This window comes from Rhinoderma darwinii, chromosome 10 (genome assembly GCF_050947455.1).
Source record: "Rhinoderma darwinii isolate aRhiDar2 chromosome 10, aRhiDar2.hap1, whole genome shotgun sequence".
Taxonomy (NCBI): Eukaryota; Metazoa; Chordata; class Amphibia; order Anura; family Rhinodermatidae; genus Rhinoderma; species Rhinoderma darwinii.
The window spans coordinates 102,127,478-102,191,343 of NC_134696.1; the positions used below are offsets into that span (position 1 = coordinate 102,127,478).

Consider the following 63,866-nt stretch of genomic DNA (forward strand, 5'->3'; position numbering starts at 1 on the left):
GTACTAGACGGCATTATTACTGAGTAGTAGTACTAGACGGCATTATTACTGAGTAGTAGTACTAGAGGACATTATTACTGAGTAGTAGTACTAGAGGGCATTATTACTGAGTAGTAGTACTAGAGGGCATTATTACTGAGTAGTAGTACTAGAGGACATTATTACTGAGTAGTAGTACTAGAGGGCATTATTACTGAGTAGTAGTACTAGTGGGCATTATTACTGAGTAGTAGTACTAGAGGGCATTATTACTGAGTAGTAGTACTAGAGGGAATTATTACTGAGTAGTAGTACTAGAGGGCATTATTACTGAGTAGTAGTACCGAGGGCATTATTACTGAGTAGGAGTACTAGAGGGCATTATTACTGAGTAGTAGTACTAGACAGCATTATTACTGAGTGGTAGTACTAGAGGGCATTATTACTGAGTAGTAGTACTAGAGGATATTATTACTGAGTAGTAGTACTAGATGGCATTATTACTGAGTAGTAGTACTAGGGGGCATTACTACTGAGTAGTACTACTAGAGGGCATTATTACTGAGTAGTAGTACTAGAGGGCATTATTACTGAGTAGTAGTACTAGGGGCATTATTACTGAGTAGTAGTACTAGAGGGCATTATTACTGAGTAGTGGTACTAGAGGGCATTATTACTGAGTAGTAGTACTAGAGGGCATTATTACTGAGTAGTAGTACTAGAGGGCATTATTACTGAGTAGTAGTACTAGGGGGAATTATTACTGAGTAGTAGTACTAGAGGGCATTATTACTGAGTAGTGGTACTAGAGGGCATTATTACTGAGTAGTAGTACTAGAGGGCATTATTACTGAGTAGTAGTACCGAGGGCATTATTACTGAGTAGGAGTACTAGAGGGCATTATTACTGAGTAGTAGTACTAGACAGCATTATTACTGAGTGGTAGTACTAGAGGGCATTATTACTGAGTAGTAGTACTAGAGGATATTATTACTGAGTAGTAGTACTAGATGGCATTATTACTGAGTAGTAGTACTAGGGGGCATTACTACTGAGTAGTACTACTAGAGGGCATTATTACTGAGTAGTAGTACTAGAGGGCATTATTACTGAGTAGTAGTACTAGGGGCATTATTACTGAGTAGTAGTACTAGAGGGCATTATTACTGAGTAGTGGTACTAGAGGGCATTATTACTGAGTAGTAGTACTAGAGGGCATTATTACTGAGTAGTAGTACTAGGGGGCATTACTACTGAGTAGTAGTACTAGGGGGAATTATTACTGAGTAGTAGTACTAGAGGGCATTATTACTGAGTAGTGGTACTAGAGGGCATTATTACTGAGTAGTAGTACTAGAGGGCATTATTACTGAGTAGTAGTACTAGAGGGCATTATTACTGAGTAGTAGTACTAGAGGGCATTATTACTGAGTAGTAGTACTAGGGGCATTATTACTGAGTAGTAGTACTAGAGGGCATTATTACTGAGTAGTGGTACTAGAGGGCATTATTACTGAGTAGTAGTACTAGAGGGCATTATTACTGAGTAGTAGTACTAGGGGGCATTACTACTGAGTAGTAGTACTAGGGGGAATTATTACTGAGTAGTAGTACTAGAGGGCATTATTACTGAGTAGTGGTACTAGAGGGCATTATTACTGAGTAGTAGTACTAGAGGGCATTATTACTGAGTAGTAGTACTAGAGGGCATTATTACTGATTAGTGTTACTAGAGGGCATTATTACTGAGTAGTAGTACTAGAGGGCATTATTACTGAGTAGTAGTACTAGGAGGCATTATTACTGAGTAGTAGTACTAGGGGGCATTATTACTGAGTAGTAGTACTAGAGGGCATTATTACTGAGTAGTGGTACTAGAGGACATTATTACTGAGTAGTAGTACTAGGGGCATTATTACTGAGTAGTAGTACTAGAGGACATCATTACTGAGTAGTAGTACTAGAGGGCATTATTACTGAGTAGTAGTACTAGAGGGCATTATTACTGAGTAGTAGTACTAGGGAGCATTATTACTGAGTAGTAGTACTAGGGAGCATTATTACTGAGTAGTGGTACTAGAGGGCATTATTACTGAGTAGTAGTACTAGAGGACATTATTACTGAGTAGTAGTACTAGACGGCATTATTACTGAGTAGTAGTACTAGAGGGCATTATTACTGAGTAGTAGTACTAGAGGGCATTATTACTGAGTAGTAGTACTAGAGGACATCATTACTGAGTAGTAGTACTAGAGGGCATTATTACTGAGTAGTAGTACTAGAGGACATCATTACTGAGTAGTAGTACTATATGACATTATTACTGAGTAGTAGTACTAGAGGGCATCATTACTGAGTAGTAGTACTATATGACATTATTACTGAGTAGTAGTACTAGAGGGCATTATTACTGAGTAGTAGTACTAGAGGGCATTATTACTGAGTAGTAGTACTAGAGGGCATTATTACTGAGTAGTAGTACTAGAGGACATTATTACTGAGTAGTAGTACTAGAGGGCATTATTACTGAGTAGTAGTACTAGAGGGCATTATTACTGAGTAGTAGTACTAGAGGACATTATTACTGAGTAGTAGTACTAGAGGGCATTATTACTGAGTAGTAGTACTAGTGGGCATTATTACTGAGTAGTAGTACTAGAGGGCATTATTACTGAGTAGTAGTACTAGAGGGCATTATTACTGAGTAGTAGTACTAGAGGGCATTATTACTGAGTAGTAGTACTAGAGGGCATTATTACTGAGTAGTAGTACTAGAGGGCATTATTACTGAGTAGTAGTACTAGAGGGCATTATTACTGATTAGTGGTACTAGAGGGCATTATTACTGAGTAGTAGTACTAGAGGGCATTATTACTGAGTAGTAGTACTAGGAGGCATTATTACTGAGTAGTAGTACTAGGGGGCATTATTACTGAGTAGTAGTACTAGAGGGCATTATTACTGAGTAGTGGTACTAGAGGACATTATTACTGAGTAGTAGTACTAGGGGCATTATTACTGAGTAGTAGTACTAGAGGACATCATTACTGAGTAGTAGTACTAGAGGGCATTATTACTGAGTAGTAGTACTAGAGGGCATTATTACTGAGTAGTAGTACTAGGGAGCATTATTACTGAGTAGTAGTACTAGGGAGCATTATTACTGAGTAGTGGTACTAGAGGACATCATTACTGAGTAGTAGTACTAGGAGGCATTATTACTGAGTAGTAGTACTAGGGAGCATTATTACTGAGTAGTAGTACTAGGGAGCATTATTACTGAGTAGTGGTACTAGAGGGCATTATTACTGAGTAGTAGTACTAGAGGACATTATTACTGAGTAGTAGTACTAGACGGCATCATTACTGAGTAGTAGTACTAGAGGGCATTATTACTGAGTAGTAGTACTAGAGGACATCATTACTGAGTAGTAGTACTAGAGGGCATTATTACTGAGTAGTAGTACTAGAGGACATCATTACAGAGTAGTAGTACTAGAGGGCATTATTACTGAGGAGTAGTACTAGAGGGCATTATTACTGAGTAGTAGTACTAGAGGACATTATTACTGAGTAGTAGTACTAGAGGGCATTATTACTGAGTAGTAGTAGTACTAGAGGACATTATTACTGAGTAGTAGTACTAGAGGACATTATTACTGAGTAGTAGTACTAGAGGGCATTATTACTGAGTAGTAGTACTAGAGGGCATTATTACTGAGTAGTAGTACTAGACGGCATTATTACTGAGTAGTAGTACTAGACGGCATTATTACTGAGTAGTAGTACTAGAGGACATTATTACTGAGTAGTAGTACTAGAGGGCATTATTACTGAGTAGTAGTACTAGAGGGCATTATTACTGAGTAGTAGTACTAGAGGACATTATTACTGAGTAGTAGTACTAGAGGGCATTATTACTGAGTAGTAGTACTAGTGGGCATTATTACTGAGTAGTAGTACTAGAGGGCATTATTACTGAGTAGTAGTACTAGAGGGAATTATTACTGAGTAGTAGTACTAGAGGGCATTATTACTGAGTAGTAGTACCGAGGGCATTATTACTGAGTAGGAGTACTAGAGGGCATTATTACTGAGTAGTAGTACTAGACAGCATTATTACTGAGTGGTAGTACTAGAGGGCATTATTACTGAGTAGTAGTACTAGAGGATATTATTACTGAGTAGTAGTACTAGATGGCATTATTACTGAGAAGTAGTACTAGGGGGCATTACTACTGAGTAGTACTACTAGAGGGCATTATTACTGAGTAGTAGTACTAGAGGGCATTATTACTGAGTAGTAGTACTAGGGGCATTATTACTGAGTAGTAGTACTAGAGGGCATTATTACTGAGTAGTGGTACTAGAGGGCATTATTACTGAGTAGTAGTACTAGAGGGCATTATTACTGAGTAGTAGTACTAGAGGGCATTATTACTGAGTAGTAGTACTAGAGGGCATTATTACTGAGTAGTAGTACTAGAGGGCATTATTACTGATTAGTGGTACTAGAGGGCATTATTACTGAGTAGTAGTACTAGAGGGCATTATTACTGAGTAGTAGTACTAGGAGGCATTATTACTGAGTAGTAGTACTAGGGGGCATTATTACTGAGTAGTAGTACTAGAGGGCATTATTACTGAGTAGTGGTACTAGAGGACATTATTACTGAGTAGTAGTACTAGGGGCATTATTACTGAGTAGTAGTACTAGAGGGCATTATTACTGAGTAGTAGTACTAGGGAGCATTATTACTGAGTAGTAGTACTAGGGAGCATTATTACTGAGTAGTGGTACTAGAGGACATCATTACTGAGTAGTAGTACTAGGAGGCATTATTACTGAGTAGTAGTACTAGGGAGCATTATTACTGAGTAGTAGTACTAGGGAGCATTATTACTGAGTAGTGGTACTAGAGGGCATTATTACTGAGTAGTAGTACTAGAGGACATTATTACTGAGTAGTAGTACTAGACGGCATTATTACTGAGTAGTACTACTAGACGGCATCATTACTGAGTAGTAGTACTAGAGGGCATTATTACTGAGTAGTAGTACTAGAGGACATCATTACTGAGTAGTAGTACTAGAGGGCATTATTACTGAGTAGTAGTACTAGAGGACATCATTACTGAGTAGTAGTACTAGAGGACATTATTACTGAGTAGTAGTACTAGAGGACATTATTACTGAGTAGTAGTACTAGGGAGCATTATTACTGAGTAGTAGTACTATATGACATTATTACTGAGTAGTAGTACTAGAGGACATTATTACTGAGTAGTAGTACTAGAGGACATTATTACTGAGTAGTAGTACTAGAGGGCATTATTACTGAGTAGTAGTACTAGAAGGTATTTTTACTGAGTGACGCGCACTATGATGCATTATTATTGAGTGGGGGGCACTTGGCATTATTACTGAGTGAGGGCATTAGGGGGCATTATTACTGTGTGGGTGCACTATGTGGCATTATTACTGAGTGGGGGTACGAGGAGGCATTATTACTGAGTGGAGGGCACTAGGAGGCATTATTACTCAGTGGAGGGCCCTAGGAGGCATTATTACTCAGTGGAGGGCCCTAGGAGGTATTATTACTCAGTGGGGGGCACTCGAAAACATAGAGGCATTATTACTGAGGGGCACTTGGAGGCTTTATTTCAGAGCGGAGAGCACTAGCAGGCATTATGTTGTTGTTTTAGTTAGCATTTTGGCCCCGCCACAGTTTATTTTTTTGCATTCTGGTGCTCATGGTCACAGCTGTGAAGGGAACTGCAACCCAGATCATAAAATGGGGAAGGGGGGGGGGGGGTGCAGTGAACTTACCTGCTCCTGCCGCCGCGGCCCGTCCGCTCCCTTTGCTGCCGCTGTTCCATGTGCACTTGTCCGGAAGCCGCGACCGGAAGTAGTAATATTACTGTCCGGCCGCGACTTCCGGTCCACAGGAAAATGGCGCCGGACGGCGCCAATTTCGAATAGGACTGTGTGGGAGCGGCGCATGCGCAGTTCCCACACAGACGCCGTACACGGCAGTCAATGGGACGGGAGCCGTTCGCAGTCCCTATGGGACTGTGGCTGCCGTATTCCATGTCTGTGTGTGTCGTTAATCGACACACACAGAAATGGAACAAAAAATGGCAGCCCCCATAGGGAAGAAAAAGTGTGAAAAAAAGAAACAGTAAAACACAAACACACAAATGAAAATAAACGTTTATATTAAGGCACTAACATCTTTAACATATAAATAAAATATTTGTGATGACACTGTTCCTTTAATTCAGATGGGAAGGCGGCACCAGACAGAGTATTTGCCCCGGGTGAAGGAGAGTCCAGCTACGCCTTTGCTTATGGGTCTGAATGAATCCCTTATGCATGTCCTAATGGTTTTATGATATATGTCTATTGTACTTATCGTCTTATCCTTTTATGTATTATTATTTATGGGCTATTATGTATCATATCTAAATCTCTATTACAGGACCCATCAACACACATTCTCTGCATTATCTTACTATCAATACACAAGTACAACTACAAGTATACATAAATACCATTGGTTGCCTTATTATTATTATTATTATTATTATTATTATTATTATTATTATTATTATCACTATTATTATATTATTACTATTATTATTATTACTATTATTATTATTATTATTATTATTATTATTACTATTATTACTATTATTATTATTATTATTATTATTATTATTATTATTACTATTATTACTATTATTCTTATTATTATTCTTATTATTATTATCAGTATTATTATTACTATTATTATTACTATTATTATTATTATTATTACTATTATTATTACTATTATTATTATTATTATTACTATTATTACTATTATTATTATTCTTCTTATTATTATTATTACTATTATTATTATTATTATTATTATTATTATTATTATTATCAGTATTATTATTACTATTATTATTACTATTATTATTATTATTATTATTATTATTACTATTATTATTATTATTATTATTACTATTATTACTATTATTATTATTATTATTATTTTATTACTAATATGTTTAAAATGTAACTTTAACATTTTTAACTTTTATTGCTCTTTTTATGCTAATGTTTATATTCTGTCACTCTATATTAATCCCATATATCAACCTCATTATCTACTCCATATATCAACACCACATATTAACCTCATATACCAACCCCCTTTCCTGAATTCCTAGTGGCACTCGCTATCAAAACTGGAAAATGGACTAAACCATTGACATAACTATCTTGTTGACGTCATGTATCTACGAGAACCACTCACCTGTATAAGAACTAAACAGAAAACTAGCGGTGCAGGTCCACGCCATCAGCTCCTGGCGTCCAGTTATCCTAACAACCAAACCATGCTCCGGACTGCCCGCTCACCACACTAGATTCTTGACGCATGCTACGTCTTCATCCCGTCCCTTCATTGCGCAGACGCGGGGTTACCCCAACAATCAGGAGAACCCGCCCCACAAGCGTCCTCCGCACCATAAGAACCGATCATGACCGTCCAGTGCCGCAGCCTTATCGTATACTAAGTTACAGATTATTTCTTGACTTGATCGTGTCTTCAATGTTTTTTAATATCAATGTTTTAACCATTCTATCTTGTAATGGATTTTAACCCATCTTATGCTGCATTGTCCAGCCCGCCGCCAAAATATGTGAACCATTTACCACCAATACCGCTCGTGGCGTAATATGATATGCTGTGCTATTGGGCGCTCTGTATGTGCTTTTTATTTTTGGTGAATTGCATCCCCATAAAAGATAGTTCACCGTGTTTTTGGTACTGATTTTGACACGGAAACCGCGTTCGAATCAGCACGAAGAAACGCTCCAAATTTCCCTTCACTCATTTCAATAAGAGGTAGAGGCGTCTCTATTCCCGGGCGGCTTCTGGTCGCTCGCAGAAAAAATACCAGCATGCTCTTTCTTTGAGCAGTTTCCACCTCCTATTGAAATCAATGGGAGGCAAAAAGTAAAATAAAATCTCCCATAACAGTTTAATATCCACAGATGTCCCCATAACCAGTGGCGGAACCCTATAGTTCCATTATGGGCGGCCACCCGCTGAAGGCCCTGGACTAAATTCTATCTGCATCCTTTTGTGGGGGGTGGCGCTTCCTACAGGCGGCTGTGTGGCACTATCTAAAGGGGAAATGGTGCTACCTACAGGGAGGTGGCGTTATACTGTATATATATATAGGGGGCTGTGTGGCACTATTTACAGGACAGTGTGGTGCTATTTACAGGGGGGCTGTGTGGCACTATCTACAGGGGTAGTGGTGCTATCTACAGGGGGAGTGGTGCTATCTACAGGGGTAGTGGTGCTATCTATCGGGGTGTGTGGCACTATTTACAGGACAGTGTGGTGCTATTTACAGGGGGGCTGTGTGGCACTATCTACAGGGGTAGTGGTGCTATCTACAGGGGGAGTGGTGCTATCTACAGGGGTAGTGGTGCTATCTACAGGGGTAGTGGTGCTATCTATCGGGCTGTGTGGCACTATCTACAGGGGTAGTGGTGCTATCTACAGGGGGAGTGGTGCTATCTACAGGGCGGTAGCTTTATATATATATATATATATATATATATATATATATGGGGGCTGTGTGGCACTATTTACAGGGGGCTATATGGCGCTATTTATAGGGGTGTGTGTGTGGCACTATTTACAGGACAGTGTGGTACTATTTACAGGGGGGGGCTGTATGGCACAATCTCTAGGGGGTCTGTGTGGCGCTATCTACAGGGGGCAGTGTGTGTGTGTGTGTGTGTGTGTATGTGTGTGTGTGTGTGTGTATATATGTGTGTGTGTGTGTGTGTGTATATATATGTGTGTGTGTGTATATGTGTGTGTGTATATATGTGTGTGTGTGTGTGTGTGTGTGTGTGTGTGTGTATATATATGTGTGTGTGTGTGTGTGTGTGTGTGTGTGTGTGGTGCTCTACTTTTAAGTGCTTGACACAATTTTATTCAGGGGCGCAGTATATGGGGCTGTATATTCATAGTTGCCAAGATTTTAATTATTTTTCCAACGTTACTTAGGGTGTGGCGTCTTTGGTGGGTGTGTCTTATGGGGCGTGGTTTATCAGGTGGGTGTGGTCAGTGGGCAGTGGATTTCTTTCCAGAATCTGCATACAAATAAACAAACAAAAATGTCTGCACTAGTTTGGCTGACAAATACTATGGCGGCCGGTGTGTCTCTGATTATCCAGTTGTATACAGGCAGGTGATGTCTCACTTTATCACTAGGGCTATGCGATATGTGCTGACCACTACTGGTAGTGTTAAAGCCAAAGTAGATAGTGCCACACTCAGTGCCCCTTGTAGATGGCGCTCCACACTACACTGCTCCCCGAAGATATTGCCACATGACCCCTTGTAGATAGTATCACAGTGCCCTCCGTAGATAGTGCCACACATCCCATTTTTAGATAATGCCACACATTCCCTCTGTAGATAGTGCCACACTGCCCTCTGTAGATAGTGTCATAGTGCCACATTGCCCCCTCTGTAGCTGTTGCCACACAGCCCCCTCTGTAGCTAGTGCCACACAGCCTCCTCAGTAGCTGGTGCCATTCAGTCCCCTCTGTAGCTGGTGCCGCACACTCCCCTCCCTATAGATGGTTCCATACCCGCCCTCCCCTGTAGATGGTGCCCCCCGCCCCTGTAGAAAGAGCCATTGTGGCGCCCTCTAGGAGCGGAATCCCCAGCCAGAGTGTTGCCGATGCTCTGGCCGGGGATTCCGCTCCAGGACGAGTAAATGGCAGAGCAGGAAGCCGATAGTTTCCTGCTCTGCCATAGTAATCAATTGTATCTGCGTCCTGAGGACACTGTTGCAATTAAATGTGGAAGTTGCTGGGACACGTCCCAGGACAGTAATTTGCCAGGCCTGTCTCTGTAAATTCATGACAGTTCCGGCAAATTCGGGACTGTTTACAGCTAATCTAGGGGCATAAAGTGTGGCAGCATGAGAATTTTATCTGCGTTTATAGGTGTGGAAATGTTAGAAAAGTGAGGAGCCAAAGACATCTGAGTGGCAAATTCTGCAGAAATGGGTCATCCTGAGGTCTGGACCGGATAGAGAAGAAAAGAGGGGGAAAAAAACGACTAGAATCTGAGAAGACGTCACCTGTGAGTCACTGGATTTATAGAGAATTTGTCACCTCTCCTGACATGTTTATTATAGGAAATCCTTGTATTCCACATAAAGCCTCCGTGTAGCCCAGGCCTGATAGACAAATTGGTGATACCATTCCCCTTGTCAGGAGGATCTGTCCCTGCACAGTGTGATACTGTCAGCGATGGTTGGAGACTGTCAGTATGTAGGGACACAGCCCTTTGACAAGGGGAATGGTAACTCCCATTTGTTAATGCTCGCACAAAAAGGTAGTGTTAGCAATAGTTACGGCGTGGCAGGGCGGTGGTGGAGAAGGGGGGACCAAGTTTGGGTAACAGCTCAGGGCCTATGGTCTACCTAATCCGCCACTGCCCATAAAAGTGCATCATCCACAGATGTCCCCATAACAGTGTATCATCCACAGATGTCTCCATAACAGTGTATCCTCCACAGATGTCCCCATAACAGTGTATCCTCCACAGATGTTTTCAGATTTTGGTGATGAATTTCACGTAGCATTGAAGTTTATGACTATAGTGAAATTCCTCATCCATAATCCTCGCAGACATTTTTTGCATGGAAGTGTTGAGTTTTTTTTCCACCCATGGGAATTCAGGATGTAACAGGATCTCCTCGGCCCAGAAGACGAGAGCAGAGTCATAAAGGACGTGGAGACCTCACCAGTCACATCAATATTCACCAGCTCATATTAATCAGGGAGGATGTAGATATTGATGTGGACACACACAGATCTGAATGTTCATGTTACGGGGGAACTCCGGATCATTCATAGAAAATCTGTGACCAGAGTTAATGACAGGAGGAGACATCGGAGGCTCGTTTTGGATTATTTTCCTTCCGGCCTCATCTTGTGATCGGCTGTGACAAGACTCAGGACATTCCTGCCGGGCGGAATACAATCGCCCCCTGCCCCCCGGCCATAAAGGTGAGTAATGCGCATGGACCCGGAACCCAGGGGGGGTGGGCGAGAATAAACCAGTCCTGAGCAAATACATGATAACGCTGCATTGAATGGAGATGATTCCACTAATGAACTTTTTGTTTTTGTTGTAAATGTTTCTATTGTTTTTCTGCAGGATTCACCAGAGCTGACAATGGACCGGTGGGGGGGGGGGGGGGGTCAAAAATATATGAGCCCCGTACAGTCAAAGGTCTAGGAGCCCCCACATGTCTGCCCCGTCTTCTGATAATAGACATAATAGACCAATCTATAGTTCTGATAGTTTGTTACAATGTATCAGTGCAGGTAAAATGTATCAAGACTGGAAATAATTGTAACAAACCCTCAGCTGAAATGATTTCCTCATCTCCTATTGGTCAGAATCAATATTTGCGTTGCAGTTATCGGTCAATATCAGCCAATCGAGCGACATAATAGAATGTTTTACAGATTTACTTGTCGTAAAATTCACCGAAATGCGGCGCATGATGTCGCGTGAAGTTTTAGACCTATTTATAATGCAAATGCGCCAAAAAGAACAGAAGTTTGCGCCTCACTAGACGCAAGGGGGAGTGTCTTAAAATGCGCCAAACTGTTGTAAAAATGTATCATACAGCGTGCGCCATTGTAATAATTTTAGCGCAGTTTACGTTGTCATAGGCCCTGTCCGCACGGCGGGTGTACGCGCCGAAAGCGCTTCAAGAACGCATCATTTAAGCCTCCCATTGACATCAACGGGAATGATTGTTATGCATACGATGTGCTTTTTTAACGCGAGCGTGTAAAAAAAAGAAGCGTCAGGGCAATTCTTTGGCGCACTCGCCAAAAACGCGCCAAAGGAGTGCCTAATTCCTAATTACGCACCAAAAAATGTGCGCAAAACTACGAAAACACATAAAAGTCACCTGTATTTTAAAAAGCGCTTTACAAAAACGCTAGCGTTTTTGACTTGTTTATACGTTTTTTTTTTTTATTGCCATGTGAACAAGGTCTAAGGGTCCGTTCACAAGTTGCGCTTAGATAGAAAAACGTACAGTAATAGACCGTCACTGCATCGAAAAAATACCAAACCTCGGTAAAACCGCTTGCTTTTCTCGGATGCGGTTTTTCGATGCAGTTTTAACTGCAACGTGTGAATGGCCCCTAAATCTTACACCGCTACGTAAATCTGTTGACGCATCCTCAGACAGAACTGCTGTGAGATCCGGGGATGAGAGGGTTAAGCGGGCTGCAGCATCCTCACAGTGGGTGGGTGGGGGTGTCAGGCAGGCAGGGAGGGGGCGGTCTAGGGGCTTGTTCTCACCTGCACAGGGCGAGGGCTGATAGACTGGATGGGGCTGATCACTTCTCCTCCGCACTGATCGCAGCTCCTCGTTCCTCTCATCTCAGGTGAGTCCAGGCTCCTTCCCTCCTCCTGTTCCAGGCACTGCGGCTGCTTTCATATTAGATTGTTAGCTCCTGTGCCAAGGAGGATGCATTAGTTTTCATTGCTTTCTGGTGTCGTAACGTTTTGGGTTACGTTTCACTGAAGGTTTTTGGGGTGATGGATACTGGAGAACGAAGGGTTACGAAGTGAACGCCAAATGCGTTTCAATGTTATTTTTGTGGATGTTGCCGTCGTTTTTTTTGTAATTTTGTGGGGTAAAAAATAAGCGCAAACGCATTCGTAAGATTGTCGGAGGAAGCGGGCGGCTCTATATAGACGTGTCCGCGGGTTCGGAGCAGCGTTGTACTTTGTGTTCGGGAATTGATTCGATAACTATCCCCCCCCCCCTCCCATGTGATGTGTTTACCGGAAGATTTGTCGTAGGGTCTTCGTATTGTGCGGTCGCGTCCTGATCGCCAGGGCAGCCATTTATACATGTGATAGCTGGTGGCGGTTTAGAGGTTGTCAGAATGTCCACGCTGCGCTTAACGGTCAAACCGTGGTTTACTACCGCAAAACGCCATTGTTTTCAAAGTAACGGCAAACTGTGGCATTGGTCAAAGATTTAGTGGCAATAAATCGCGATATGACAGCAATGTGTGAACGCAGCCTTATCTGCAGCAATAACCGACCGCTGGACGACTGTTTACCTGAACCCACCGAGCGATAACGATGTCCTAGCATCGCCGCAAGGTCGCCATTTTTGAAAACTGTGCAAAGCGCTGCAACAAAACCACTGCGGAGCCATGTATCTAATCTGATCATGTGTGATACTGTCTGCTGAGCTGTGTATCTAATCTGATCATGTGTGATACTGTCTGAGCTGTGTATCTAACCCTATCATGTGTGATACTGTCTGCTGAGCTGTGTATCTAACCCTATCATGTGTGATACTGTCTGCTGAGCTGTGTATCTAACCCTATCATGTGTGATACTGTCTGCTGAGCTGTGTATCTAATCCTATCATGTGTGATACTGTCTGCTGAGCTGTGTATCTAACCCTATCATGTGTGATACTGTCTGCTGAGCTGCTGTATCGAATCCTATCACGTGTGATACTATATGCTGTATCTAATCCTATCATGTGTGATACTGTCTGCTGAGTCATGTATCTAATCCTATCATGTGTGATACTGTCTGAGCTGTGTATCTAACCCTTTTCATGTGTGATACTGTCTGCTGAGCCGTGCATCTAATCCTATCATGTGTGATACTGTCTGAGCTGTGTATCTAACCCTATCATGTGTGATACTGTCTGCTGAGTCATGTATCTAATCCTATCATGTGTGATACTGTCTGAGCTGTGTATCTAACCCTATCATGTGTGATACTGTCTGCTGAGCCGTGCATCTAATCCTATCATGTGTGATACTGTCTGCTGAACCGTGTATCTAATCCTATCATGTGTGATACTGTCTGCTGAGCTGCTGTATCTAATCCTACCATCTGTGATACTGTCTGCTGAGCTTGTGCATCTAATCCTATCATGTGTGATACTGTCTGCTGAGCTTGTGCATCTAATCCTATCATGTGTGATACTGTCTGCTGAGCCGTGTATCTAATCCTATCATGTGTGATACTGTCTGCTGAGCAGTGTATCTAATCCTATCATGTGTGATACTGTCTGCTGAGCTGATGTATCTAATCCTACCATCTGTGATACTGTCTGAGCTGTGTATCTAATCCTATCATGTGTGATACTGTCCGGTGATTCTAAGCTCATTGTGTGGGATACAGTCTCTGATGGCTCCGCAGCACTACACCCCCCATCATGTAATGTTTTTCTATGTCGCCTCTGGTCAGAACATCTGCAGGTCCCGGGGTTTGTTCTCCGGCTCTGTACAGATATAATAAACAAGCTGCTGTGATGTGAAGCCTCCTGCGCGGCGCGGGTTCACGTGCAGGGGCCTCCGGAGATCTGCCGGCCGGGGTCGCTCTCCCTCTCATGTTCTGCTGCTTTGGTCCGGGACGGTGATGATCGGGACAAGATGGTAAATGTGCAGGTTACGTATCACTGAGGTCTGCTGCGACGTGACTAAAAGGAGAGAAGCGGCACTACAACCTGCATCAGCCGACAACTCGGAGGAACCACTCACCTGTTATATGCCGCAAAACTAATCATTGCATGATGGGAGATGAAGTGTGAATCTGTATCACACGTGACGAGCTTAGATACACAGCTCAGCAGACCGTATGACACATGATAGGATTAGATACAACAGCTCAGCAGACCGTATCACACATGATAGGATTAGATACACAGCTCAGCAGACCGTATCACACATGATAGGATTAGATACACAGCTCAGCAGACCGTATCACACATGATAGGATTAGATACACTGGCTCTATCCCTGGTTTTTGGATACTTCCTCACTACGTGCCTGTTGTGTACCCGGCTGCCCCCGGTGGTTGTTCCTGGCACAGGAGACATAAACCCTTCCTCCCCTGCATTACCTGAGGCTGCAGAATTATTCCACTTCATATTGCGCAGTGTCGGGTGAATCGCGCTTGTTCCACACACCGGATGGCTCTGATGGGGCTGCTGTGGGGTGATCTTATTCCTGTCAGCAGACATGATGTTTCATGAGTTATGTAGTGATATCACACAAGTTGTGTAAGTGATATCTCCATTAAATCACCACTTGGGGCAGAGGTAAGACCCTTTTTTTTTTTTTGGGGGGGGGGTCTTTCAGTCTGTTGCTCCCCTGTACTTCCAATTCACCATGGGACTGAGAATCTAGTTTTTGGATCCTAGAATCAAGCACCCTAACCTGCCCCCCCCCCCCCCCCCCCCCATAATCCTCTGCTAGAATAATCTTTCTATCCTTCTTGTCTGCACTTGCTGGAGGGTGAGGTCTCTGGCCGCCCATCTCAGGCTTTGGAATGCAAATGTTCCCTTTTGTAAATCTATCTAGGGCACGATATGAAAATGCCAAGTGCTGTGCCAAAATCCTGCCCTGACTCTTCATGAAGGCGCCCCAGGCTAGTGAGCTGCAGAACTGAACATTTCTACAAACACTTGGCATCTGAGAAAGGGGTCACCCTGCCCATAGTGAAAGACTGCACACTGGCAGAGACCAACTCCTTCCTTATAAGTGTCCCTGGACTCCTTTCTGTGTTTCAATAGGATCTTTTCTCAGTGTCCCCATCTCTGCCCAGTTCCATATAATAATATTCTGGTGGAATCACTGTGTACATACATTACATTACTAATCCTGTACTGATCCTGAGTTACATCCTGCATTATACTCCAGAGCTGCACTCACTATTCTGCTGGTGGAGTCACTGTGTACATACATTACATTACTAATCATCCTGTACTGCTCCTGAGTTACATCCTGTATTATACTCCAGAGCTGCGCTCACTATTCTGCTCGTGGAGTCACTGTGTACATTCATTACATTACTTATCCTGTACTGATCCTGGGTTACATCCTGTATTGTACTCCAGAGCTGCACTCACTATTCTGCTGGTGGAGTCACTGTGTACATACATTACATTACTTATCCTGTACTGATCCTGAGTTATATCCTGTATTATACTCCAGAGCTGCACTCACTATTATGCTGGGGGAGTCACTGTGTATATACATTACATTACTTATCCTGTACTGATCCTGAGTTATATCCTGTATAATACTCCAGAGCTGCACTCACTATTCAGCTGGTGGAGTCACTGTGTACATACATTACATTACTTATCCTGTACTGATCCTGAGTTATATCCTGTATTATACTCCAGAGCTGCACTCACTATTATGCTGGGGGAGTCACTGTGTATATACATTACATTACTTATCCTGTACTGATACTGTATTATACTCCAGAGCTGCACTCACTATTCTGCTGGTGGAGTCAGTGTGTACATTTACTTATCCTGTACTGATCCTGAGTTATAACCTGTGTGTGTCCATAATCTTGCTGACAGTTTCCAATGACAACCAGCAGAATCATAAATGCAGCTCTGAAGTATAATACAGACGATCTCTGGATTATGTACAATGGGTTATATATACTTTATGGGCATATTGTTTCCAGTCCATACAATCCTCTGTGAGGTGGTAAACAGATCAGCAGCACAAACGTTTTTTCTGTCCTGAAAGTTTGTTACAATGTATCAGTGTAGGTAAAATGTATCTTTTGATTGGTTTATAACTGAGGTCTGCAATTTGTAGCCCTTCATGTATTGTCAAATTACAACTACCAGTATGTCCTGCTGGGGGTTGTAGTTTCACACCAATATTAGATCCCTTAGGTTAGGTGTTTCAGCGTGCCACATGTACCCATGTGCCACATCTGAGGTCTCTGTGCCATCCTTGTTGCTTGGTGAGATGTATCTGCAGTGAATAGAACTCTATTACAATGTAACTGTTCCAGTATTTAGACAACAGGTGTCCAGCTCCGAAACCTGCCGCATTTCATGTCTACGAGGCAGCCACACGGAACGCTCGTGTATTCGGTTACTACAGGGAGGTATTGTGTGTCCCATGCTGGAACACAGAGATCAGGACTGGAGGAAAGGGAAACCCGGACTGGGCGGCCGCCGTATATGTGGAGGTCAATTACTGGTAGTTTGGGTTTCTCTTCTAAAAACAGTGCTGATGAAGAAGGTTAAAAAAAAATCATAGGGGAATGTAAACGAGGGGAGGGATAAAAATGGGATCCTATCCATAAATCTGCGACCCCCCCCCCCCCCCCCCCATCTGGATCTAATACCGGGCACCTGCAGTGACTATATGGCTGTATATTTTTTAAATGCACCTGATATCAATATATTTTATGTAAAGCTCATACATTGGCCTTTAGGTAAACAACATGGTATAACATGGGGGAAATCATATAGCGCGCCCCCTAGTGATTACTTTCATTTGGGCTTTTCCTCCCTTGTTGTTGGTCAATCTCTCAGCTCCTGTTTTTGCATATTGTAGCGAAATAGTTTTAGGACTCCCCTATATTAGATACATCTACACATCTGACACAGGGGTGGACGTCACACACTGGTGGAAATAAAAAAAAAACAAAAGAAAACTCCCCAAAAAACGAAGTAAAATAAAGCATTTTAAAGCAACTCATGCCCTCACCATAATCATGCCCTCACCATAATCATGCCCTCACCATAATCATGCCCTCACCATAATCATGCCCTCGCCCTCACCCTACTTATACCATTTACCATACTCATGCCGTCACCCTACTTATACCATTACCATACTCATGCCATCACCCTACTTATATCATTACCATACTCATGTCCTCACACTACTTATACCATTACCATACTCATGCCATCACCCTACTTATACCATTACCATACTCATGCCATCACCCTACTTATATCATTACCATACTCATGCCATCACCCTACTTATATCATTACCATACTCATGTCCTCACACTACTTATACCATTACCATACTCATGCCATCACCCTACTTATACCATTACCATACTCATGCCATCACATTACTTATACCATTACCATACTCATGTCCTCACCCTGCTTATACCATTACCGTACTCATGCCATCACACTACTTATACCATTACCATACTCATGTCCTCACACTACTTATATCATTACCATACTCATGCCATCACCCTACTTATATCATTACCATACTCATGTCCTCACACTACTTATACCATTACCATACTCATGTCCTCACACTACTTATACCATTACCGTACTCATGCCATCACCCTACTTATACCATTACCATACTCATGCCGTCACCCTACTTATACCATTACCATACTCATGCCCTCACCCTACTTATATCATTACCATACTCATGTCCTCACACTACTTATACCATTACCGTACTCATGTCCTCACACTACTTATACCATTACCATACTCATGCCATCACCCTACTTATATCATTACCATACTCATGCCGTCACCCTACTTATACCATTACCATACTCATGTCCTCACACTACTTATACCATTACCGTACTCATGCCATCACCCTACTTATACCATTACCATACTCATGCCGTCACCCTACTTATACCATTACCATACTCATGCCCTCACCCTACTTATACCATTACCATACTCATGCCGTCACCCTACTTATACCATTACCATACTCATGCCATCACCCTACTTATACTGTTACCGTACTCATGCCCTCACCCTACTTATACCATTACCGTACTCATGCCATCACCCTACTTATATCATTACCATACTCATGTCCTCACACTACTTATACCATTACCATACTCACCAAACCAAAAAATTGGCGTCTGAGACCCCAAAATACAATTAAAACAATGTAATTTTATTAGATCAATATAAAATATCACACATTAAAAAGCAGAGATGATTTCCACAGTGCGGAAAGACAACCAGATTGTACAGAAAAAGTAGCTGTATACATAAAAATATATGGATGACACTGTAACTGCACAAGATAAAGATACAGCTCTTTGCATTTGTATAATAAATTTATTGTAAACACATGAAAAGGTAAGAGGACCTATTTAGCACTATATGCTCCATGTGGCATCACTCCATAGTGCACCCAGGAGACCGCCTGTGTAAACAGCAGAAAATTGCCTGTATCACTTTGTAGAAAAGAAGGGAACTAAGTGCCCTCTATGAAAGGTCTATAATAATAGGGGGACTCTTACCCATCATGAAAGTAACCGTCTCTGGTGTCCGCCCCGACGCGCGTTCGGCCGGAAGTCTTCATCTGGGGGTCACCCTGCTTATACCATTACCATACTCAGGAAATCACCCTACTTATACCATTACCGTACTCAGGAAATCACCCTACTTATACCGTTACCGTACTCAGGAAATCACCCTACTTATACCGTTACCGTACTCAGGAAATCACCCTACTTATACCGTTACCGTAGTCATGCCATCACCCTACTTATACCGTTACCGTAGTCATGCCATCACCCTACTTATACCGTTACCGTACTCAGGAAATCACCCTACTTATACCGTTACCGTAGTCATGCCATCACCCTACTTATACCGTTACCGTAGTCATGCCATCACCCTACTTATACCGTTACCGTAGTCATGCCATCACCCTACTTATACCGTTACCGTACTCATGCCATCACCCTACTTATACTGTTACCGTACTCATGCCATCACCCTACTTATACCGTTATCGTACTCATGCCGGCACCCTGCTTATGCCGGCACCCTGCTTATGCCATTACCGTACTCATGCCCTCACCCTGCTTATGCCATTACCGTACTCATGCCATCACCCTACTTATACCGTTACCGTACTCATGCCATCACCCTACTTATACCGTTACCGTACTCATGCCATCACCCTACTTATACCGTTACCGTACTCATGCCATCACCCTACTTATACTGTTACCGTACTCATGCCATCACCCTACTTATACTGTTATCGTACTCATGCCGGCACCCTGCTTATGCCGGCACCCTGCTTATGCCATTACCATACTCATGCCCTCACCCTACTTATACTATTACCATACTCATGCCCTCATCCTACTTATGCCATTACCATACTCATGCCCTCACCCTACTCACACGGCGCTTAGTCTGTATATTATTCAGGTTGACCTATTTTTTTTTTTTCACGTTTTCTGACCGTCTGCACATAAACCGACTGTTGGCATCTATGAAAACTATGATTAATAGGACAGTAAGAAATAAAGGAAATCCCGGGTGAAGCCCTACCAAGTCTTTGCCCATTCTCTGCCCTGGGTTTGGTGGTAGTTTTGCCTTTGGCTGAAGACCTGAGTCATCTTACACAGGCTACTAGGGACAGGCTTCCGGACAACCACATCTGAAAAACCTGTGGTTATCAGGCAGCGTATCCCTAACAACCGGACTGTCAGACAGGACTCTACGATCAGCTGGAGGGTGGACTGGCACTTTCAGTAGGGAGAAGATGTAGCCCATTTGCGGCCGTTGGGTCATACCATAAAATACAGTTTTAATGAATTGTTAAATATAGAAACATGATACACGGAGAAGGAATCTTAAAATCTTTAAGGTGACGCAGAAACTTTTCACAACTTCCTCTAATACTCAGAAAAACCTGTGAAATTTCTCAACCCAAGTAAACAATATCCTGGTAACGTTACCCCCAATATTAAGATCCCTACATGCGCGGTCCCAGATACCGGAGCTCCACCCTGGACCCATCTATGACCCAGACTGAGGCGCCTCTGCACAGGGCAGCCCCTATTCTACAGTAGGAATGGGGGCCATATGCTACTAAATGGCGCTGGCGATAACAGCTCATCATGGGTGAGGCGGGGGGGGGGGGGTAACATTAGGAGAATGGGTGTTGTCCAGATTGAGACCTGCTCTAGAGATAGTGGCCAAAGGGGTAAATTAACCATTCTTAGATTCGGATGGGCATCAACTTTTTTTATTTTTGGAAGACCCAAGAAACACCGACGTAGTTATTTGGACCTGCTGTTGGTACAGGGAGAAGTGGAGAGCGGTTACAAAGAGCGTCTCTCTCTGGAGGACCTGTCCTGTCCTTTATTACATAGACAACACATTGATATGAATGGACACTGTGTAATGCCTAATTTCTCCTGTGGTGGCGCTGCAGGAAAATCAAACACTTACTGACAATTTTCCCCACAGATTATAGGTGATAACTGGCAGTCCGTGCAGGGGGACACTTTATAACTGGCTTATTGCCAAGGGGCCCTTCTTACAAGTAGTGATTGTTCAGCAGACAAACCCTTTCAGCAGTTTGCCAAGATGACTGCTGGAGCCTTTGTAAGTATATTCACATTTTTAGCGGCCATCTGGATGGGGCAGTGGGGGGACTCTGCAGGGAACATTATGTCATCATTGGGGGTATTCTTTAAGATTATTTACTAATTATGGTTACATTAAGGCAACATGACGCCAGCAGCTACGGGACCGGCGTGCCGTATATAAGGGCATCATCATCCCATCAACATTGGGGGCACCGATTTGCTTTTTGCCTTTTCTAGAGTCCGTACAAAGTCTGTTGGTCCCAAACAAAAACATTTAGTGGGTTGTGTCCGGTTCTTGATCAATCATCCGAAAAGTCTTTCCAAATGTAGGAACATTGAGGGACAAATAAATATGTGATTTCTTTTGATGTCTTTTTAAGAAGAGCAGAGGAAATGGATTTCCAGAATGAAGAACTCTCTGCCGGATTGTACAATTAAGATCTCCGCTTTGGACAATCCCTACATGTTAGAAGGGTTTCTTGACAATAAGCTGTTCACATATTGTCCCCCTTGCTCGGTCCCCCAGCGATCAGCTATGATATTGAGGGGAGATCAGGCAGTAAAATTGTTTCACTTCCCTGCAGCACCACCGCAGGGGAAATTAAGTATTACAGCGTCCCATTCATATGACTGGCTTGTCTATGTAATACAGGAGCCGGAGCGAGAGACGCTCTTTGTAACCGCTCTCCACTCAAGATGAGGAACCTGAAAAGGGACCTTATTAACTCAGAAGTCTCTAAGAGGGTATATGCAAATGGACTTTCTAAACTGGACAATCCTTTTAAGTGTGTCCCTTATTAAAGATCGACAATCAATAATAAATGCAATATACATTTTAATTCCCTCCCCCCATGATCCTCTTGTATATATATTTTGATTGGGCTTATTCTTTAACTTAACTTTCTCACAGGTTACTAAAACATCTGACTAATGACAGTAACAGGGGGCGGGGCTGTGACAACCACTCATTCATTTTCATAAAAAAATAAAGTATTGTACAGTAATTATCCTTATTATAAATGCAGCAGCTGTTACTTAAAGAGGATCTGTCCCCTCTCCTGACACGTCTGTATAGTAAATGGTTGTATTCCCCATGAAATAACTCCACCTTCTACCGCTCCTCTGCTATTCCTCCAAGAAATGTATAAATTGATAGCTGGGTGTTATTAGTTGGGGGTGTGTCCCTACGCAGACTGACGCTGACCAATCAGTGCCGACAGTGAGACTGTGCAGGGACACGTCCCTTTGACACCCAGTTGTCAATTTATGCCTACGTTTCCAGGAGGAATAACAGAGGGACGGAACAATGCCAAGTTGTAATTAATTTAGTTCAAGAATTATTTAATGGGGAATACAAGTATTTACTATACAGACATGTCAGGAGAGGGACAGGTTATCTTTAAAGTGGCCAACCCCTTCTTAAAGGGAAACCGACGCCGAGTTATGTTTTCCTTGCCAGGTTGTGTTGTAATGTTTAATTTATCCATGTTCTTAAAAACATTGCCTCACACAAGACACAGGACCAGAAATAACCAGTCAGCGCCGGTCCCAAATAAATGGTAACAATGTTGCAATAAAGACCAGTTGACACAAGTCGGGGCCGTTGTCGGGGAGCTGAGGCCTCGTTCTAGCTGTAGGGATCCTGCTCCTCCGCTCCGGTGTCTTGTTTGTTTGTGGATTATTTAATCTAAGGACTAATCTACGAGGGCAATGTCTAGTCCAGTCACCGATCCACCTCAATCCTGGCAGAAACCATGAGGTATATGGAGGATCAGGCCTCTTTTTGGACACTAGAGCAATACCCGCTGTCAGTTTTTACTGCATCTTTTGCATTCTATTCCTGGGCCAGAATCGATCTCTGGTCCACTCTCAGATATATGGGGCCTTTTGAAGAGCCCTTAAAGGGTTTGTACAAGATTAGAGAAGCATGACTGTTTCGGGGACAGCGCCACACCTGCACATAGGTTGTTTCTGGTATTGCATGTCCTCTCAATTAAAGTGAATGAGACTGAGATGAAATAACCTGCACACACCTCCTGTGTTTCTTTCAAGCCATGTTTTTCTTCTGTACGACCCCTTTTTAAAGGGCTATTCAAATACATCTGAGTGTGGAGTATAGTTTTATTCTGGTCGAAGAATAGAATGCAAAATATGCAGTAAAAACTGACACTGCACAGTAAGTGAGAGGTAATAGTGACAGGCAGTAAAACTTGTCTATATCTGGCTACTTCTGCTTAGAGCTTGGCAGATCTCATTCTTTTGGAGAGCGGCCATATTTCACCATCGACTCTCCTCCCAATGTTCCTTCCGCTTTCCGTTTTTGTATACTAATCCCGTCCTTGTTTGTAGAACTTTTTCTCCTTCGTTTCTCTTTGTCCTCTCAATAAGTCGCCGGTTTCCTTTCTTCTTTGCCTTCCTCCCCGTGGATTCCTCGTTTTCTCCCAGTATTACCCCGGCAACTTGATGTCCGTCTCTGGTTACAGCTGTAACTATGGGGAGTCCTGATACTTGTCCAATTATTTTTTTTTTTTTTTTGGAACAGCGCCACTCTTGTCTATAGGCTGTGCCTGGTATTGCAGCTCAGCCCAATTCGCTTAAATGGGGAAAAAAGTGGTTTTCCTTAATCTGGGACAAATCTTTTTAAAGGGACGTTACACCTAAAGTGCAGCAGTCTATTAAAAAAAAGCTTCTAGTATCATCCCTGTTATCCTGGCACCCAATGGCCTGTAATTCCTGATAATCCGGAATGTGACTGCAATAATCCCGGTGCCAGATTAGCAGGAAATCTCTGGAGAGTCCGGTATCGGACGTCTCTGATCACTGGTGGTTCGTTGCGGACTCCGCCTGGAATTGTATAACTTAGTGAAATATCACGCAGAAATCTGCCGTGATTGGACAGTGGGATTTCCGTAGAGGTGGAGCAACATATCGACAGAAAATCGGGATTAATCGTGGTAAAATTTGTAACATGAACTAACGGTTCTGCCTGTGATTGGTCTCCACTGCGCAATCTTGATGCTGTTATAATGGACTGATAGTCTGCACCGTGCATGACCCTACACTACACCGCACAGCAGAGCTACCGTCACCGTCTCACTAGTTACACCTTTTATATCTCTGGCGATTCTGAAACCGTGAAGCTATTGCTCTCTGGACGGCGGCCATTGACTGATCCCTGTATGTTAGATAACCCGCCACACAATAGGCCTGATGAGTCTGTATCTGTCTGACCTGTCCCTGACCAGTGGTACAATCTGCTGCAGCGCGCGCACAGCTCTGCTTCATTAGTCGGTCGCACAAGTTTCTGCTGGGTCATATCTTGACTGTCCGCCAGGACTCTTCAAAAACAGAGAAAACGGCGCCAAGCCTTGAGGGGGTTTTGGGTTTCTCATTTTTACAGTCCCCTCATTTCTTCCACTCCTTAGTATGAAACGTACAATGGCGGCCGGACACATCAGCGATGCAGGACGCAGTTCTCTCCACTTGCAGCAAGGAAATGTAATCTTCATCCTCACCCTAATGTCAGGCGCCCCTTTAATTTCTCAGAATTTCATTTGAAGTGGGGTGTGGGCGGGGCTGTGACAATTCAGGTATTTTATGAGTGGGAGAATGGTTGTCAACGATCTCCTAGAATGTTGACTTTGAGGCCCGATCCTGCTGATTATGATGTCATGTTATGAGGCGGGGCCTATCTTTTATTGGGAAGCACCAGGTGGCGATTCTTCTTAAGAAACCAGTTTTTCGGTTATTTCCATAACGTCTCCAGAAGCAAAACAAACCGGTTCTGTGATGGGTGAGGGGCGGCGGGGCGGCTGAGGTTTTCTTCTGGAGATTTGGGGGATTTTCTGCTGATCTCTGCAGACGTTTGGCCGGAGTCCAGAGCAAGTTGTTGTGGGGTCGTTGTTTTTTTTGAATATATATATATTTCTGTTCTCCTTTAAAATGTCTCAAAAATTTCATTGCTGGAGGTCGATGAGCTGAATCCACCCGGTCACTACAACGAAGGGGTCTCTAATATTCCCCTGACAGCCGTGCGGAGCCCGAAAACCTCCACAACCCCAACTAATGATGACGGGGCGGCCACAACTGTGATGTCTATGGGAACATGTCAACGAAAACCAACAGGGGCAACGCTGTCAGGGGAATGCCGGGGTCCCCCCGCTATAGAGATCAGAGGTGGGGGAGGGGGCTGATCAGTGTATGGACCCCAGTAATGTAAACTGCTGATGACTGTTGCAACCAGCAGCGCCCTTTAAGCATTGCAACCCCCCCCCCCCCCAGATAAACAGGGGTGAAGGGCGGGGGTGTAAGGTGGGTGTCATATGGTCCCATTATGAGCCGTGTGAGATTATAATGTAAATACTTATCCCCCTAATAGAAACCAGTAGGATGGGCTTAGATACAGCAGCTCAGACAGTATCACACATGATAGGATTAGATACATCGGCTCAGCAGACAGTATCACACATGATTGGATTAGATACAGTGTATCAGCAGACAGTATCACACATGATGGGCTTAGATACAGCAGCTCAGCAGATGTCACACATAGGATTAGATACACAGCTCAGCAGACAGTATCACACATGATGGGATTAGATGCACAGCTCAGCAGACAGTATCACACATGATAGGATTAGATACACAGCTCAGCAGACAGTATCACACATGATAGGATTAGATACACAGCTCAGCAGACTATCACACATGATAGGATTAGATACATTGGCTCAGCAGACAGTATCACACATGATGGGATTAGATGCACAGCTCAGCAGACTATCACACGTGATAGGATCAGATACACCGCTCGGCAGACAGTATCACACATGACGGGCTTAGATACAGCAGCTCAGCAGACCATATCACACGATAGGATTAGATACACGGTTCAGCAGACAGTATCACACATAGGATTAGATACATGGCTCAGTGGACAGTATCACACATGATAGGATTAGATACATGGCTCAGTGGACAGTATCACACATGATAGGATTAGATACAGGGCTCAGTGGACAGTATCACACATGATAGGATTAGATACAGGGCTCAGCAGACAGTATCACACATGATAGGATTAGATACATGGCTCAGCAGACAGTATCACACATAGGATTAGATACATGGCTCAGCGGACAGTATCACACGATAGGATTAGATACATGGCTCAGTGGACAGTATCACACATGATAGGATTAGATACATGGCTCAGTGGACGGTATCACACATGATCGGATTAGATACATGGCTCAGTGGACGGTATCACACATGATCGGATTAGATACATGGCTCAGTGGACGGTATCACACATGATCGGATTAGATACATGGCTCAGTGGACGGTATCACACATGATAGACTGTGTTTGAGTGGAAAGTCCCGGTGGTTTCGGATCAGAACCCTCCGGTCTTGTTGGCTCTTCTTCCTCCTCCGTGTGTTTACTCTCGTCTTTCGCTCCCGGCAGGCGTGAATCATCGGATCTGAAGATGCAGGAAGTCTGTGTCGCTTTGTTTCTGTTGCTGACATGTAAGTAGGAAAAAAAACACAACCGGTAGAAAATGATGGCGATGGCAGAACATGATCAATAATGTGGAGAGCCGAATATCCGAGACAGAGACCTCTTCTTAAAGGGGAACTCTACTCATATCATGATTCCCCCACCAGTGATCAATGATGATCTGCCTCACAGATTGTAGAATGGAAATATATACGTAGATCCCTTATGTGTTTTATTTGAGTTATTTCCCATGATGCATCATTTCCATCTGCCATTTCTAACATGGGTGGAGCTTAGCTGTCACCTAAATAAGTGACCGCTGGTGCCTGTATTGAAAAAAGCACGAGGGGGTGGAGTCTGACCCCTATTGTCTGGCGTGAGAAAATGTGTCCTTGAGAACTGCTACAATGTGGCAACCATCCTGTAACACTGAATACATGAAGTGCCAACTGGGTGGAGCTGACTGGAGGTTTATCTATTGACCCTGATGGTTTGTAAACGGCCCATCCTCACACCCTGCCCCATCCCCACCGTCAAAAAGAAAAAAAATATGTTTTACGTTTTACCCAAATCCACAAGTTTCTCTTTAAATTTCAGCCGCCGGTCGTCTTATCCGGTTTTACTGGATTCCTTGTGATTTCTTAACATTGTGTTTGTCTCTTCTGTTTTAGCTGCGCCTCTTCTCCACGCCACCGCAGGAGGCCCGCCAGGTCAGTGCTTCTAAAGTCGTCGTCCGCCGAAGGGCATATGGGCCAAAACCATCCCCCAATAAAAGATCATCATCTGTCATCATTGATATTTAATTGTTACATTGTATAAATCCAATCCACGAGGAACGTTGGCCGTTACTGGCAGGAGGTCACGTGACTAAATCTGGGCCGCAGGCAAAATCCTTTCCATAAATGATCCAATATTTTTGGATTGACCTAAAAAGTTGCAAAAATAATCATCCCGTAAACTAGAGGACAGATTGTAACCCTATGGAGGATGTCCGATCTACTTGTGCCACAATGGTGGGAACTTTTTCTTTTGGCCCCATTCACACGACCGTGCCCGTAATCCCAGTCCGTGGACAGTCGCGGACAGTCATCCACGTTTGTGGGCCGTGTTCCCATTCTAAAGTATGGGAGCACGGTTCGTAAAATCAAGACCTAGGACATGTCCTGTTTTTTACAGAAGCTTTCTACGGCCCTGACACCTTCCCGTAAATATACAAGTAGGTGCCCGTGGGCCACAGAAATGAGTGGAACCGTATTTTGATCTGTAATTATGGTCCGTAAATGCGGACCAATATTACGGTCATGTGAAAGGGCCTAAAGAAGAGGTTTCTAGTGCCAGTGTCTGACTGAGATACCTTGGGCCCATGAGGGGTAATGAGACTCGGGGGTCACAATTCATCTATACAGTGAGGTTATTTGTGCATCCACCTAGATGCGTGATCCAATGTCCATATCTTATGCCGCTTTCATCTGCTGCATATTTGGGGCCTGGGTATAGTAGGGACCCGTTGTGTGAAAACCTGGGCCCACTGGAGGACCCTCTGGTACTGTGGTGGGCCGGTAACCCTAAATCATTCTAAGAGCGCATAGAAATGCTTCTATATAATCTATGTATGACTGACCACCGTGGGCTGAAAACCCACAAAACCAGAGCATGTGAGCAGGCCCAGGAGCTTAAGGGGGCTAAATAACCCCTCTGTCACATAGAGCACCAGTACATCTGATAGTTAAGTGTATGTGTGTGGGGGGATGTTACTGGCACAGATTTTGCATGGGGTCAAGGATGTCTAAAACTCTCCTTACTGGGAGTGGTGGTCTTCACCTTCCTCTGAATTTTTGCCCCCCCCCATGTGGCCTACTTCTATACTAAAAATACTCTATAGATGTAGTAAGTAATTCTACGCCAGTGATCCTTTTCTATTGTAACCATATAGACGCCTCAGTGCATTAATTTTCACCCCTTCCAGTTGGGTAAGGTCAAATTGGCCCATGAGAGGACCCTCCAGGGGGCCCAAATGCTGATACGTCACTTATTGGCCACTGAATGCAAATGCAATAATTTTAGTTGAAAAGCCGTAGATCAAGTTAGAGAATGTGTAAGACCTCCATATAGCGCCGGCCTTAGGGTCAAGTAGCCATGCCATACAGTGCCCAGATTGCCATAAGGTGCCCAGATTACACTGCCAGGCAGCCACCTAACGCTGAGGCATCTGTCAATAGTACAGCTGTCTTCCCATAGGCCCAGGCACTAAGCGTGGGAGGGGCCACCTGCTCAGGAGGCCAAGTGTCTAAGTTCCGTGGTGCCCATTTTGGTAGTGATGAAGGTTACACCCTCTGTGACTGCACAGGTCACATACCCCTAAGGCCGGCCCGTACCCGCGTGGTTCAGTATCTGGCCGTATCCGTTATGTAACACCATTTTAATTTATTTTATTTTTTTGATACTTTTTAATTAATTTACGTATTTTTTCTTTCTGTTTTAGAGCGAGATCCATTCACCTATGGTAAGTATTTATTCTTATTGACTATATGAAGACCCCCCCCCCCCCTACTTGTAGCGAGGGATACAAAGCAACTAGTCACTGGTGAATGGGCCGTATATCAATGGCTCCTAGTCTGATGGGGCAATTTAAGCTTCTAACCTTTGTGTTTTCCGCGGTTTAGATTACGAGTCTCTGAAGATCGCGGGGCTCATCGTGGCTGGAGTGCTGTGTGCAATGGGGATCATCATTTTAATAAGTGAGTCGTGTAACATCATTCTACTTCTTCCGGATAAACTCCTCCACCCAAAACCAAAAATTCTGTTTATTATATAGAAATATTTCCTGGATTCGGCATACCCTGATCTATGTAAATGTTGAGCCTTTAACACCATTTTTGTTTTTAATCTCAATAGTTACAACTTTCTGCGCTGATTTAATTTCTTAATCCATCTTTATGGGGGTCGGAGTTCCCTTTTTTCTTATCTACAGCTCCGGAGACTTAAGTGATCACATTCTTGATGCCTGTAGCCACCACTAGGTGGAGCTTACTGTATACAATGGCTCAATAATAAATCCGTATGTAGAGAGCTCCCTCTAGTGGTGGCTACAGGAATGCTCTTATGTAACGCTATGGCTATGCAGGGGATTTGGAGCTCTGTATCAGGAAAAGGGAGCCCTGACCCCAATAAAGATACATTAAGAAATTAATCGGCACAGAAGGTTGGACCCGAAAATGTGATGATGACAAATGGTGAAGATTGACATTCAGGTTCCTAGTTTAGGATCTGTGTACAAATTGTAGCTCGGAGCTTCATCCTATGGTGGACGCCTCACGTATGGAAGACGGGAGGATCTTGCATGTCCAACAATGACTACTGCGCTTCTTGGCATCACTATCGGAGATCATGTGTGGAGCCTCATACCGGGTCCGGCAGGTGGTGGTGCTTATTATCCGTGTAAACATTGCAGCCGCCCTCCTACCGAATGATCCGCAACCTCCAATTGTTGCCTCCATTCGTGTTCGTCGTCTTCTTAACGCCTTAAGGGCCGAGCCGATTTTGGTTTTTCAGACCAAAATTTGTTATTTTATTTATTTTGCATTTCGGCGCTTATTCTTTTTATTTGTTTTACTTCGCTGTATGAGGCTTTGTTTTTGTTGCAGGACAAGTTATACTTTCTGTAGGTGCCATTCTTTACATTATCGTTTCATTTAGATCATTTAAAATTTTTTGCTACACCGATCTTTAGATTGTTTGGATTTATGGCACAGGTTGTTACGATCACGAAGATACTAAATATGTGTTTAATGTGTGTTTTTGTTTTTTTACATTTCGGGAATTTTTTATTTTGATATTTATATTTAAGCTATAATGTACTGTCATTTATCTATATGCCTGTATACTGAGAGTACCTATGTATGTCCTATCAACAGGAAATATGGTCAGACAGCCCTAGGGTTCTTCAATGGACCCTGGTCTGTCCGCCCATATATGGTATGTCCCTCAATGGCATCAAAGGGATTCCCTATGATGCGATTTAAAGGGTTCCCCCCTCTCTTTCCCTTTGAATGCCGCAATTAGTGTTGACAGCATTCAAAAAGTTAATGAGTAGATCAGAGGTCTCTTCGATCTATGCCATTAGGGCAGGACTTCCTTCGGCTGTGTATTATGGTCAATGACCCGATCCTGATCACACGGGCACACTTGCCACTCATGTTCAGCCTACCGGTCCAGCTTTCTCAACCACTTTAAAGTTTTTAGGTTTCCTGTACAAATTCTTATAAATTGACTCTTTTAATTCATTTCTTCTGAAGGTGGGAAATGCAGATGTAAATTCAACCAAAAGAAAGAGTAAGTTTTATGATTTTTGTCTTGTACGTTTCGGGTGGGCTCTGCCTTTACATTGGGGCTAAACAGTGGAGACGAGCGAATTTCCCGAAATTTAATTTCGGGTTTGATTTGGGCAAATTTGCTGCAATTGCGCTAAAAACCTCATTATTTGACCCTCTGAGGTCTTCTAGGACTGTCAAGAACTCCTTCCAAGCTCTTGACACCAAACCAGCCTTAGTAATGTCAACGTGACTGCGACATATGGGTAGAGGGAAGGGCAACCGCAGAGCATTTTGGGAAGGCTGTCTAAGGTCTGTGATCCTTTTTCAAATCTGTAAAATGGCAGCTTTCTTGCCCGCGCCGCGAACCCCAAAAGTTTCAGAATACTCCAAAACTTTTTTAATATTTTGGACCAAATTTGATTCGATTAGAATTGATTTGCTCGTCTCTGAGCAGGTAGTTGAACTGATATATTGGGACAGACTCGAGACCTGGGCATTGTCAGACCCATTTGTAAATGCGCGATGACGCCATCTGTGACATTGCCACCAATGACCACGTGAAAGCTGCTGACCGTGCAACTTCAGCAATCAAAATGTAGGAAGTTTTAGGGAGCACCAAGATGGAGGGTGGTGTCTCACTTATCATGTACCCGAGCGGAACATGGAGACATTGTCTTCAGACCCATGGAGTTGGCATTGAACTATTTGTAAATGCCAGCCCAGATGAATGGTAACATTGCCATCAAGGGAAACCTAAAACTTACAACTACTACTGGGGTGGTGCCAATTCTGCCATAGGAAGTCTACAGGTAACTGAAGTTTACACTTGGCCATCCTGAGAACTTGACCTGGAGATATGAGACTTACTGTTGGCAACCCCAGAACCCAACTCTACCCATAGTCTTGGCATTGCAGCAATCCTGCCAGTAAATGGGTGCAAACAAATCGGGCGCTACAGTCCAATGTTGAAGCGTCATTCTTGGAACCAAAAAATCTTATCTGGGAGAAGTCCAAACAGGACCGAGCCTGGACCCTTTGGTGTAGGCATCCGTCTTATGGTTGGGTGCTCCTCATGTATTGGTTGGGCAGGTGACTCGTGACTTTGTATAAACGTCTTTTTTTTTTTTTTTTTTGCAGGCTCAGGAACAGATCCCAAGATCCACAGCTTATTACTCCAGGTAAGATGAGATTGTATTCTATGGATACGCATGATGTCATAAGTCAATGTCCGCCCATCAACACCATTATTTTTATATATTTTTTAAATAGGTTAATTCTGTGCTGATTCATTTCATAATGTATTTTTATAAGGTTTCCTTCACTCACGCGTTTTGTGCCATTTTTTTTTTGGACCCAAAAAGAAGGGACAAAAAAAAAAAAGACACTCTATATGTCCTTATCGACTTCAAGCCAACATCAGGCCTCAGTGTGTTTTTTTTTTTTTTTTCTTAAAAAAAAAAAAAAAGTAAAAAAACTTGTTTTTCCTAAAAAATGCTGCGTGTAAAGCCGCCCTAATGGTTAGATCATATAATATAAAGTAGCTCCATGCATTAAATTAGTTTTTTTTCCCCTGCAGCCGCCACTGGGGGATGTTACTGCATACTGGTAATACATGGAACTCTATAATAGAACTGTATACAGTGAGCTCCCCCTAGTGGTGACTGCAGGCAGGCAGAACTTATTTTAATGTCTAGTCAGGGAGTTTAGAGCTCTGTATCAGAAAAACTGAGCTCCGACTGCTATAAAGAAATAATAAGATATGAATCAGAACATCATTTTGGCCCTCACAACGACCTGATGATAAAAGATGGACTTTCCCTTTAAGTTAAAGCAAAGCTGCAGTGAAAAGCAACTTTAATGGAACTTTTTGTTACATTGTGTGACTTTCTAATAATATTACTGTTGGAATTCTCAAGTCATCATCTCCTTTTGAGTCTAATAATTCACAAAAACATGAAATCTAATAGATCTTTTTACGTATCTGTGCCGGTGATTTGTCTTTTTTTACCAATCTATTCCTGCTGCTACTTTTTATACATCTATATGTAAGAGTCTCGTTTACCTGCATCTCCTAATGATCTTTTTGGGATCTCATTCCTGTCCAGAGTTAATAGAGGTTGAACCTAGAGGACTTCCGTCTTTGTCCCCATTACAACACTTCCTGTCCTGTGCTCTAACCGTTAAATGTTGTCAGAGGAACCCTGAACTTTAGAACCAATGAGATCTCATCTTTCCTCTTCTCTGCTTTGCATGGAAAATGAAGCTAAATTCTGACTTGTTGCTATTTATCTCGATGTCCTGATGACACTGGGCCGGCAGAGTACAGAAGTGTTGTCATGGGGACACAAACTGAAATGCTGTTTTCATAGAGGAATATTTATTATCTGACTAAGTTGATTTAAATGTATAAAAAAAAAATTAAACAATGGAAAAAAATTGTACCCCAAATGCCCGTTCTAAAATGTTGGACCATAATGCTTTGCGGCTGAGCTCTGTAACCACGCCCTCCTATCTTGGGCGGGGCTTCTGTCTGGTTATCTGGTCCCTCCCCCTTCACTGTAATGTTTCCTATTGACTATATTTACTGTCTTGATATCTTATCATTGTCACATCTGTGTTTCAGGGAGCGCCAGTCGCTGCTGAACCCCCATCGTCCCTTCCCAACTGAGGCGGATTATTTTTTTTTTCTCCTAATTCCAGGCCGCAACATCTGTTTGCATCTCGCCAGTCGTCTTTTGACCTTTTTGTTATATAAACTATTTTCTCTAATATTTTTGGCTGCTAATCCAATAAAAAGGTTTTGTTTTCTCACAGTATGAAGCTTTCTTTTCATGTAGTCGGAGAAGCGGGGGTTGTGCTGAACGCCCCAAAATCCTGAGCAAGTAGAAATCAAAGGGGCAAACGAACCTACGGGACACTGAAATAAAATGCTGAATAATTACTAATAAAAAACGAAAATATATTTCCTTGAGTTTAATATCTTGAAATATGCGTTTTATTTAATACAAATAAAAAGTTACGTCCTTTTTACATTTTCTTGGCTTATTAGTATTACTATTTAGTATTGTATTATATTACTATTTTTTTTTTTTTTATTAAAACGTTTATTTTTTTTACCAAGTTCTGATCATTTTTGCGTTTTGTGCTAATTTGTTCTAAATGTCCAACTGGGCGTTTTTTGTTTTTTTTACATTTCACCAAGTGGACGTTGTAAAGAAAAGTGTATAGCGCTGACCAATCAGCATCATACACTTCTTCATTCATGCCCAGCTTGTTTCACTGCACAGCATGATCTCGCGAGATCACATTGTGACGGAACTTCATGGAAGACTGAACAGACATCGCCTCCAGCCGCTGCAGATTCGGATAAACGTCCTGGTACGGCTGGAGACCGTGTCTGTTCAGTCTTCCGTCGCTCCAGTGAATAACCTGTGGGAGGAAGTCCCGTCACAGCGTGATCTCGCGAGATCACGCTGTGCTGTGAAACAAGCTGGGCATGAATGAAGAAAAGTATATGACGCTGATTGGTCAGCGTCCTACACTTTTCTTTACAATTCCCACTTGGTGAAACGTTAAAAAAAAAACCCCAGTTGGGCATTTAGAACAAATTATCATAAAACGACAAATTATCAGAACTTGGTAAAAAATAAACGTTTTAAAAAAAATAAATAAATAAAAAATACAACCGTTCGCTACATTTAGAGCCTATTAGGTAGGAGATGGGGCACTTATAAACTGGTCACAGAGACTCTTTAAAGAAACATTTAAAAAAAACAATGACTTTTGATCATATTTGGTCTTGTATTACAATCAAAACGATGAGACCTAAATAAATCTTCTATATGTGTTTCCGATCAGTCCTTCTAATTCTAACAATCCTCTGTCAGGCAACTGGCTGCAGCAGGAGCCCTTCCCCAATGGTTTGTCTGCAATTAAAAACAAAAATATGAAGTCCCATCTCTGCGTCTTCAACCCCTGGATTTCTACGAGTCTGTGGGCAAGTTTCTCTTGTTACTTTTATCATTCATTTCTAGGTGTTCTGTCCCTTTAAGAGAGATCCTTCACCCACCCCTGCCCCCAAAACCCTGGAGGTCTTGTCTGTAAACAGAGACATTTATTATCAGATAAAGTAAATGACCCCTTCGAAATGGACTGAAATGGTTAACTGTTCCTTTAAGAACCATGTACATTGTTGCTTTGTTGGGATACAGATCTGCTAAAAAAAATAAATCCAGAAACTTCATGTAAAAATTCACAATAACAAACAGGATTTATCTCTCAATCTTCTGCCTCGGTGAATGCGATAGAAGAAAAGTCGTTGAACCGGTTGCGTCTCTTTAGCTGTTGCCAATATACATAGAACGGCGCCCGGCTGGACAATAGTCGTATTGTCCTCGATACTTTGTATCAATCTGAATCTTCTCTGTAATTCAGCCCGTCAGTGGCGGTTTTATGGTTGGTTAAGAGCCGACGGACGTCATGCGGCGCATTAACAAGACCACGTCATGAATAGTCTGCGTGGACGTGTCCTCGGATTGTCACACAACCAATATTGATCTCTTCGGGATGTTATTTCTGCAGTTCTCTGGTAAATAATCAGAAATGCCGGATGATATTGATCAGGGAGCCGGGAGCGTACAGATCGTTCATATTCTGCTCCTGTATTCTCCATCACGGGCTGTTTTATGGCATCCTGTGCCACCACAGGCAGAGTACAGGCTGCCACAAGTTATGCCTGGATTCTGCTGATGGATTTTAGGGAATGATCTGTATCCCCCGCCCTGTGAGCCGATCACCGGATCATTCCCACATGTGCAGGGAGCCATTTGTGAGATTTATATGTTGTAAGGGTGATAATGTCACTTCTCACGGACCATGATGCTTTGTGGAGCGATCAGTGGTATCAGGGGGTTAGCCGATCCTGGTGGCTGCTGGTATCTCCACGGGTTGGTTTGCTGCTCTGGTCTCTGTTCTGTCTTGTTCCGTCCTGTGTTCTGTTTGGAGTCAAAACAATGAAAACGTATAAATGGTCTAAGAACTGACGGAGCTCAGACCCTCATCCTGTGCGGACACCTGAAGAAGTCTCCACCATGTTCTTCAAGGTAAGAGAATCGCACAGGATAATGACACGCTGACACTTGGGGTAGAGGATAATGACACGCTGACACTTGGGGTAGAGGATAATGACACGCTGACACTTGGGGTATAGGATAATGACACGCTGACACTTGGGGTATAGGATAATGACACGCTGACACTTGGGGTAGAGGATAATGACACGCTGACACTTGGGGTAGAGGATAATGACACGCTGACACTTGGGGTATAGGATAATGACACGCTGACACTTGGGGTATAGGATAATGACACGCTGACACTTGGGGAACTGGATAATGACACGCTGACACTTGGGGTACAGCATAATGACACGGTGTGGCTGATAACAGGAAATAATAGATAACATACAGTCCATACCGCCCAACCGTCCCAGATTCAGCGGGACAGTCCCTCATTCTAGGCGGTGTATGGGCGGCCGGGCGTATGTCGTGCTGTTAACAGTATCTGTGTCCTCCAGACGCATATAAAGTTTAAGCCAATTCTGAAGCAGGGAACAATCAGCTCCCCGCTTCAGAATTAGTTCAGAGCAGAGCAGCTCCTCCGGACTTTCCGGGCACAGTGCTACTTTAAGCGCCGTGCTCGGGGGAAGCCCTTGAGGTCACTGTCCATATATGGACAGTGATGTCAGTCGCTATTCCTTGTGCGGAATCCCCTTTGCCGATCTGGCTGGGGATCCGCTCCTAGAGGGCAGCTATGGGGGTATTATGCTGTATGGGGCATCTGTCTGGGCATTATACTGTGTGGGAGGCACTATGGGAGTATGATGCTGTGTGGGCTGAACCGGGAGTGTATGGGTGGGGATTAAAAGGAAAGAAAAATTGCCGCTACGCAGGTCACATTGGTTGTCCCTCTTTGTGATACTTGAAGGTTGGGAGTTATGGACACCGGCACAGTAGAGTTGACTACGAGTCCCGTGCCCTTTTAAATATTTACTCCACCTACATTGATTAGAATATGTGATTAATACGGCCGTAAGAGGTGGAGAATCATGTGCGGTACGGAGTCCTGCCTGTCGCTCTAAACCAGTAGTCATTTTAAGCGGAGACCCCCTTTATGGCCTTGTTCACATCTGCGTTGGGGGTCTTTCGTCACAGATGCAGCTGATATTACTCGCTGCGCTATTGTTTTCTGTAAACCCATGGACACCGCGATGGAACCTGTTAAAGTCAATGGATTCTGTCGGCCGCCAGTGGTGTCCGTTTTTTCACTTGCTTCTCTGACGCACAAGAACTATAGAAAGACCCGACGCAGGTGTGATCGTCGCCTGAGACTCTAAATTCTGAAATACAGGTGAAATCCAAGTACTGGATGATGGGGGACGATTAATGTAGTAGTCCATGTCCAGCATTATATTCACCTCCCTGAGTGTGGAGGGAACTAGAATGATATAATATATTGTCTGTGGACGTCGCTGCCTCTAGTGGTAGAAGACGTGAAGTGCAGATCTGTAATGAAGACTCAGGTGTCGGATATTCATCAGATATCACGACGTCTCCATCTCCAGCGAGTCCTTGAGATGTCGCGTGATATTAACCCTTGTGGAACTTGCTGCAACTTTCCTAATGCCCCCAACCAGAAAATCGACGTTCTACTTTTATGTTCCTGCAGGGAGTGGTCTCCTTTAAGACATGGGCCTTGGGTGTTTTTGAGTCTTTGCCCCTTAATACTCGTCTTGCAGCTTCCTGTGGAGCGGAGATCCAGTTTTAACTGATACATCTTGTTTTGTGAGAGACCAAAGGAATTTCTCACCTCATTTGAAAGAAAAGGTGACAAAAAAAATTCTAGTATTTTTTCAAGGTTTTTTTTTTATTTTTTTGGGCAATTCACTGTGCGAATTAGAATATTTTTTTATTTTTACACAAACGGTGTTAACAATGTTAGTTTTTTTTATTTTCGTTTTTTTTTTTTACCTTTAGAGAAAGACTGGTAAAAAAAAATTGTATAAATTTTTTTTTTTTATTATTCGTTCCCCTAGGGGACTTGAACTAGCGATCGTTTGATCGCTGACCAGTGATCGTTTGATCTCTGGAACAATACATCTCCGATCCCGGCCGTTGCAGTGAGGTAACATAGAGCCGACACCTGCTGAGTATGGAGTGCGCACAGGCCATGAGCCCGCTCCATACCCCCCCCCCCCCCCCTTGGTGCCGGTGGCATACAGTTACATCACATGTTTCCAATGGGTTAAGAAACCCACAGAATAAAGGATTTAGAGCAATTACTTAAATAGATAAAGACCATCAATATTTAATTGCTGGGGGTGCGACTCCTGGCACCCCCTGCTGATCAGTTGCATGATTGCCCCTTCATTGTTTACCTGGGCACAGCGCCGTATGATTGGTTGTGGCTGTGCCTGGTATTGCAGATTTCAGTAGCTCCGTCCCATTCAAGAGAAGGGGACTGGGCTGCAGTACCAGGCACAGCCACAACCAAATGTAGGGCACTGTGCCGGACTAAAACAATAAAGGTCTCTTCATATAGATGATTAGCGGGGGTGCTGGGAGTGGGACCCCCACCGATAGGCTATCCATCTTAGTCCCAAAAAAAAAACTTTAATATACCTGACAAGGCTCCGGAGCTGCATTTCTTTAGTACACAACACTGTTCCTCTATCTACCACTAGGGGAGCAATCTGTATGTGACTCCTAATCAGATCAGTATAAAGCTGTATATAGATCGCCCCCTAGTGCCAAAAACAGGTAGTTACATTTTTACAAGTTTTCGTGTGTGATTGGCGCTCTGTACTAACGAAACGCAACTCTGGAGCCTTATCAAGTGTGTTAGAGAAATGCTCCAAATCATTTCTGCTGAAAGTTTCTTAGGAAATTTGGAAGAATCGGCAGGTTCCCTTTAATTCTGTGCCGGTACAGGTTGGGGAACTTGCATTTAGGGGCATATGACACAGTTTATGTGAATCGTGGCATAGGGGTAATATGGCATGAGGTGCGCAATGACTATGCCACCCTTGCTCCTGCACCAGTCACTCGTCCTGTGCCACCATAGCGCCCTGATGTCCCTTTATCAATCAGATCTGACCGATCAATACAATCTATATGTAAATAACTCTTCTCTGCTTTGTTTCAGGGTCTCCGGTGCTGTCTAGTGATTCTCTGTGCAGTTCTGGTTACAGGTAGGTGAATGCGGATTGAGATCAGGTGTGTAGTACAATAATGACCTTGTATAGTGCCACCTAGGAGTCAGTGGTGGAACTGCAGCTCTTTCATTTGATCAATGTTTGTCAATCGTTGGCTGATTTTGATGGCTTTGCCCTTTTAATAGACCTATAATGTGATGCCATGAACCGCAGGTTAATAATTAATGCCACTTTCTGCCTCAATACCTCCCCCTACAGGTTGTACAGTAGAACACGACCAATTTCACTATGGTGAGTAACATTGCCATTAAACAACTATAGTTTAACTACGTGTATTCCTGCTCCAATTGCATGTAAAGTTTGGGGTCTGCAGATTTGGAGGGGTTTTAGTCATTTCCGTGCCTGTGTATAACCACAATAAAGTAAATGACAGACGTCTTAAAAGACCCCGGTAAGGGTCTAGAGGTCTGAATGACCCAATTCCAGCTTCTACTGTGGCAGGACGTGGATCTCCAGTCATTCTATGACTACTTTACCCAGACGACTCCATTTACTGCTTTATTATTTAACTAACAACCAAGTTGTCAGAGCTCCGCCCCCTTTCCTAGCCTTGTCTAAATAGTTATAGGTGCTGGTTTATTAGGGTCTTGATCTTCAGCAATGTATGACTGATTATGAATGGCTTCTGGTCTCGTCTCAGATTATACGACTCTCCGGATGGGAGGTTTGATCTTTGCTGGGGTCATGTTGACCATGGGAATTATTGTCCTGCTGAGTAAGTATCATCATCCTCATCATCCTCATCATGGCAGACATGTCCCCGTTATGTCACGTTAATGTCCTATTTGTTTTGCAGCTGATTTTAACCTGTTCAAAAGGAAGAAAAAAGAAACACGTAAAGTAAGTGAACCCCCAGGCTCCAATTCCCCTTCAATTACCTCCCTTCCCCCTTTCCATTTTCCCAGAACCCTTTTATCTTCCTTTTCCCCCCTTCCCTAGACTGACAGCAAAATGTACTGACTATAAGGCCTCATTTACACGAGCGTGTGCGTTTTGCGCACGCAAAAAAACGCAGCGTTTTGCGCACGCAAAAAAACGCAGCGTTTTGCGTGCGCAAAAGGCACTTGACAGCTGCGTGTGTCATCCGTGTCTGATGCGCGGCTGCGTGATTTTCGCGCAGCCGCCATCATAGAGATGAGTCTAGTCGACATCAGTCACTGTCCAGGGTGCTGAAAGAGTTAACTGATCGGCAGTAACTCTTTCAGCACCCTCTACAGTGAATGCCGAACACAATATCGAGTAACCTGTTAAAAAAAAAAAAGAGGTTCGTACTTAACGAGAACTTCCCGGCCGTTGCCTTGGTGACGCGTCCTTGGTGACGTGCCTCTCTTGACATCGGGCCCCACCTCCCTGGATGACGCGCCAGTCCATGTGACCGCTGCAGCCTGTGATTGGCTGCAGCCTGTGCTTGGCCTGTGATTGGCTGGAGCTGTCACTTGGACTGAATTGTCATCCCGGGAGGTCAGACTGGAGGAAGAAGCCGGGAGTTATCGGTAAGTCAGAACTTTTTTTTTTTTTACACGTTCACGTATATTGGGATCGGAAGTCACTGTCGATGGTGCTGAAACAGTTTAACTCTTTCAGCACCCTGGACAGTGACTATCTCCTGACGTCGCGTACTGGAACATTTTTTGCCGGGTTCGGTCAAAACGAGTTCGGCCAAACCCGGTGAAGTTCGGTTCGCTCATCTCTAAGACACTCCGTTTGGATGTTAGTAAACAGAAAAGCACGTGGTGCTTTTCTGTTTACATTCAGAGTTTGACAGCTCTTGCGCGAATCACGCTGTTCGCACGGAAGTGCTTCCGTGCGACCTGCGTGGTTTTCACGCACCCATTGACTTCAATGGGTGCGTGATGCGCGAAAAACGCACGATTATAGAACATGTCGTGAGTTTTACGCAACGCACTCGCGCTGCGCAAAATTCACGCATTGTCTGCACTGCCCCATAGAGTAATATAGGTGCGTACGACACGCGTGAAAAGCACGCGCGTCGCACGCGCGTATATTACACTCGTCTAAATGAGGCCTAAGGGTGATCAGCAAAATTATCAATGCAGCGTTGGATGTGACTGGAGTATAAGCTATGACCTTAAAGTAGAATCTTCTCACAGATGTTCCCAGTATTTTTAGATCCTAAATCTCTTTCCTTGTTTTCCCTCACACTTGAAGACACATTAGATGTTGGACTTGGATCATTGGCGTCTTGGATTCCACCATTTTTTTGGCGTATGATACTCGGGACTTGGATATATGATCTGTACTGGGTATTTATGTGGCATGACGCGGGCGCACACATTTTAAATATTTGCATGGGGCGTGAAAACTTTTGCAAAAACGATTACAATGTGAGATTCATCAGTCTGAATACAGAGGAGGTCAAAATAAATAACCGTATTGCTGTCAAGGTCATGACATTGGTTGTTACCCAGCTTTCCCACACTCCTGAAGGGCAGATCTACCCAGTGATAAGGGTGTATTAATGCAATGCCATTCAGGAGCCTAGAAAAGATGAGTGAAAAATCTCTAGTGGAGCTAATATGGCAGCCATGGGGGGAGTAGTTACCCAGAGAGGCATAGACCCCAATGTAAACTCTGTAACAGCGCCCCCCAGACACCATGTAGTAATAATACCATTAATAATATTACCTCTACACCCCCCATTATCTATGCCCCTGGTTACCCAGATCTTCCAGAAACAAATCTAATAAGCCACAGAGTGATCATCAATGGCTACAAAATAAATTATAATAATGCCTGCAGTGCCACCTGGTGGTTATTAGAGGGACTGTTTTGTTTTTTTTGGTGTTTTTTTTTGCATGGCTGGAGTCACCCTCCTGTTTCGGTGATGTCATTTAATATGCAGAGCTTGAAAAGTTAACATATTCCCAATCAAAATTCCGCAAATATGACCGGTGACAATTGCTCTATGTCAGTGAGTTTATAAATGTGCCCATTCTCTTGTAAGATATGATGACACTGCCCTCTGGTGGACAACTGGTGGCTACTACAATACAGATCTAAATAAAAATATAAAAATAGTAATGACTACATGTCATGTGACTGTTATTGTTAATATGACCAATATAATAGAACGCACCCCAAGCAAAGCAACCCCCCCCCCCATTATAATATTGCTTAGACCATGTGACTGGATGGTTTATTTTATGATTGTGAGAGATAATTTTTTATCATTTACATATTACATTCACATCTGGTCATTATATTGGAATAATGGGTTAATCTTGGAGGCTGGATGATGGGATTTTACTTGTTCTGGTCTCCGCTTGTTACCACAGTGCTTAAAGAAACCCCCGTAATCCCCTAATCTTACATTAAATCCCCTTTTTGGGCGGAGCTTAATTGTCACTTGACTATGCACAGGCTATAGCAAAGTGGGTGGAGCCTGACACCTATATGCAGGTGTGGGAAAACATGTGTCAAGGTGATAATTACAAGTTGCTACAATGTAGAAACCATACTGTGACTACGGGGGGGGGGGGGGGGTGGGGGCACAAAGTTTGTAACGTGGAGGTGAGGCGCTCATACAGACGCTATAAGAGGGACGATTCTTCACTTTTGACTGGGGGTTTCTGATCACGGACTCCAGTCCCGTCGTCCTATATGATCCATACAGAGTGACATCATCAGTCTTCTCTTAACTTGGGGCGTTTATACAGTTTTACCCTCTAAAACCCAAAAATATTTTTCAAAAATAGTTTATCCACCGATCACCATTTGAGGTCTTTGGTCTTGGTTTGTCTTTTCCATAACATTTGTCCTTCCTTATCCAGCGTGCTCCTTCTCCACGTACTCCAATACCACGGTATTTCCTCCAAAACTCGCCACGAAAATAAATTGGCGTCCCTGCACCTGGACGGTGGTGAAAGCTCGCGCCTCCAGGATTTTCAGCTCTTGCAATGGCATCAAAGGTCCTATCGGCCCCTCCTTATCGTTGGTCTCCTCAATCTCCCAATGTTTCCATTTCTCCAGCTGGTAGACCCACGTGTAGCCAAAGTCATTTCCCAGAAGGGCGTGCCATCGTTGGCCAAGTAGCAGGGGCTGGAAGACGTGGGACCCTCTGGACGGTAACTGCTGGAGTTGCCGAAACATGGACCCATCCCAACGGACAAGGGACGAGTCGCCCATATAGCGGACCAAGCAGGCGAAGATGCCGTCCTCTGCGTCCGCGAAGTGCTTGACCGCGTAGACATCCCACGCTTCTGGAATATCCGTCAGGCGTTCTAGACGCTTGTTCTCGAATCGGTAAACGAGGGGCCGCTGGGAACCGCTGCTTATGATGAGATGTGGAGAACCCGAGAGAAGAAGAGGTTCGGCGTCGGTGTCCCGGTGCCATCGTGGCAGCTGCTGTTGAGGGTAGAACCCGCGGCCGTCCCACCGATACAAGGTGCTGGCTCCGGACTTGGCGCTGTCTGCAATGATGAAGTAGTGGTCGCCTTCTGCCGAGGTGAAGCTTTCTACGTCATTGGGTTTTCGGATATCCGGGAAGTGCTGGAAACGGTGGAAGGCGGATGGGCTCCCTGGCGATGGGTCCCGGCGGTAGACCGAGGTGCCGCCGTACAGCTGAGCCACCACCACAAAGAGCTGCTTTCCGATAACCAGCGGCAGGCAGGCGACCACAGCGATACCTGAGGGTTCAGAAACAGAATTCAGTGGTTGCCTGGAGTGAGACTTACTAGCCACTGTTCTCCAGATTCCCCATCATCCTCTTCTAGATCTAACCTGAAGCCTGCACTGGACTACAACCCCCAGCAGTGTTGTTCTAAAAAGCCCTAGAGCCTGTATAGGAAAACTCCCTGCGATATGACCACAACGTATGATGAGACTCTTATTGCATTTAGGCCCTGTTCACACTGAGTTTTTTTTAGCAGGCAGAAAATTCTGCCTCAAAATTCCGTCTGCCAAAAATGCAGCGAAATACGCTTTCTCTGCCTCCCATTGATGTCAATGGGAGGATAGAGACGAAAAACGCCCGAAGAAAGGACATGACGCTTCTTTTTCCCGCGAGACTGTTTTTCCGCTCGTGGGGAAAAAAAACCGCCTCTGCCTCCCATTGAAATCAATGGGAGGCATTTTCGGACGTTTTTTTGGCACGTTTTCCGATGCAGTTTCCACGTCAAAAAACGTGTAAAAAAAAACAAAACTCAGTGTGAACAGGGCCTTAGTTTCCTGCAGGAATTGACACGAAACTGTCACGTTTCGTTTTTTTCCTCGATTTTCCAAAAAAGCAGGTTACAGCAGGTGGTTCACTCTATACCGATCTGTCCACAGGGATCACGATAACCTTGTATTGTGTCAGTGAATGGAAGCATTCTTGTTTACATATAAAAGGTTAAAAAAAACCTGACCTAATGCCTCTCACAGCTGATGATTTGTTACAATTGTATCCAGTCTGAGCTGAACACCGCCGCTGCACAAATCTCCTGTACTGAGAATTTGTTACATTTTCCCCGCATTGATACATTGTATCAGCCTGGAGTTCAGATTGTTTAGATCAGAGTATTGTCTAGACTGAATACATTGTAACACACCCTCCGCTGTGAGAAGTATAAATGCTACCGAGGATATTCCCATGAACTGACAGCAAGCAGAGATCTTTAAAATGGTAAAAAAATGAGAACACAAATGGTATAAACTCCTTTAATGTGTGGATTACTCTCTGGATCTTTGGAGATTTTTTATTTACAAATTTTGGGGGTCTATAAACTGTTTCCTTGAGGACAATAATTCTATATAAAGACCCCCGGACCCCCGGACCGATGCGCTCACCTTTGATACTGTCGTAATGCCGGAATTCATACGCCACATGATCCCACTCCAGGAAGGTGCACCGGCCCTCAAACGGGTGAGTGATCGCCACATATTGCTCCGCGTTATACTCAAAAGCCTTGACGGTCAAGGAGGGAAACTTGAAGGTCCATCGTTGTACAATATCTGGGGAGGAACACATAACACCCATCTATCCCTGCAAAGAGTGGCCTCCGAGGGGAGCAAATCTATGAAAAATCCCCAAAATAGTCCTTAAGATATCTCTGCCCAATTATCTGTATCTGGGAAAGCTGGGTGGCACTCCATATGTCCCCCAGCTTTCACAAATCAACCGAGTGAAGCCTATGGGATTAGATCCCAAAGTAAAAAGTTTCCTTACTGCCCCCTACTGGGATCTATTTTTATTTTACATCTATGTGAATTAGCCCCAACTAGGACAACCTGCCATTCAGGGGTCTGGGAAAGCTGAATGATGGAACCCATTATTATGGTCCTAAAGATTATGACACAGCTTTCCCAGAAACCTATCACTTGCAGGTGTGACCCCAGCGGTCTCCCCCTCAGCCCCATTTGTAAGAGAGTTGCACTCACTGCTGCTCACGCAGTTGAAGTCTTTGTCGGCGAGCTCGTGTAATCCTTTCCCTTTCAACTTCGCCGGTTCCTGACACGGTAATGGAGGCCACATCGCCACGTTCCTCCCCGGTCCATGTGCCCACTGCACCAGCCACCTAATCTGACAATCACAGTGGAGCGGGTTCCCACGCAGATCTCTGCCGCAAGAGCAAAACAATTACAAACCCCTCAACCTCTATAAAGCCCCCGGGATTGTCCAATCTTCTCTTAATCTTCATGTAATGAAACATTCTACAACTTTCTAATAGACTTTTTGTTTCAATTCCTCACCATTTCCGAGATCTCTGAGAATATTTCCATTCACTGACAGCAAGCAGAGGTGGACTACTGATCAGACCCAATACTGCTCAGAGCTGAGGGATTGTTACCATTGTATCCAGTCTAGACAATCGTCTGTGAGATAAACATACTGGACTCCAGACTGATACAAATTACCCGCACTGATACATTGTAACAAACTCTCCGGACAGGAGAGAGAATTGTGCTGTTGATGTGTTCAGCTCAAAGAGGGATGTCTAGACTGGATACAATTGTAACAAACCTTCCGCTGTGAAAAACATCCGTACGGGCGTTCATTTGGTAAACCAGACTGTTTCCATTTAGGGAAAGCAAGCAGAGATCTTGTAAACAATAAGGAATTGAAATACAAAGTATTTAAAAAAAAGTTGAAGAAATTTTCTTTACAGTAATGTGGTATGGGGCAGTTATGTACAGCAGCCTGGGGCAGCTGAATACAGGACTCCATAAACAGCGCCCTTATCTCGCCCCCTCGCTGGGTCACACGGCCGTTTTTGATAATTCCCATTAAATTTACATAGCGAACATTTCCAATAATATCATTGTGTTAGAGGATTGTCAATCAAGAAATTTCCACCATGTCCCTTCAATGTGCAGTGTTTATCATGCCCCTGTGTATTACTTGCCACCACCACCTGGGGGCACCGCCTCCACTTCACCTTAGGCAGGAGATGACCTCTATGGTGATTGACGTGGCAGAAAATGGCCCATAACGCCCCGCGTACAATACATGTATACATTGTAGTCAGCATGGCTGTTGGTTAGGGATGTAGCATTCCTCATGTTCCTATGACAGTTCTACTGGGACAGTGGTCTCCAAACCTCAGCTTTCCAGCTGTTGTAAAACTACAACTCCCACCATGGCATGACAGCCTGCGGCTGAAAGGAGTTGAAGTTGTTTTGCATTAGTCGGAGAGCCACAGATTGGAGAACGCTACTCTAAGGCAATGTCACACGTTGGGGATGGTGCTGGTCCAATATGAGGGTCCCATTGGGGAAATCCAAGACCTGAGTTCACCTCTTACATGTGTTTGATGGCCGTGAGTGTCCGAAATAATCCGCTGGGAAGAGATTCCAAATGATTATTCGCCAGACTCCTGTACGGGAAAGAAAAAAAGAAATGATCCATCAGACCGTCCGGCGGTCATGTGACCCAACGGAACGTTCTGCAATGTGACGAAAACCAGATTCATCATCTCATGCTCTTCATATGAACCTCAACTACCTGCTCATCATCCATCATTTCATTCATCATCATCCTTTCATTCATCCATCATCATCATCATCATCAATTCATTCATTCACTCATACATCCATTTCATTCATCCATCATCATCAATTCATTTATCCATCATCATCAATTCATTCATTCATTCATCATCATCATTTCATTCATTCACCCATCATCATTTCATTCTTTCATTCATTAACATCATTAATTCATTCATTATCATCAATTCATTCATTCATTCATCATCATTTCATTAATTCTTTCATTCATCATCATAATCATCATTTCATTCATTCACCCATCACTTCATTCATTCATTCATTATCATCAATTCATTCACCATCATTTCATTCATTAATTATCATCATCAATTCATTCATCCATCATCATTTCATTCATTCATTCTTCATCATTTCATTCATCCATCCATCATCATTTCATTCATTCATTCATTCATCACAACCTTATACTTACAGGTGAATCAGTGACCTCAGACCTCTCAACGCGTTTCCGGAAATTTTCTTCATATTGTTGTTTTCAATGAACCTGAGGAAGGTAAAGAGACTTATTTCTACATTGTATGTGGCTGTGTATGGGCAGGAGATAGCCCAATGAAAGGACCTGGATTTCGGAAACAGATGACCAGGGCTGGATGGCGACCTTAGACATGGGTTCCCCGCCACAACTCGCGTCACTTGGATGTGTCTCGAATCGAATGTTCTCAGACGACTGAGAGGCATCTGACAAACTAGGTCTTTCTATGGATCCAACTGCGATAATCTAGAGTCTTTGTCTAGTCTTGCCCAATGTCTTTATTTGTGGTTTCAAGACCCTCTTCAGTAAGTTTGTGGTGGTCAACCTACATTGCATAAGGGATTGTTGAAACTGAAGACCCCCTATTGTATGTAGGATCCAAAGGGTCTTCTCCTGGTACTATTTTCGCTCATGCGTAGTCCTACTCTGTTGGCCAAAAACCTCATCTCTCCGACTTCAAAATCCTTGAATATCCATGAATTCCCCCCCCCCCCCCATGTGCAACCTCTAGAACGAGGGGCAAGACGCCAGGTCATGATATGTGGGTCTGTATGAAGGGTTTGTGCGAGGACCGTAGAATTCTTGCCAAAATTGGGATTCCATCACAAGTAAATCCTTCTTCTGATAATATCTAATCCCAGGTTTGCCAGGAAACATCTGGTCCTCACATGGACCTCCATACATGGTTCTTTTCATACAGAACTTACAAGTACTCCAGGTGTTTCAGCTTGAGAAACGCGTCATCGGAAACCTCCTCAAAGGAACAAGACGTGAACAGCCTAAAAAGATAGAAGGCCCGTTTAGTGAATTCACCAAGAAGATAGAAGTGAAGACCATTCAATGCCAAACGTCAACCAAGACCCTTATGTTATGTGTTAAATTGGCCATACACAGATAAACTGTAGGGGTAACATAGAAGTCCCCTACCCAAGGTGGCAACAGTGGAAAGTTAGACCAATGGCAGCCCTTAGATACATTCTTTGTAGGTGCGTTATTCCTGCTCCACCCCTACATCCCATATGCATTTATGAATGTACCCACAAAAGTATAGGGTTTGACCTCCTTTAGTGGGTCCAGGTGATGTGATAATGGAGGTCCAGCAGAAGACAACTCACTGTGATGATGACTTTGGTTGTGACTTACGCTGAAGATAACCTGGGGTGGGACAAGCTGTCTTAGTGCCCAATGAAGGGGTTTCAGAATGCACCCCACCACTCTTAGTCCCTAAGGTTCAGCATCATATCTGTCCGATGGAAATGTAGTCCTTTTTTCTAATTTGTACATTGTGTCCCCCTCCTCAATGGGGCCCTAGACAGCTGCCTACTCTGCTTACCCCTTGTCCTGGGGCTGAAGTCAAGTGTTCATCACCAAGTGGGTCTTCATTAGTATGTTACCACACTATGTGGCAATTGGGTTAGTTAAGCAGGGGCGGGGCACACCATATGTGCAACCTGTGCAGCTGCATAGGGGCCCAGCATCTAAAGGGGCACCATACCACCTAAAGAGCAGTTTCCTACTATCTGAGACTGCATGTAAGGGATTGAGTTAATGACTTTCATAGCTAACAATTACTGGTGGCTTGTAAGAGAAACATAAGGGGGGCCCTATATGGGATATTGGAGAGCATGGGGCCCATATACTGTCCTTCCGCAGGGGCCCTCTGCTGCCTGTGTCTGAACGAAAACAATAAGACTTCAAGGAACAGTTTAGTTTTATCACAAGCGATTACAAGGGAACGACTTACAGGATCTGCATCGTCTGGGACTGGGCGAAGCTGTCGGAGGGGATACTCTGGAACCCACATCTGAGGAACGAGCTGTTAAATAATGATGGCAGCGATCAGTCGTACAACAAATACAAGCCCAAGTCTCGGACAGACATCACCTCCAAAAATATTCAGTGCAGTAAAAAATACAGGAGGGGATTCAGAATAATTTCTTACAAGAACAAGGATGTTTAAAAGGGATTTTCCTGGACTCCTGTATTAGAAAAACATGTCTGCTCTCGTCCAAAAACAGCGCCACACTTGTCCACAGGTTGTGTCTGGTATTGCAGCTCTATTGAAGGAAATAGGGTTGAGCTGCAATACCACACACAACCTGGGGTCAGGTGTGGTGCTGTTTTTGGAAGAAAGCAGCGATGTTCTATTCTGTACAACCCCTTTAAGCTGCCCATAGACCTTACAATATACACTAATAAGATGGATAAATATTCTCGAATATATTGTTCTTCTCAGAATTCCTTCCTATACAAGCTGAAGTTTCCTGGGGATAGAGCTGAAGTGTCCCGGGGATAGAGCTGAAGTGTCCCGGGGATAGAGCTGAGGTCTATTTGTTATGCAGTTCTCTAAGATATCAGCGTTGGGTCACAATGTCAAACTCAGCAAAGTCTACAGTGACCTTCTTAGACCTTCTCAGATAAACGATCATTCCCTAGGACAGGACCATATCTGGAAAAAATATCCTGGCCAGGTGGCAATTTTTGGTGGTGGCCAACGATAAACCACTGGGGGCACTTTGGGTGAACTTTTTGAGAGATACTTTGAGTGAGCTGTCAAATGTTGGGCAGACAAGGTCAACCTCAAAGAACCCTACAGTCCTGTAGACCTCGAGTTTGGTGGAGTTTGACTTACACGGAGATGATATCCAAGGAATATGTGCTGGGGATGTGGCTGGAGCCATCACACAGGACATTGTCAATTGTGCAGTTACAGGACGCTGGACACTTCCATCTCGGTGGTCTCTTTGCTCTCATCAGACACGAGGGAACAATTCCCAAGAAGATTATGACCCCGACTGACAGACCGAGTGACGGTCTCATGGTTTGTTGGGTCTTCAGTGAAGTTCCTCTATCATGTCAATGGTTATATTGTATCTTCTCATTTTACTTGATACATCGTCTTTCGTAGCTGCCACATCTGTCCCACCTTCCACCGTGTCCCTTCCATTAACTCCTCCTATTTACATTCACGTTTCATAGTCTTTGATTGATCTTCAGGCTCTTCCCGGGTCACGTCTCTGTCTTTTTGGAAAACAAAAATTTCCAATCTGAAATTAAAAATAAGGAATGATATTTAGGCTTAAGCAGACCCCGTACATGTAATAAGAATCAGACGGATGTTGGTCGGTATAATGAAAATGCACACAACATAAAAGCTGGCAGTCCCACCCGGGCCCTGGTGCCTGAGAGGGGCCCAAAGACCCCCCCTGCCACATAGAAAGTCACCAGTCTTATACTTGTCACATGGTAGGTGGGGACCTGATACAGATTTTGCATTGGGGTCCATGTTCCCTCTGATACAACCCCTTGTAATTTGTCCTGTTAAGGCACATTTTGGTAACAAAAGTGTCCAGTAGGGCACTGGAGGGCCACAGGAGTCTTTTTGTATACAATGGGTATGATAGACACCCATTAGTATTGTAGTATATCATGCAAGCGATCCAACGATTGCCGGTTCAAATCCCCTAGAGGGAATAATAAGAAAAGTAAAAAACATTTTTTTTATGTTCCAAAAAAATATTAAAAGTAAAAAAAAAACTTTTAGCATTTTTTTTCCCTTAAATCAATGTTAAAAAAAATAAAAGTTAACACAACTGGTGTTGCCGCTTCCGTAAAAGTCTGAACTATCACAATATATCGTAGATAACAGCAGGACCTTCTCTCCCTCATGACCTCAATGACCTCTAAAATATAAGGAGACAATGTACTTTGTAAAAGTAGACTAGAATAATGTTTTTGGATATATTTTATATATTTTTTTTTTTTTTAAAAGGTCCAAAAATATTTTGTCCAAAAAGATCAGTTACATAAAGCAGGATTATAATGGGGGACGGAGTAACCTGCGGGTCAGAATGGACCAGACTCGGTGCCGTAGGTTGTCCCAGAAATTAAGTTGGGCTCTTGAGATGAAGTCTCTCATACAAAACTTCTGATCTTGGCTTAGAAATAATGATTCTTCCTCTTTCTTGCGAATGTGGGGGATCAATCGCAATATTCCTGGCTGAAATATTTGAGAAGTATTTTTGGAAATAATGCGGAAGAACTTCAGAAAAGGTAAAAGCTGCTGATGACCTACAAAATGATATCCTACTACCAGACCCCAGAAGAACTTCATACAAAAGAGCTTTGGGGTTTACAAAAACATGTTTATGTATCTCCTCGCTGCTCCCCTCATCATAGTCTGCGGGCTCCGGTACTTCTGTTGCCTAACAACCACTTTACTTCTTGTGTGTTTGACTTGCATTTGAGTAAATTTTTCTCAAACAGGAAGTTCCAACTGCTACACAATAGACGGCCTCTATGTTATACTGGATTGCTATACAGTAGACTGCCTCTATGTTATACTGGCTTACTATAAACTAGACTGCCTTTCATGTTATAGTGGATTGCTATACAGTAGACTTCCTCTCTATGTTATACTGGCTTGCTATACAGTAGACTGCCTCTATGTTATACTGGATTGCTATACAGTAGACTGCCTCTCTATGTTATACTGGATTGCTATACAGTAGATTACCTCTATGTTATACTGGATTGCTATACAGTAGACTGTCTATGTTATTCTGGATTGCTATACTGTAGACTGCCTCTTTGTTATACTGGATTGCTGTACAGTAGACTGCCTCTTTGTTATAGTGGATTGCAATACAGTAGACTGTCTCTGTTATACTGGATTGCTATACTGTAGACTGCCTCTATGTTATACTGGCTTGCTATACAGCAGACTGCCTCTATGGTATACTGGTTTGCTATACAGTAGACTACCTCTACATGCTATACTGGCTTTCTATACAGTAGACTGCCCCTCCATGCTATACAGTAGACTGCTAATTCATGCTTTACTGGCTTTTTATACAGTAGACTTCCTCTCTATGTTATACTAGTTTGCTATACAGATAAAAACAAGGGGCCATATATACACAAAAACACAAAAAAAGGCCATGCTTACAAAAGGACACAGATAGGTCAGAAACGCTGATGAAGGAGAGTGAACAGGTGCATTAAATAATAATAGCCACTCCCACTAGTCTTGAGGGGCGTGGCGTGTGGTGCATTATTATTTAACTCCTTAACGCCGAAGGACGGATATATCCGTCCTCAGCAGCTGCTAGTTCACGCAGGAGGACGGATATATCCGTCCTGTGATCGCGCGGGTACTGACAGCGTACCTATGCGATCAGCGGCAGGAGCACGGCTGTTATACACAGCCTGGCTCCTGCTGCAACTGCCGGAATCGAAGCGCGCTCCGATTCCGGCAGTTTAACCCATTAAATGCCGCTGTCAATAGTGACAGCGGCATCTAATGTGTTTGACAGAGGGAGGGAGCTCCCTCTGTCACCCGATCGGCGCCCCCGCAAACAAATCGCGGGTCGCCGTCGGGTTTCCATGACAGCCGGGGGTCTAACAAAGACCCCCAGGTCTGTCTTCAGCATCTGCCTGTTAGGCGATGCCAGAGGCATGACCTAATAGGTTGCCTGTCAGTTTTACACTGACAGGCAATAATGCTTTGGTATACCAAGTATACCAAAGCATTATATATGCGATCAGCACATCGCATAGTGAAGTGTCCTGATGGGACTTAAATAAAAAATGACAATCAGTTAAATAAAGTTTGTGAAAAAAAAAAAATTACATTCAAAGTCAAATAAAACTACTTTTTTGGTCCAAAAAGTGGTTTTATTTAGTAAAACTGTCAAAACAAAATCACACATACACATATATGGTATCCCCGCGATCGTAACAACTTGAACAATAAAATGAACACATTAATTAAACCGCCGGATGAACGGCGTCCAAAGAAAACGCAAAAAACAACGGCAAAATTCTCTCTTTTCTCCCATTCCCCCCATAAAAAATAAAATAAAAGTTAATCTATAAGTCCTATGTACCCCAAAATAGTACTAATAAAAACTACACATTGTCCCGCAAAAATCAAGCCCACATACGGCCACATAGACGGAAAAATAAAAACGTTACGGCTCTTGGAATGCGGCGATGCAAAAACAAGTAATTCTTTTCTAAAAGGCTTTTTATTGTGCAAACGTAGGAAAAACATATAAAACCTCTACATATTTGGTATCCCTGTAATCGTGCCGACCCATAGAATAAAGTTAGCATGTTATTTACGCTGCATAGTAAACGGCGCAAATTTATAACGTGAAAATCAATGTTGGAATAGCTGCTTATTTTCAATTCTCTCCTAAAATAAAGCTAATAAAAGTTAATCAATATATTATAAGCATCTAAAAATGGTACAATTACAAAATACAACTCGTCCCGCAAAAAACAAGCCCTTATACGGCTATGTCGACGGAATAAAAAAAAAGTTACGACTCTTGGAATGCGACCGTGAAAAAACAAAAAATAATCCTTGGTCATTAACGTGCAAAATGGCCCGGTCATTAAGGGGTTAAAGCACCTGCTCACTCTCCATCAGCGTTTCTGACCTGTCTGTGTCCATTTGTAAGCATGGCCTTTTTTTGTGTTTTTGTGTATATGTGTCCCCTTGTTTTTATCTGTATGGTTTGTATATCAGGAACAATAAGTTCTAGTTAGGGACTCGCAAGTCTGGGGATCCTTGTCGTGGATTGCGAGCTTGCGTCCTTTTGGCCAAAATGACTACTAATACCGCAGGTATTGCTTACTTGCATTATATTTGCTTCTTTTGGACACAGCCGGGTCTTTGATGCTGGGAGAGCATGGTGTGCTGTTGTTATCTGGCATAGCAAGCAGGGTAGCCCACTCTATGAACTATCAAGGCATCACAAATAGGCATTTACCTGGCTATACACATTGCGCCTCATGACTTACACACTATCCCTCCATGTTTCACACACCTGCACCCCATTATTCTTTTATTTAGGCACTCCACTCATTACTGCCCCCTATATTTCACTTATATTATTACACTTGCACATACACTATTCATTTATTATTATGTTTTAAACACATCCCATGCACCACACGCCACTCCCCTCAAGACTAGTGGGAGTGGCTATTATTATTTAAATGCAACTGTTCACTCTCCTTCATCAGCGTTTCTGACCTGTCTGTGTCCTTTTGTAAGTATGGCCTTTTTTTGTGTTTTAGTTTTCTATACAGTAGACTGCCACTCTGTTTTACTGGCTTGCTATACACTAAATTGTCTCTCTGTTATACAGACTTGCTATGCAGTAGATTGCCTTTCCATTCTGTACTGGCTTACTATACAGTCGGCTGCCGCTCTATGTTATACTGGCTTGCTATATAGTAGACTGCCTCTCTATGCTATACTGGCTTGTTATACAGTAGACTGGCTCTCCATGTTATACTGGATTGCTATATAGTAGACTGCCTCTCCATGTTTTACTGGCTTGCTATACAGTAGACTGGCTCTCCATGATATGCTGGATTGCTATATAGTAGACTGCCTCTCTATGTTATACTGGCTTGCTATACAGTAGACTGCCTCTCCATGTTTTACTGTCTTGCTATACAGTTACACTAAAAAGGGGGAAGCATGGAAACCCCAACTGCACACGTGATGCCTTTACTCTATTGAAGTCAATGGAGATATCAGATTACTATACAGTGATTGGTGTCGACCTGTGTCCATCTCTTACTGAACTGGACAACCCCTTTAAGATTCATGTTACCATGTCCTTCAATATGTTTCCTCATCTGACTACAGTAATTCGCCATCCCTCATCCCAAATTTCAATGTCCCTATTCATACAGGGACAAAAAAATGTAATCTCATAATGAAAGAGGAAACAAATTTGATTACGTTTCCTTCAGGGCACAAAGTTATTAGGAGGATTTTTATCACAGACGGAATGAGAGCGTTCAGTTCTGCACAATCAGGGCGGCACCATCACAAATCTCTCACCCGCCTGGGGCAGAGAGCAACACTGTAATTTACCATGAAGAAGAGACAATTATGCTGCTAAATTTAACCACAACGTACGATGCCCGGCTGCTATTGGGCAAATCGTGGGAACACAAACCGTCCGGTATTCTGCCTCATCCGGTCTGCAGCATCTCTACAATCTAAGCTCATCTGAAGAGGGATTACAAAATAAAAACATTTAGTCAAAAGGATTTCAGTGAAAGATACAAAGTTTCTTTTTAATATAAGAATTTCAAGGGTTGTCTGGTTTACAAAACCTATTTCCATATACTCTATTATAGGTTTCTGAGTTACTAGAGGGGTCCCCAATCAGGACCCTCGTCTATTAGTCAGAGCAGAGAGTGGCTACAAAGAGATACCCTACTCTGGAGGACCCAACATGTCTGTTCATTACACGATTGCTTAAATTAAGAACTATGTAATGCTTCATTTCTCCTGTGGTGGCGCTGCAGGATAATTGAACAGTTACTGCTGGAGATCACAGCTGATCACTAAGGATCTCCGCAGCAGGATATCCTGTGAACATATTATTTTTGGTCCAAACTTCTTATAAAAAGAGTTTGGCCAAAGCAGAGAACCCCTTTAAAGTGTCTTTTCGGGCATCTGATAAAGATGTCATAATATTTTCTTTGTTGCGGCTTTTTGTCATGTGATCATGTGATGTAATAAGGTTTCTAAGATGCAGGTGTATATATAAATAGTGGTGTGAAGTAAAACTATCCGTCTGATACTAAGGCCGCGTTCAGATGTGGCGGATACACTGACATCAGTCAATTTTGACACATTTTATACATGTTATAGCCTGCGCCAGACAATAACTTCCGTCTCAGGACAGAGAGCACCATGGGAATAGATAGTCACACTTTATGCACGGTGTATGGCTAGCAGGAAGTACACTGGTAATGCTGATGCATTGCAAGGGTTAATGAAAGAGACCGAAAAATGTTCCTCGATATTTTAGTACAACAAAAAATTTCAAAAAGAAAAAAAAAAAAGTTTCACATTTTTTACATGAAGTTGAATCAGTCAGACTTTTTCAGGAGTCACCTGACAGAGGGCGGAGGTCACACGTTGTTAAAAAGAAAAAAGGATGAAAACTCTGAACGCCCCCGATGGGCCATTATTGTTCAGATTGTAGGAGATTATTTGACTGCTCGTATGTTGAGTCTATTGCTATAAATCCTATAGAGATCAAGACGAGACAAGGGGGGAAACTGCTTATTTTTCCCCGTTAGATTACAAACTCATCGGGACAAAGGCTCTCCAAGCTCATTGTATTGTCTTAAGGCCATTTTTGTATTTGCAGTTTATAATTTTTTTTTGCCTGGTTTGGATTGTGTGGTTAAGGCTCTAAATAAGTTAGAATAATACAAAGGGATAGATTGAGTTAAGGAGCAAAAATTTATTTGATGGCAAAAAATTTCAAAACAAAAACATCAACAAAAACTCTAAAGATAATCACATACAAGACTTGGATTGCTCCAAGAATTTTCTAAGTGTAGCAATAACCATTGATGGAAATTTTCCAACGTGTCCATGAACTTCTCCGACATCTTCCTAACCATCAGAACAACAGTAAAGAATCCAAAAATTTCCTTCCATGATAAAAATATCACTTACCACAAATGGCGTGCTCGGGGTCCAGTCCGGTCTTAAACTTTCTCCATCTTTCTTGGCTTCTCCATCGTGTCTTTCGTTCCCTTTCTCAGAGTTCTTGAGAAGTCTTCTAGTCCCAGTCTTCTTCTTCTTCTCCTCCTCCTCGCCTCCTTTCCCCCCCCATATGTCCCCTGCCCCCCCTCTTTCTGGCCGTGCCCTTCCCTCCTTTATCTGTGCTATTTTTGCACTTTCCCCCCCTTGTCTATAGTGTTGGTGTCTTGCATCCTCGGACACAATGTGTTGTTTGACTGACTTCTTGGGACGGCTCAGAGGGAAGGGCCGGATGATGTGTCTTTGGAACATGCCGGTGCCAATTTGCTTCTTGTTTGTCATAGCTTGTGGTTACAGTATATTCTTGTTGTTAAGAACTGTTGAGCGTGTGGACTTGTCAGACTTTTGGAATCATGGTGGGTTTGCTACAAAACCAAAAACAACAAAAAATACGTTTTTTGAGCCTTTTTGTGTGTTTTTAGCTATAAGTATTATCTCTATACAATATAAAACACCAATAAACATAAAAAAAGAGGATAATACAGGACAGGAGGGAAGGGGGTCACAGGCCATACCACTCCATGACTCAAAATAACAGGGTCCTTGACACAACAAGCCTTGAGGAGTAGCAGCGGACCACCCTCTTATCCAGAGATGATTACTTTCCTCTCGAATTTTGACTCCTAGTTGGCCTGAGGGTTAGCTTGGGGGCATCTAAGGAGTTTTCCGGTACTGATTGTGTCCCGTCGCCTTATTGAAGGACTCTGTGGTCTATGATAAATATCTACTACCATGCCATAAAGCAGTCATGGACAAGGTGGTGTCTTCTCAACATAAATGGTCTAGTCAAACTTCTACCTCATCCTCCTAAATCCCCCCATCAAATTCCACCAACACATAAGGGGTCCAAATCTATACAATTTTATGAGAAAAAAAAGTTGCACTTGGATAGTTCAACATCCCGGGAAATCACATTTAATGATCTACCTTAAATTATGGGTGATGTTCCCCTTCTTGGCCATCGGAGTTACGTAAAAGTCCCATGACCACTTGTCAAGGTCAACACCTCCAACGATATTCTACAGGAGTCTGTAGAGCAATGTTCACCAACCTGTGGCTTTCCAGCTGCTGCAAAGTCATGACTCCCAGCATGCAGCCTTGTGAGCCTGGGAGTTGTAGTTTTGCAACTGCTGGAGAGACATGGGTATTAAAAGATCACCGACTACAGGACTAAATTGGACAAATCTGTAGCAATTTTTTGGCCTTAAAAAGTTTCCGATACACATTGGATGAAAGTTGGCCGAACCTGCCGATTTCGGTGGGACCAGCCAACTATTTCATGTGTATGGGAGTCTCCGACTCTCCCCCGATGACGGGAAAGAGAAGAATTAGACATGTTGGATTACAACATGCCTGATCCTCTGAACCCATGGGATATAAACCACTACCAGGGGAGTCTTTAGGGGCCAATAAAGTCTGGCAGCGGCTTCTTCCCCTTCGGATAGACATGCACGATCACACAAGCCGAGTGCGCATGTGTTTGGGGGAGTGGGGAGGAATTTTTGAAAGCTTGTTCCGCCGACATCTATCTAGAGTGTATCTTTACCCCAAGTATAAAATCGGAACTGAGCAGTAGGACATAAGAAGCTCTAAATTTTTGAAAGTAATGAAAAAAACAAAAACATTTTCCCATTGAATCTTTTTAGGTCCTGCTCAGAAGCAGAAGATACGGCCCATAGGTGGCCATGCCGGATCTGTACATTCTTGGGCAGATCAAGTTTGGTCCATCACATGCAGATGAAATAGGTCTTCATATGGACCTGCACCACTTTCAGAGGAAGGGACTGACTGGGGACCTCCATGTTTTTTTTCTGTTTTTTTCTTTAAGCCTAAAAACATTCTGGTCATAAATGAAGCTATTGGAAAATTCTTGATCAAAACGGGACCATGACCGCAGGAGACGAGGAAGGGGAGGTAAAAGACAATATCCGACAAACAAGAAGGAACCTGGAACATCGAACCCTCCAGAGTGGGAGTAAAAACATCTGGATGTTTAGAAGCCTCGTATAAGGGGAGACCACAGGAGAAGACGACCAGGTGAAGACAATGAGAAGACACAAGAAGGTCACATGGAAAGGAAATAAGTAAAAAATAGAATTTCATCCAGATCGGGGACTAAAAGTACAATTGCAGCAGAACAGAAAGTCCTTAAAGTCAATGCCCAAAAAGTTTTACATTCAAAAACAATACGGCTTCGGACAAAAATGATTAAAAAAAAAATGGATTAAACGGATAAAGAGTAAAGAAAATCGGAAAAACAAAAAGTATTTTTATTTTTTTAAAGTCCTAAATATCTAAAACAAAAATACACCTCCTTGGGTTGTCATAGGGTTAACCAAGCGTTTTGAGGCTCCGCCCCTTCCATTTCTCTCTATTCTTTAATTGCATAAAGTGCGTCTTTGTTTCCGGCCCATCTCTGCTCTGATAGGGTCAACCATGGCCCGGAGCCAAGCTACGCTCAATGTAACGGCCTTTTCTTGTGCCCAAAACAAGTCGTCAGTGGAGGGAAAACATACACTGGTCTTTGTGTACTGCAGGCTCTTACAGCGAAGGAGTTAAAGGTGCCAAGAGGGCATGATGAGAGGGGGGGAGGGGAAAGGGTGATGAGAGGCTGGGTGAAGGATGGCAACGCTGAAACCACTTTGTAGCCGGGACATTGGGCCATCTGAGTTTATCATGGGGGTGGGGAATGAGGTGAATTCTCATATGGGATGTTTGAGCATCAAGCAAGAATTATAAGAAGTAAAATTCTCATAACATTTTTTGGGTGATTTCGAGGGTTTGTACAGAAAGGTTTTCTCCTGGACATTGCGCTGAACATTCTCCACCCTGAATATCAGTTATTATTAGTGTAAGATTATGGGAATCAGTGGCAGGAGAGGAGTGGTCAGATCGTATGAGGTGAAAGTGACACAGAGTATTTCAGGAGAGAAATGGGGCAGATCTTATGAGGTGAAAGTGACACAGAGTATTTCAGGAGACTAGTGGTCGGATCTTATGAGGTGAAAGTGACACAGAGTATTTCAGGAGAGTAGTGGTCGGATCTTATGAGGTGAAAGTGACACAGAGTATTTCAGGAGAGAAATGGGGCAGATCTTATGAGGTGAAAGTGACACAGAGTATTTCAGGAGACTAGTGGTCAGATCTTATGAGGTGAAAGTGACACAGAGTATTTCAGGAGACTAGTGGTCGGATCTTATGAGGTGAAAGTGACACAGAGTATTTCAGGAGAGGATTGGGACTGATCTTATGAGGTGAAAGCAACACAGAATATTTCAGGAGAGGAGTGGGCTGCTCCTGGGGGGCAGTGGCCGTTACACTTGTGTGATGTTAGTGAGGACAGAGCTGACCGTTTTATGATGTCAGGAGATGAATAGAAACAAGTGGGAGGTCACATAGTGGGAATCAGAGGGCTCACAGCAGCACAGAATATTTCAGGAGAGGAGTGTGCTGAACCTGCTGAACCTGTCGTCTCATGTGATAATTATTAATGCGGACAGGACTGAATGTGACCGGACAGTGACATGAAGTGAGGAGGGGAATGGAGACAAGAAGGGGATAACGGTCTAATAGTTACATAGCCGGATAATCAGGCTCCCAGCAGCGCAGAGTATTTAAGGAGAGGTGCTGATAGTGTCAGAGGTCAAGGTCTGATAGTTACATAAAAGGAGAAGTAAGGTATCTTGGCACACAAAGTATTTAAGGGGGACATGTGCTGACTTTATGGATAGTCATAGACTAAAAGTTCCACAGTAGAAGGAGCAGGGTACCCGGTAGCACAGAGTATTTAAGGAGAGGCGTGCTGACATTGTGAAAGACCATAGACTGAGAGCTACATAGCGGGAGGTGCAGGTTCCCCTGTAGCGCAGAGTATTTCAGGAGAGAATTGCTGACCTTTTCGGAGGTCATAGACTTGCAGCTACATAGTGCAGGGACCCCAGTATTGCAGAGTATTTTAGGAGATAAGTGCTGATATTGTGGGATATTGTCTGATAGTTACATACGGTATCTAGCAGCAGGGCCGCCATCAGGAATTTCAGGGCCCCATACAGCTAAATTTTCTGGGCCCCCCTACCGTGGCACCGCCTGTTAACGGTACTCCGTCCAGCACTATATCATGGTACCCAGGGCCGCCATCAGGGGGGTATTAGGGGTACTGATGTGAGAGGCCCGTCCAAACCTAATTGAAAGGGGGGCCCGGCAACTGCCGCGACTTGCCTTTGCTAGAAAAAAAAACAGGCCCCTGCAATGTGGCCCGTTTTTTTCACCAAAAGAATGTCGTGAGCTGCGGGCCCCCCTTTCAATTAGGTTTGGCCGGGCCTCTCACATCAGTACCCCTAATACCCCCCCTGATGGCGGCCCTGGGTAGCATGGGGGTCGTCATGGGGGCCGTCAAACACCGCCCGCGCGACCGATCGCGCGCACCCGCAAACTCCCACGCGTGCGCACTCGCGAGCGCACACCCGCACGCACCAGCGACTGCCCGCGCACCGAATTTTGAGGCAGATTTTGACCTGCCCACACTATCTTGGCGCGTTTTTTTGCTGCGTTTTTTGCCCGCGGCGATTGATGACAGCAGACAAAAAACGCAGCGAAAAATGCATTTCCTACCCCCCATTGATTTAGATGGGAGGTCAGTGGCAGAACCGCAGCATGAAAGGACGTGCTGCTTTTTCTTTTTTCCGCGACTGGCTCCCATTGATTTCAGATTAAATCAATGGGAGGCGGTTTTGGAAGTTTTTTGGTGCTGATTCTGACGCAGTGTCTGAGTCAATATCAAGGCCCAAAAACTCTGTGAACTGGGCCTTATTGTTAGGGCTTATTCAGACGAACGTGTAATACATCCGTGCAACGTGCGTTATTTTCACGCGCCTCGCACAGACCTATGTTACTCTATGGGGTCGTGCAGACTGTCAGTGATTTTCACGCAGCGTGTGTCCGTGTGTCCGCTGCGTAAAACTCACGACATGTCCTATATTTGTGCATTGTTCGCGCATCACGCACCCATTGAAGTCAATGGGTGCGTGAAAATCCCGCCCAGCACTTCCGCAGCCGTATAAACTATGAGTGAAAACAGAAAAGCACCACGTGCTACAAACATACAAACAGAGTGCCATAATGATGGCGGCTGCGCGAAAACCACGCAGCCGCGCATCACACGCTGCTGACACACGGAGCTGTTATGGACCTTTTGCATGCGCAAAACGCCACTTTTTTACGCGCGCAAAAAGCACACGCTCGTGTAAATACGGCCTTAGGGTAGGAACACACTAGGCATGAACGCTGCGGATTTTATGCAACACATTTTATTGTGGAAAATCCGCAGCGTATCACAGTCGCAGCAGAGTGGGTCAGATATGAACAAATCTCATCCACACGCTGCAAAAATAATGGACCTGCAGTGTGGCTTTTTAAGCCGCAGCGTGTCAATGTATTCTGTGGGATCGCTGCTCGTCTGTTGCGGAAATTCTGCGGTTCTGCCGCAAAAATCACAAATGAGAAAAAAAAAAAAGGCACTTTTTTAAATTTATAAAAAAGTTTAGACTTACCCCGGCAGTCGTTCGCGCGAGGGCTGTGTTTCGTGGCGGTGTTTGATGAGAGGGGGGCCCGCAGCTCACGGCATTGTTTTGGTGAAAAGAACAGGCCCCATTGCAGGGGCCTGTTTTTTTCTACCAAAGGCAAGTCGCGGCAGTTGCCGGGCCCCCCTTTCAATTAAGTTTGGCCGGGCCCCCTACAGTAGTACCTCTAATACCCCCCTGATGGCGGCCCTGTCTAGCAGTACAGAGTATTTCAGGAGAGAAGTGCTGATATTCTAGGAGGTCATAGACTGGACCAACATATTTGAAAGAGCAGGGTCCCCGGTAGCACAGAGTATTTCAGGAGAAAAGTGCTGATATTGTGGGAGGACAACGTTTGATAGTTACATAAAAGGAGAAGCAGGGTATCTAGCAGTACAGAGTATTTCAGGAGAGAAGTGCTGATATTCTAGGAGGTCATAGACTGGGAGCTGCAAGCATCGTAGGACTGAGTCTGCGGACCGGGTGGGGGCGAAGAATGAAATAAAATATTGTGAGGCTGCGATAATCTGTGCAGTGTGGTAGATCGCCAGCTACAGACAGCGGAGTACAGCCACAAGGGGGCGCACACTCAAGGCAAATAATCATCTAGAAGAACTGTGCAATCCAGACAGTAGCAGTTCTATTCAGTGCAGCGCTATACGTGACTCCGGGGTGCGCACTGCTTCATTATCACACAACTTTCCCAGATTCCTGAATGGCACAAAGCCTAAATCTGCAAATATATAAACCTCCACCTGTTTTGCGGCATAACCAGTAAGATTTGTCATTCAGGACTTTAGAAAAGTTGAGTGGCTTCCGTCGTGGGCCATTTGAGTTGGCACCCAACTTTCCTAGAAACCCTTTAGTATTTTCCATGCA

At 43.6% G+C, this 63,866-nt stretch overlaps 3 protein-coding genes across 6 annotated transcripts; 2 read left to right on the forward strand and 1 right to left on the reverse strand.

The window, feature by feature from the left end:
* Nucleotides 1–24,713: 24,713 nt before the first annotated feature.
* LOC142662297 (FXYD domain-containing ion transport regulator 3-like) lies at nucleotides 24,714–34,110 on the forward strand. 2 transcript variants are annotated; one of them, XM_075840441.1, is made up of 8 exons: nucleotides 24,714–24,766; nucleotides 26,735–26,796; nucleotides 27,439–27,477; nucleotides 29,250–29,270; nucleotides 29,431–29,505; nucleotides 31,063–31,099; nucleotides 32,218–32,258; nucleotides 33,704–34,110. In XM_075840441.1, exons 1-8 carry the CDS (start codon nucleotides 24,729–24,731, stop codon nucleotides 33,721–33,723), a joined length of 333 nt encoding a protein of 110 aa, XP_075696556.1. In that variant the 5' UTR covers nucleotides 24,714–24,728; the 3' UTR covers nucleotides 33,724–34,110. The 2 variants fall into 2 exon arrangements, with proteins under 2 accessions (XP_075696556.1, XP_075696557.1); XM_075840442.1 differs by lacking the exon at nucleotides 24,714–24,766 and adding an exon at nucleotides 25,068–25,164.
* Nucleotides 34,111–35,026: 916 nt separating this feature from the next.
* LOC142662701 (FXYD domain-containing ion transport regulator 6-like) lies at nucleotides 35,027–40,291 on the forward strand. Its single transcript, XM_075840914.1, has 6 exons — nucleotides 35,027–35,077; nucleotides 35,594–35,668; nucleotides 39,283–39,328; nucleotides 39,551–39,583; nucleotides 39,993–40,067; nucleotides 40,149–40,291. The coding sequence occupies exons 1-6, from the start codon at nucleotides 35,027–35,029 to the stop codon at nucleotides 40,289–40,291; spliced, it is 423 nt and encodes a 140-aa protein (XP_075697029.1).
* On the reverse strand, nucleotides 38,602–57,479 carry LOC142662298 (leucine-rich glioma-inactivated protein 1-like). 3 transcript variants are annotated; one of them, XR_012850896.1, is made up of 10 exons: nucleotides 57,343–57,479; nucleotides 50,467–50,881; nucleotides 49,579–49,650; nucleotides 48,542–48,613; nucleotides 47,775–47,846; nucleotides 47,095–47,166; nucleotides 45,731–45,909; nucleotides 45,140–45,304; nucleotides 43,085–43,998; nucleotides 38,602–40,159 (listed from the first exon to the last, which is right to left on the reverse strand). XR_012850896.1 is itself a non-coding variant. In XM_075840443.1 (9 exons), the coding sequence occupies exons 2-9, from the start codon at nucleotides 50,652–50,654 to the stop codon at nucleotides 43,136–43,138; spliced, it is 1,683 nt and encodes a 560-aa protein (XP_075696558.1). In that variant the 5' UTR covers nucleotides 50,655–50,881; nucleotides 57,343–57,479; the 3' UTR covers nucleotides 42,496–43,135. The 3 variants fall into 3 exon arrangements, 2 of the variants coding, with proteins under 2 accessions (XP_075696558.1, XP_075696559.1); XM_075840443.1 differs by lacking the exon at nucleotides 38,602–40,159 and having other exon boundaries at nucleotides 42,496–43,998; XM_075840444.1 differs by lacking the exons at nucleotides 38,602–40,159; nucleotides 57,343–57,479 and adding an exon at nucleotides 52,783–53,076 and having other exon boundaries at nucleotides 42,496–43,998.
* Nucleotides 57,480–63,866: the final 6,387 nt, after the last annotated feature.

What these genes read in the sequence shown, in the direction of transcription:
- LOC142662297 (XM_075840441.1), top strand. Translation starts at nt 24,729, where the DNA reads ATGCAGGACGCAGTTCTCTCCACTTGCAGCAAGGAAAT. An exon ending in CACCGCAGGAGGCCCGCCAG is followed by an intron (nt 27,478 to 29,249) that starts GTCAGTGCTTCT and finishes TTTCTGTTTTAG; the next exon opens with AGCGAGATCCATTCACCTAT. An exon ending in AAATTCAACCAAAAGAAAGA is followed by an intron (nt 31,100 to 32,217) that starts GTAAGTTTTATG and finishes TTTTTTTTGCAG; the next exon opens with GCTCAGGAACAGATCCCAAG.
- LOC142662701 (XM_075840914.1), top strand. Translation starts at nt 35,027, where the DNA reads ATGAAGTCCCATCTCTGCGTCTTCAACCCCTGGATTTCTACGAGTCTG. An exon ending in GGATTTCTACGAGTCTGTGG is followed by an intron (nt 35,078 to 35,593) that starts GCAAGTTTCTCT and finishes CGTCATGAATAG; the next exon opens with TCTGCGTGGACGTGTCCTCG. An exon ending in GGGAATTATTGTCCTGCTGA is followed by an intron (nt 40,068 to 40,148) that starts GTAAGTATCATC and finishes TTTGTTTTGCAG; the next exon opens with CTGATTTTAACCTGTTCAAA.
- LOC142662298 (XM_075840443.1), bottom strand. Translation starts at nt 50,654, where the DNA reads ATGAGACCGTCACTCGGTCTGTCAGTCGGGGTCATAATCTTCTTGGGA. An exon ending in TCCTTGGATATCATCTCCGT is followed by an intron (nt 49,651 to 50,466) that starts GTAAGTCAAACT and finishes ATTATTTAACAG; the next exon opens with CTCGTTCCTCAGATGTGGGT. An exon ending in CTGAAACACCTGGAGTACTT is followed by an intron (nt 47,847 to 48,541) that starts GTAAGTTCTGTA and finishes TACCTTCCTCAG; the next exon opens with GTTCATTGAAAACAACAATA.